At 38.7% G+C, this 72,089-nt stretch overlaps 1 protein-coding gene across 1 annotated transcript; it reads right to left on the bottom strand.

Moving 5' to 3' along the window:
- Nucleotides 1–41,720: 41,720 nt before the first annotated feature.
- ZBBX (zinc finger B-box domain containing) lies at nucleotides 41,721–64,681 on the bottom strand (the record flags this gene model as incomplete). Its single annotated transcript, XM_082319974.1, has 18 exons — nucleotides 41,721–41,796; nucleotides 42,778–42,913; nucleotides 44,512–44,748; nucleotides 45,711–45,866; nucleotides 46,415–46,574; nucleotides 47,416–47,660; nucleotides 48,960–48,991; nucleotides 49,947–50,053; nucleotides 50,377–50,480; nucleotides 50,708–50,838; nucleotides 51,363–51,483; nucleotides 52,483–52,657; nucleotides 53,130–53,297; nucleotides 59,583–59,692; nucleotides 59,839–59,887; nucleotides 62,251–62,344; nucleotides 63,916–64,029; nucleotides 64,614–64,681. The coding sequence occupies 18 exons, from the start codon at nucleotides 64,679–64,681 to the stop codon at nucleotides 41,721–41,723; spliced, it is 2,283 nt and encodes a 760-aa protein (XP_082176100.1).
- Between the last annotated feature and the right edge of the window lie 7,408 nt (nucleotides 64,682–72,089).

The raw sequence follows: 72,089 nt of genomic DNA, 5'->3' as shown, positions 1-72,089 counted from the left end.
CTCTGCAAAGCAAACAACAAACTATATCTTAGTTACAAATTATGTAATTAATCATGGCTTGAAATGAAAAACAGCTTCAAAATAAGCTTAATTATTTTATATTGAGGTTTGCATGGTAAATGGAATGGTCTGGTTGACAATATCTTTAAATAAATATGATTTATATTAAGCATTCATAATAACCACATGGGCATAATGTTTTCTAAGAAAAAGAAAATTCTAATTGAAAGTAATTCAGCTACAAAAAAGAGAGGGGCTTACACCTACATCATGCAAAAGTTACTACGTGATGTGGTCACACATACCATACCTTTGAATCGGAATGCACCTGCATTCATTCCTGACAAAGCACAGAAACAAAGCAAATGACTACGTACATTCAAGAGAAGACACAGTTGATCACAATGGAGATGCAAGTCCATAACAATAATAATAATAATAATAATAATAATAATGGAATTCTAATTCTGAAGTTTTCCTTAAGTAATTCCATTTTCTGGAGTGATCGAGGTGTTCAGTAAAAGGTGAGATGGTTGTCAAACTGGCTTTCAGTCAGTCTTCAAATACCTAGAATTTAAAAGTCTGAGACCTATAGTAAAAGCCTACCATTTCTTGGCAATACCTTCAAGTTACAGCAGAGCTGCTTCTCCACATTGTCTTGCAGTGCAAATGTAAAAATGAATTTGTACCAGAACATACTAATTGGAGATGAGAACAACAGTCCTTTATGAGTAACGTCGCTAGAAATGGTGATACTAGGAATTTGGTTGGTTCTTCATTAAGGTCAAAAATGAATCGTTTAGTGAAATTCATCCTCTAAGAAACCATGTAAAAGAAGAGGAAGGAAAAAAAAAAAAAATGAAAAAGAAAAAGATAGATTACCTCTTGACTCAGAAACTGTTTCTATCCTACAACACTGGTGGTGTTTCCCAGCTGGTTATTCAGTGACAAATCCAGACAGAGAGACACCACTCATGACCTGACGTGTCATTCAGAAGGGAAAGGGAATCTTTCCAGTTCCTGTGTTTGTGGAAACTGGAGTTTTTCTTTATTCCATGGCTGTCATGCACCAATAAAACCTTACCAAGCAGTACTATTGTCTAACTGAAAAATGAAAAATATAATCCAAGACTAGCTTTCGACTAGACGAGTCGGTTTAGAGCCAAGTCATAAACTCCAGGGGAGCAAGTAGCCCAGACCTCTGATATATTTGTCTGGCTTTAAACATTGTATAAGACAAAACAGAAAAAAACCTTATGGCTTTGGGCCCATGACCCTTTCCAGTATTTCTAAAAGTTCACTCTCTTCTGCAAGCTGTATTACCTTTCTCGGGCAACACAGAATTAGCCACAGATTTCTGAAGAGAATTAGATTGACTGAACAGAGATGGAAAACTGCAATGTATTTCGATTCCACCCATGATGTTCCCTTATTGACATTACAAACGTGCAAAGATTTTTAGACAACACAGAACACAAATTCACAAAAAAAATTCACAAAAAGAGATCTTGGAGATGTTCTGGTCACTTAATCTCACTGAAGTGTCACGTTCACTGCCACATTATTTTCATGTTACTTCCCCAGCAGTCCAGGTAAGAAGAGATGACAGGACAGGAGAAGACTCCCACACAAAAATAAATTAATTTTCCTCATGATTTTTTTTATCTCTACAAAGTCTACCAGATCTAAACAATTTACACACAAGATGGAAAAAACAAAGATAGACAATGTTAATGAGAAAATGTAAAATATATTTACAGGACACCATTATTAAGAAAGAATCACATAAGACTTGCAAAGTCAGGCAAGAGTAAGCTACAGATACACATGCTCTAGAATTAAATCAGCATTTAACCCTTTAGCAGCAGAACAGTGGTGACCACTTATTGTTGTTTTTAAAAATAAATGGTTCTTTAAATTCAGTGTCCCAAAACCTAAATAAGATGAGGAAAAAATTCAGTACCAAGTCAAAACATTTGGCTGGTGGCAAGACCATCCTGTATTACTTGCTGCTCTACTAGGTAGCTAAGGAATTTCTCATGTCATGGTAGGGAGGGGGTTAAACCACCAGAAGTTTAGATGTGCCATGAAGCACAATCTCGTTTATGTAAAGATATCAAGTTCAGGTCTCCCTTTGTAATCCCTGCGAGAACCACAGCCTCCCGTTTCATTGCTTCCTCATGACGTTAGTTTCATGGCTTCTACGTTCTGAGGCAGGAATGGTACTTTCTGGTTTTTACAGCACATTGTAGAAAAAAGAAATATGAAGTAGAAAGAACAAACTGTTCTGGATAATCTGTCCTGCCACGTATTTCCTTATTGTCTTCAGCAGGGAGAAAAAGACAAAACAAAACAACCACTTTCTTTTTTTGTCTTTTGGAGTAAGAACCACAGTCCTGGTTGCACTTGTCTGTGGTGTTCCCAGGATTACATCATTGTCCTGGTTTCAGCTGGGATAGAGTTAATTTTCTTCTTAGTAGCTGGTAGAGTGCTGTGTTTTGGATTTAGGATGAGAATAATGTTGATAAGACACTGATGTTTTGGTTCTTGCTGAGTAGAGTTTACACTAGTCAAGGACTTTTTAGCTTCTTGTGCTCTGCCAGGTGCATAAGAAGCTGGGAGGGAGCATAGCTAGGACAGCTGACCCAGACTGGCCAAAGGGCTATTCCATACCATATGACATCATGCTCAGTATATAAGCTGGGGGAAGAAGAAGGAAGGGGGGGACGTTCGGAGTGATGGCGTTTGTCTTCCCAAGTAACCGTTACGCGTGATGGAGCCCTGCTTTCCTGGGGATGGCTGAACACCTGCCTGCCGCTGGGAAGTAGTGAATGAATTCCTTGCTTTGCTTTGCTTGTGTGCGCGGCTTTTGCTTTACCTATTAAACTGTCTTTATCTCAACCCATGAGTTTTCTCACTTTTACTCTTCCGATTCTCTCCCCCGTCCCACCGGGGGGGAGTGAGCGAGCGGCTGTGTGGTGCTTAGTTGCTGGCTGGGGTTAAACCACGACAGTCCTTTTTGGCGCCCAACGTGGGGCTCGAAGGGTTCGAGATAATGACAGATTTAATTGGAATGTGCTAGATTGAATTTATAGCTGTTACTGCTGTTTAGGTATTAATCAGCAGGCTTCTGTACTTGCCATGGGGCTTGCTTGCCTTACTGTATATTAGAGTATAGTGCTCGTTAGTGGCTGCTTTTTGCTTTTGCTACTTGCTGAACTGCTTATCATCTTACTGTGCTGTGCCTGGGAACATTTTGATAACAACAACGGCCATGCCCTGGGCTGGCAGATGGCCAGGGCATCGCTGCTGTTTCTGCACTGCTGTACTGGACAGGCTGGAACTCCAGTGTGAACTCGAGTCAAAGGGACTGTGACCTGTGGATGAGTCCATGTGGGAGCAGGATACCCCAAAGCGCCTGTGGACGTGGATAAGCCCATACCAGAGCAGGTATGTCTCGAAGAGTCTGTGGCCATGGTTATGTCTGTGCCACAGCAGGTATACTTCTTGAAGGGATTGTGGCCCAAGGATAAGTCCACGCTGGAGAGGGTACACCTCGAAGCATCTGTGGCTGTGGATAAGTCCGTGCTGCAGCAGGTACACCTTGAAGCATCAGTGGCTGTGCATGAGGTCATGCTGGAGCACCTCAAAGCGTGTGGCCATGGGTAAGGCCATGGTGGAGCAAGTTTACTTCTGAAGAGACTGTGGCTGCGGGTAAGGCCATGGTGGAGCAAGTTTACTTCTGAAGAGACTGTGGCTGCGGGCAAGGCCACGCTGGAGCAGGTATATCTCTGAAAGCATTGTGGCCCATGGAGAAGGTCATGTGGGAACAGGTGCACCTCTAAGTGACTGTGGCTGTGGATAAATCCCTGCCACAGCAGGTATACCCCTGGAGAGACTGTGGCTCATAGACAAGGCTCCGCTTGGAGCAGGTAAACCCCTAAGGGACTACAGTCTGTGGATAAGTCCAAGCCGAAGCAGGGGCAAGGGGAGGAGTCCATTGCAGTGTTAAACCCAATGGTCTGGTCCAAAGGGGCCAGGGGTGGAGATTGTAATGGAAATACCTTTAAATTGTTGTAACCCAGGATTTGAGTTGCATGTTATGAGAATTACTATAACAGGAACCCCTTGTTGCTAGCCAGGCTAGGAGCAAGGGGAGGAGTTCATTGCAATGTTAATCCTGGCCCAAAGTGGCCAGGGGTGGAGATTGTAATGGAAATACCTTTAAATTGTTGTAACCCATGATCTGAGTTGCATGTTATAGGAATTACCATAGCAGGAACCACCTGAACAAATGGAGGAGAAGCCTTACAAGAAGCAGTGCAAGTGCAGCAGTAACCCGACCTGAGCTGGCTTTGGTGCCCAATAACTCCACGCAACACACCACCTCTCCTGTCCTGAGTGATCACCATCACCGATGGAGCCCAGTCACGGACTAAATGAACCCAATGGACATTATGTGGACATTTGTGGATGTTTATGGACATTTTACAGACATTTTACAGGAGTGGTCCATAGAATAAGTGGGGTGGTGGTTAATGAGGATGTATTGGATAATGTGGGACCTGAGCATGACGTAAATGGTATGGAATAAGGGGTGGATACTGTCCTGGTTTCAGCTGGGATAGAGTTAATTTTCTTCTTAGTAGCTGGTAGAGTGCTGTGTTTTGGATTTAGGATGAGAATAATGTTGATAAGACACTGATGTTTTGGTTCTTGCTGAGTAGAGTTTACACTAGTCAAGGACTTTTTAGCTTCTTGTGCTCTGCCAGGTGCATAAGAAGCTGGGAGGGAGCATAGCTAGGACAGCTGACCCAGACTGGCCAAAGGGCTATTCCATACCATATGACATCATGCTCAGTATATAAGCTGGGGGAAGAAGAAGGAAGGGGGGGACGTTCGGAGTGATGGCGTTTGTCTTCCCAAGTAACCGTTACGCGTGATGGAGCCCTGCTTTCCTGGAGATGGCTGAACACCTGCCTGCCGCTGGGAAGTAGTGAATGAATTCCTTGCTTTGCTTTGCTTGTGTGCGCGGCTTTTGCTTTACCTATTAAACTGTCTTTATCTCAACCCATGAGTTTTCTCACTTTTACTCTTCCGATTCTCTCCCCCATCCCACCGGGGGGGAGTGAGCGAGCGGCTGTGTGGTGCTTAGTTGCTGGCTGGGGTTAAACCACGACAATCATGTAAAAAGCAATCAGTCCATAGTGCTTGTAAATTTTGAGTTTGCCTTTCCCCTCTCAGCAACAAATGAATGTACATACAAAAGCAGTAAGTGCATCACTTAAAGGCTCAAGTAAGAGAGCATGGATTACCGTGCAAAGAGAGCCAATCTCGCTTTCACGGCATTCAGAAGCTTAGGCTTGCACTCCACCTTTTTTGTTTTTTTACCTAGAAATAGAAACCACGTTAACTGTGACTCACAGGTCATCATTAGATTGTGATCACAATACTGAAAACAACATATGCTTGTCTTCTTGTATGGCTAGCAATCATCATACCAAAATATATGCATACATATAACCTACAGCAAATTCAAGTGCACTACCTAATCAAGTGAAATGCAAAACTCAAGAGCTCTCCATACCAAGTATATGTGTGCAATTTTGTCTTTTCTCTGCCTTAAGACATGTCCTTAGTAGCTTCTATACAAGCTAGTGCTTGCTCACCCACACGCAAGCTCTTGTTTTAAGACAACAGCCAGCTGTGTTAAGTGAACACTTAGAGGTTTTCAGAATTGGTGCCTACAAGGGAGAGCACACAAAGATATCATCTTTTCTGTCTAGCAGCTCAAAATACATTGGAAGTGCCGCAAAAAAAAAAAAAAAAAAAAAAAAAAATTCAAAAGCTACACACAACTGATTAGTAAAAGACAGTTTAGCTCAATAAGGCCTCCTTAAAACAGTATAGGCCCCTAAAATATATAACACCAAATTACATTCTCCTTCAGAAGAAGAGAGCTATTTACATTTTAAAATTAAAAGCACAAGAAGTCAATGAAGCAGAAGGCAGACAGCCAATCTGGCAGTAAACTCCCATTTCTTAAAAAAAAAATACAAAAAAACCCCAAAAAACCCAACCCAAACCAAACCAAAAAAAAACCCAAAAAAACCAACCCCCCAAAATCCCCAACAACTATTTGGATTTCCAGCTACAATATATTCACAGTTTACAAAAGCTCCAAAAATCAACCTAACACATCATTTTTCTTCAGGCAGCTTAAGCACAAAAGCAACTTGACTTTCATTTGTAATTAATGATTTAGGAATATTAAACCCACCAAACCATTCTTAGCAGACATTTTGCTCACAGTAAGCCCCTCCGGTCAAACTGAGTCATTTGGGATCCCACCTTCAGCATATTTGCTTTCTGATCAAGCCAGTGGATCCTTGCAGATCTACTCGCTTGCTCACAAAGTGCTTTAACTCACCTCGGACAAACTTTACATGAATTCGGAAACTGCTAGGTTCAAGGGTTACCTTTTCTAGAACTTGCCATTAACTATGCAGGAGATGTTTTCACTTTTTTTTTAAACACTTATTTTTCTAAGACAGCTGGGAGATATAAAATGTAGATGGGGCTTACATTCATGTATTCCCAAAGTTCATGAGTTTGTGCATCGAGAACCTTGATTCAATTTCATCTTGAAATTGATGGTGGCTTCTTTTGGTATTTAAAAAAAAAAATCTCTTATTGCAATACTTCAGTGTTGCTGATGACCAAATAATACTCCATCAAGGCACAAAATTAATAAAGTTCTTCTTATATATGATAAAGATTGTGGAACTGACAAGGTGTATACTATATAATTAGCAAGCTGTACCTTCATATACTTGTCGCCTGAACAATAAAATAAAATCCTGAAGTATATCTCTTCACATATCAGCAATCCTTTCACCAGTGCAAGTCAGGCCCCAACTTGCATACTGATGAATATTATGTAAATGAATTTATAGATAAAAAGGAAAAATACCTATTCTGATGCAAATCACACTCAGCACATAAGCAGTGGGAGTGACTGAAGCCTAAATGCCTCTTCTGTTTTTTCACAGCACAAAAAAAATAACTTAGGAAAAAGCTGTTCCGTTGTCCTCACTGATGTTGACAGAGGAACCATGAGAAATTTAAAATAAAAAACCCAACCCAAACCAAACAAAATATTTAGTATTTGCTTTAGTTCCTGCTTGTTTAATATCAATATGACACTAAGCAGCTGTCCTCATGATGATTGCTGAGGTTTGGTGCATAATACCTGCTGTAAGCATAAGATAATAATAGCTACTTTGGTCATCTTTACTACTGCTTTTAAGAGGACAGTGCTTCAGTGATGTCAGCTCAAGATATGAACAGTAACCTTCCCCATCCCCTCTCTAAATCTGTAATTAAAAGAATGACATAAAAATGGGTGAGGGCACTCCTGCTGGGGAGGGAATCACTGCCACTGTTCCCAAAGCAATTTTTTACTGCCGGGCACTGTGTAGAGCTCCATAAGTACCAAATCAGCTACTGGGACCTCAGTTATAGGCTAAAGATGCTGCCCCTTCCTCTGCCCCTCTTTCTTAGTCTTTGCAGAAGTTTATCTAAAGGAAAAGAATAATTTAAACTTAAATTAGGTGGAAGAAAAATACAGGCCCCACAACTGCATCTTTCGTACATTCATTTCAAGTAATAAAAGAAAATTGTAGCAAATAATTCAGTAAATATTACTGAACACACCATTTTTTTTTTTTTTTAAAGTGGCAACTCGGTAAGAGAAATCACTAGTAGTAGGGAAGCAGCTCAGTATTTCTCTGCTGATGAGAGCTGTGCCAAAGCACAGATGGTGTTATAAATTTCCAGATATAGAGAGCAGGCTATTTTTACCATTTTGCACCTGCGTATTTCCCTCCTAAAAATCCTGCAGAAGAGCAACAAAACACAGCTCGTTCCTCATGCAAAAACACCACTCCTAGTATTACTCTCCCTCTCCATCCATTCTCCCCATTCTATCTGCAAATAGAGAGATGAACTGAGCTATGAAAAATCAAGCACAAAAAACTTACTAGCTGATCCACAAAAGCAAATTATCTTTTCTTCCTGGCTCTAGGTCTCAAGCTAACAGCATGGGAATCGAGCAGACACACCGCTGCCCTCGCCTGACAGACAGCTCAGGACGGGGTAGGCAGGGCAACAGTCTGGCTAAGTGCCAGGGGGAAAAATCCGGAGAGAATTTCTGGGAAGCTGGAAACTTCTAGAGCACCCCTGAGTATGTTGACACCGCTCAATGCAATGCCACGCAACGACAACACCAGTGAGAGTTGAAAGAACAAATTCAGGTGCAGGAGGCAGTTTACCCAGAGGAGAGAGGTGCTCTGCTTCTCAGTTAATACACCACCCTGTTTTTTGCAGGACTGGTGCAATCCTAACCAGCGTTAAAAGTCATCGCTGTTGAACCTACTTGGGCACATTTACAGACTACACCAAGCCTAAAGCAGGGAGGAGAAAAAGGGCCTACAAAGATTTAGTCCTCATATACACCATGACCGCTTGCATTGGTCAGGCAAAGTGAAGGCCCCGTTTTCCTCACTCTCCCTTCCCTGTATGCTGATTCCTCTGAGATATTGACTGGTCCCAGGTGATGGAATTTATGATAGTAGATGCTTGATTTCATTTCTAATTCCTTGTATACACATAAACTTGCTCTAGCTAATTTAAAGTGAGTATATACCAGTGCAAACTCCTGTGAGGACATCTTCAATTTTAGTCTAATTTAATGGATTATTACATTTTAAGCTAACAATGTTCCTAGCTGATTTACACTAACCTGAAATAAACTCAGTTTATGCTGAAATAAGAGTGGCTGTGCAGCCTATTGGACTAGTGTAATGAAACTGATTTTAAATTATGCCTTAATTTAAAGAGGTATAGTAATGCATATAAACAAGCCCTAAGTGATGCTTTGAATACAAAAAGAATGAGTATAAAAAGCTACAGACATTGCTAGATTGTACACCTCAGCTTCTCAAAGCCCAGCTCTGAAGAGCTCAACATTGAATCTGACCCGGTAGTTAGTCAAGAAGAATAAACGTAGCAGAAGAAACAAAGTAATTAATTTTAATTTCTATGTGGATTTCCTTTAAATTATGCAAATTCAAAGACCTGGTATTTCTCCAAAACTCAAAGAAAAAGGGGAAGGGCGCATACATGATACTATATATATTTGCACCAGCGTGATATGGGAAAAGTTGTCAAATTCATCACTGTGAGCTTGAAGTTTAATCTGAGATACCATCAATTTTGTACTGGAAAGCAATCAAAGAATAGAAGCAAGAGAGACTGGGATCATGCATTTACTCTGTAGTTAAAATTATGAAATTCTGTCTTCTATGAATGGTTTGTTCTTTGGACAAAAAAAAAGTTCATAACTGTAAAAGTAGGGTTGATAGTTACACATATAAAGAAAACAAAATGTTAACTACTGTGGCTCAGTTTACTTAACTTATGCTGCGTTTCACACAAGAGAAGCTGGTTATTAGCCATTTCTGGAATTTTTGTCTCCCCCAAGATTTAGTTCATTATGCTGAAATAGAGTGCAAATAAAATATAATAAGGAGAAAACGATGGTATAAAACATTGTGTTGTGCTGGGGAGAAGTAAGAGTAGCCTTATCTTTCTTCTGCAATGCATACTCCATTTTCTTCTTAGAATGGGTTCATATATAATTTTAAGAGTTCAGAAATAAAGCTTTCCATTTTACTATCTGTTTAATGTCAGCTGCTCACTATTTCATGGTAGGCATTGTGACAGTCTAATACTGCAAGAAAAGATACTCCTACTACCATCCTAATTTAGTCAAAGGTGGTGATCACAGACCTTAAGGTTGACCTCAAACTTTCAGAGCTAACACTTTTCTTTCTTTATACCCTTTGACTCTAAATGAATACGACTTTTCAAAAAACAATGAAAAAAACAACTTACTTCTTTCCACGGATATGTAGCAAATGCTCATTCTTGTTCTCTCATCTCCTCCCTGTTTGGGCAAAAGTACGCAGATATAGAGTAAGGCATTTTCATCTTTCACAGCTCAGGACAGGTCCTTTAAGACTATGAGCAATAACTAATTAAAACAGATGAAGACTTACCCCTAGATACAGTCCATGCAACTTAAAAAAAAAATAAAAAATCATGATTTTATTATACTAATGACTCCTAGGAGAACTGAACTGCATTAAATTATAATTTTATTACGTTGGTCAATTAATATATGTTAGATACAAGTCTCAGACAAGAACAAATATCACAGCAAACTACAGCCATCCTGTTTCTTTACTGAAGTCTCCCACTGCTCCACTGCACTAATCCAGGTTTATGTCTGCTTTGCATCACTGGAGCAGCACAAAGTAGCCAGAGCATATCAATGAACATGGCCTAATACAATTAGGAGAATGTTCTTGGGGTTTCTTAACCTGTTTTGGTGCCTGAAGAAGTGACTGTGAAACTCAGCAGTGTATTCACCAAACACACAACAACTTGGATTAAAACTAGGTAACACAGCAGGAAGAGCTTATTAACCTAAATTCTTTAGCACTATCGACCCAGGTATTATCACTGACAATTTTGTTCGTTCTTCATCAGGTTTTTTTCTAATTCTCTAGTTCTAACTTGGCACATGATTACAAATAATCATTGCTGACTTCTGGCATCGTAGGACACGCTGAAATCCAGATCACCTGTATTACACATAATGTCCAACATCCTATACCTCAGAGACCAAAAATAAATAGGACCGTCTGTTCTCCAAAGTAAGGATGGCTTTGAAGCAATAAAACACAACTGGTTCTTTTGCAATACGTTCTCCATTAGCACCTACATATAGGTTCTTCTACACATTCAGAAGCCAAACACCTAAGCACCTAGTTCCTACATAAACTCTGTCCCAGGTCAGAGAGAAATGGAGCTCTGGTTCTCTTGGAGAAGTCCCTGGAGGGAGCTGAAAGGCTCAGTTCAAAGAACACTTAACACACAGGCGTGTGCTATGCCCACAGTCACACCCACATTTAACCCATACGAACAGCACTGAGACCCACACAGAGTAAAGCAGAAAGAGCCACTTAGCTTTAAAAGAAAATGTGAGAAATGGAACTCCACAGTGCTCTGAGCGTCCCTTTCAGATACCTACTTTAAAACCACTGCTTCATCTAAGCTGGCCCTTTAGAAGGTCTGACCTATAAAACCCCTAACAACTTGGAAATGTAGTTAGTAAGGCAAATCACTTTTGGAAAAAAACATATTTTCACCTCACTCCAAACTTGTTATGCCATATAAAAGGACTGCTATTATACAAAAGCAGTCCAAGCCTCTCTTTGACCAAGGAGAGAGGCACAAGGCCTGCAGGTAGGCTTCCAAAGAGCCTTTCGCAAACTGTAGTTGAAATAAAAAGTAGGAGACCTCTGTGTGTGGCCAATAAGGCAGCCATATTAACAAAGACACTCGTTAATGAAGGCAGGCCCTCAAGGCTAAGCTATCTGGGGAGCCTTTCCAGCCCTTCCAAAAACCTGCTGCAGCAACCAGCCTCCTCCTGAGGAGGGAGGAGTGCCCGGCCAGCACCCGTGGGAGGTGAGGGGAGAGCACAGCGGTCCACGGCCACGCACCGGGCAGAGGACAAAAACTGAGTTAACCTCGGACCTCCCGTCTCAGCTTTACATCCTGTCACAGGCTGTATCTCTAACGAGATAAAAGCACAGAATTTCACCCAGAAAATGCTGTCTGACAACAGAGCAGTGGACAGAAGCCTACCTTTGTGTTTGCAAACAGGGCACAGTTCCACATTTACTATCTTCACATTTAAACCATTATTTGTATTTGCTAAATTGTTGAGGCCAATAAAGTTCAGTCTGAGACTATTTGTTTTGACTGTTCAGCTTCAGCTATTTATATTTGGTGGCTGTTTGTTTGTTATTTCTGCTATTGCTGAGATGACAAACATTTTGAGGAGGAAAATAATTAGGGCAGAAGGTAAATCATCTCCTAGCATGTTCTCCGAGTAAAACTTAAAGCCTATTCCTGTTGAAAAGCTGACATACTCTGCAGTTTAATCTTGAAACAGATCCAGCAAGGTAAAACAGTGTCAGAAGTTCAAGGGCTTGAGCTGTAGCCAAGAAAAAGGAAAGTTAGCCAAGGTCCTATGCAAGTACGTACACAGTCTGTGAATAAAAGCAGTATCTGTCCTTTCATCTGAGGGGAGGAGAAGCAGACAAAAAATCCCACTAGCTATGTAACTTTTAGCCTGGGCATAGCAGAGCTTAAAACACCTTGTGAAAAAAGTAATACATTTCTGTCTTCCTGAAGAGGTCTGACTTAAGACATTTGAATGTTTTACATACACACAACATTATGCAATGCTCAAGACACCAAAAACACAAAAAATCAGAGCAGAAGCTAATATAGCTAAGCGGTAAAACCAGCCACAGTTCATAGCAATTGCTTACACTGGAGAATCAGCACAGGACCCCTAGGGAGGTCTGGGATATCTAGTTCTGAGTCTTCCCAAAACTCCAGCATCTGTCAAGATGTGTTTATACACAGTTCTCAACAGGATGATTTATGCCACTTTTATCACAATATCATCAGGAATTGCAAAAGCTGAGTCAGTTCACAGCTGCAGACAGCCAGAGAGATTAATCTATCTCTTGTTGCTATGGCTAGCAACAGAAGATGAAGGGAAGCCATGTAAAGTTGGACATGACAAGTTTTGTTCTAGAGCTGTAAGACCATATTAGCAATGAAGTAACGAGAAAGTTGCAAGTGATATCACTTTGGGACCAAAGTATGGTTTAAGTCACAGACTGTAGCAGCATGAGACCACTCTACCAAATCCCCTAAGTACCTGGCCTCAGGTGATCCTTGGAAGGATGTGAGTTACCACAACCAGTGCCTCTCTCAACTGGCTTGGTTGCCTTCTTTGACAAGTTGTTCCACTTCTGTCAACGGAACACAATACCTCCAAAATTTTCAGTTCTGCACTATTTGCAACCCAGGATTTCTTCTGTGCCCTCCAGCAGTGAAATAGCGAAGGATACTACCATCCTTCTTGTAAGAAATGAATGTTGTCCGAACTCTCAATTTTTCCAGCTAGGTGACTCCTCCCCTATTTCCGCTTTGTTCAAGAAAATTTTTGAAGCACCTTAGAGCCCTGCTGAAGCCAGTCAGGTTCTGGAGTAGGAACTCTGAATTTGATTTGAACAGTGCTTTCTCATGAACCTCTATATACTTGGTAACAATGATAGACATTTCCTTTGGTAGGAATAAAAAATAAAACGAGGCTTAGAAAAACAACCAAAAGAAAATCTGCTTGACTATTCTTATATAAAAGATCTATGAAAGTGTTAAAGAGCAGCACAGAAAACTTAAAATTTCTAGTTCAAAAATGTGTAAATGCATATAAAAACATCACACATTGATCAATCTGATGTCTAGGGCCTTTCATTTATCACAACAAGTTTGCAGTAAGCCTTAAAAATATTTTACAAAAACATATTTTGGAAATAAATTCCTCATACAACCCCAAGAGATTATGGTGCATGGCAGATTTAAAAATACAGCCCACTGTCTTCATTGAAAAAAAAATCTCAGATGTTTGGTTGGATGTAAGGCATTATCTAAAAGACTTTCAATGGGGAAAAGATGAACATCAGCAACATTGTTAAAGATAAAAATAGACTGTGTTAACGGATAAACAAGTAGAGTACCTTGGGGTTTTTTGTTGTTTCTTTGTTTTTGGCTTATTTGGAATAACTGTGGAGTTGGATTTAGGTTTCAATTAATTATCATCTGCTTATAAAGAAGCTAAAGAAATCTTTGATCTTAAAGGATTCTTTCTATTCCAAGTCAAAGACATGTACGATCAGAAAACAAAGTACATAGAATCATGTTGTATCTTGTTAGTAACGCATGAGAGGTGTGAAATCAACAAGCCACGGTTTCAGCGCGTGCCACCTGACAGAGCCAGGATCAGAGAGCTGCTTTGCCTCCGCACGCAGCTACAGCGAACCCCGGTCCCAGTAGTCACCAGAGACAGCCATAGTCCAGTTTTGGGACAACAGCTTTCATCTCCCCATCTCACGCAAAGCTGAGCTGCCTGCCAGTCTCAAGGCTGGAACTTAGGGCCCTGGTAATGCATTAGGCAACGTTACACATTAAACTTCTGTTGCTGTTTTATTTGTTTATTTGTTTTGAAGGCACCATCTAAACAGCAAGCGTTAATGCACATTCCTTTATCTTTGAAAAGAATAGGATTAAACTGGCCACGCACAGCTAAATGTGCGAAGAACAGTTCCAGGTCAATTGTGTGTGACCTGCTCCACTCTTAAACAGGATTTTCCTATAATCTAAGTCAACATAGTTGCAATTCTTCTTTTAATCATCAGCATTCATCAACTTTCTGGTCAAAAATTCAGAAGGCAAAAACCTGTCCTAATTTCATATTACCATCCCTTCCTTGCACGTATTTTTTCTCTAAACTAGTAGAACAAATGACTGTGTAGGGTTAAGAGATTAGGTCTCCAAGCAGTTATACTTCAGTGAAAAACAAAGCCACAAAGCTAGAAAAATGTTATGTCAAAGGAGTATATTTAGTTAAGGCAATCACGTATAAATCATTTTATGTTTTAAAGTATTTTCTTTTGCTAAGAGACATTGTATAAATGAAACAGCTTCAGCTCTAGGACTGGTTGTTATATTTCTGGTCTGAGATTTCCTGGGCACAAATATATGCAGGAGCACAGCTGCTCTGTACCGTGCGGTAAATCCAGCACTTCGGAGATACGTTGGATTTGCTGTATATCCACAAATTAACTGTAAGTCTCGTGCTTTCTTCAAGAGCCAGAACTGCTGTGGCTCTGAGACAGTCTGCATAAGCGTGGCAGACACATAGAAGATTTCTAGAGCTCAATAGGTTGCTTACAGCTACTGCAGAGCAGCTATGAGGCATCAGATCGCTCTGTGTCCAACACCCAAACACAGAGTGTCCTCAGAGAATCCATCTGAACAACAAGAATGATTCCTCAGAGCGTTTTTGAACAACATTCAGAAGAAAAGAATAAAAAAAAAAAAGTCATCCTAAGGGTAGAGCAAAACCAGGAACAGCAGTTACACAAATAATCCAGTTCAAGTGATGGATAGAAGCTGAATGCAAACCTAAGCTACAATAGCAAACCTGGATCAAATAAGAGCTGGAAGATTTCTTTTCAAAACAGGAAGGGTCTTCTTTCAGTTTATTTCCCCCTTGCATTTACTTGGATGAGAACAGAGACAGGAAAACATACCCACACTATTTTTAAAATTAGAAATAACAGTCAAAAAGCCAAAAGGATTAATAGTTTGGCATTACTGCAGGATGGCAGCCCTTATTAATCTGTTTCACCGCAACATTTTATATTGCAAGTGGAAACAAATGTGCTAAGGGGAAGTTAAAATCGAGGGGTCATATCACCAAAAACGCATTCATGGAATATTTCAAGAATTAAAAAAAAAAAAAAAAAGTACTGAAAATCTCACCCATCAGAAAACTGTGAGATGCAAAATGAAACACTGCTTTTAGCTGCCTTAACTGTGCTCCGTCAAGGTCTGCAGGCCTTGGTCCTTCATAGAACACATTACCGTGGTTCCTTTGCTTGCAAAACCTAAGACAGTAGATCAGATGATGTGCTTGTTACTGTTCCTCGCTACATCATTCTTCGTTCTTTTTCTAGAACTTTTCATAATCTGTACACGATAACTTGTCTGCAGACTATCCAGGAGTTCACCCAGCGAACACTAGGTGGTGGTGTGATGCATTGCATTTTTTGATTGCAGACTGATTCATTCTTTTGGGGAAAGCCATAATGAGTTTCCATTCCAATGGACTGCTGTTGAAATAGTTGGGACGGCTTATTTCAGAAAACAAACAAACAAACAAAAACCCCAAACAGCCATAACTCTGCATTCCCCAATTTCTTTAAATGCTAATTTGATTATATTCACTCTATCCTAAATTGGGGATTGCAACCTTAGATAATTGACTTAGAACTGCAAGAAGGGAAATTACACACTCTTTCTCTTACATCTCCCCATCCTTTAAAAGTTTTCCATACCAAAAGAATTGCCACTGACATTTTCCAAAATTTGAAGGAAAAAAAAAAAAAAAAGTATGGTTAAAAAAGTTTTGTTTCAAGTTTTTATTTTTATGATGAAGACCTGAAAATTATTCAGAAAAAGAAACGCTTCCCATAAATAAAGAATGCCTCATGAAAATCCCCCATTTTTGTAAATTTAGATAGAAAACTTTGGGGATGGGCTTTAAGCTCCAAGATTTGCAGTATTGTGAATCCTGGGGCTTTCTGAGGTAAGAACCACCTATGCAAAGCTGCCACATCTCCCCACACCATTTCTTCCAGCTGTATGGCAACACGGCTTTTGCAAAAGATTCACCTGGAGAAACTTACTGCTGCCATCAGAATTACACTCCAGAGGAGAAATAAAATGGTGCAAAGGCACAGAGCACCACAGCAATGGAAGGCCAATCTCTTGGCCTTGAAAGAAGCTGCTATAGAGAACAACTACCCCAAGACTCCATCTTAGGTCTTCCTACCATCTACAGAAAATCTCCTAAAAAGGAGCAGCATATAGCAAAACCATGTTTCTTCCCCTACCCTTCCCAGATCATATATTCAAACCTGTTTGAAGTAGAAGAAAAACAAAAATCTGTCACTACTTGCGATCACTCACTTATCTGCCACTGGAAACTGAAGGAGTGAAGTCACTTTTTTAATGTCAGTTTTAGTTATTCATATTGATCTGTTCATGGAAATTTAAATATCATTGTAAATATCATGACAGTAAAAACTTTAACCTGAACTATCTTACTAACATTTTTCTCTTTCTAAAGACTTAAACAGCGGAAAAAGTTTCATTTGATTAGTTTTTTTAAAAGTTCATTTGCATGTGTTCTACTTTCTTCTTGAACAAGAAAAATCTTAAGTTTCCATGACTGTCAGGCCATTTTAATGAGTTGAAGAAGTGTTTTCTTATAAATTATTCATCTCTTTCCTCTCCTATTTTTTTAGTTTCTTCTCCTCCTGTTATATTATATTAATATTCTATATCCTCTATAACAAAATCCTTACTTCAAAATTACCACATTTGACTTTTCCACCAAAAAAGTGTAATAAACTAAGTGCTGTACAGAATCCTGCCTGCAATTTCAATGCATTGTATACAATTTCACCCTTTTTCTTCTGTCCTCCTTTTTAATTTCTTTCGTTTTACCTGGTGGGAGGATAAAGTAAAAAGAACAAGGAAGGGAGGAATCTGAGATTGATGAAGTAGCCCTGGGAGTGTGAAAGTTCAAGAAACACCTAGTAGCTTTAACTTGTCTGCAGCACTGGCTAACATCACATGCTTCAAGTAAAATATCTAATATTGACAAAAAAACATAAAGGATCTGGCTAGTATAGGAAGAAAAAATCACTGAACCTATCTAATGATCTATTTATATCCTGAAGCGTGAGAACTAATAGTCTGGTAATTTTATCCCAGCTAGTGAAACAGCAGACTCTATTCTTATATTCATGATAAATGAATTTACCCCACCGGTGATTTAGAGTCTCATTGGGACAAACAGAGATGAAGTAGTCTTAGCTGGCAATAAATGACTCCATTGCTTTTGGCTAAGTAGAACAGACTCTCAAAAACATGTTTCCTTCATATACTATTGATTATAAAGACAACCGCAGATAGTGAAGCTTTAACACAAAATAAGCAGCTGAACAATTTTTGTAAATATTAATACTACTTATTGGTCCTTCAAAAACATTCACATCTATCAAATATATATCGTAAAGGTTATACTTTACATGCAAGTCATCACACAACTCCTAGAAGGAGATGCTGAGCTGAATTACTCAGAAACTTATCTTGGTTCCTTGAAATTATCAGAAGGTGCCTAAAGCTAATAATTAGTACTTAGACTTCAACATCTTCTCTTCTCTCCCACTATGAAGATTATTGTGTCCTGTACTTTCTGGGGATTTATACTTATTTATATTCTAGGGCTCATCTCTTAGGAGAAACAACCGCAGCATGAAGGAACAATGAGTAGAGGCTACACACTGAGAAGGGTCTCCGAATTCCACTACTAAACTACATGGCAACTAAGATCCACAAATGCCAAAAGGTAAGATAGAAAAAAACCAGGGCATAAATCCTGAACAGGGTCCAGAAGTGAGGAAAAGAGATAATCAATAAAAGTGTCAAATCTTGTAAATCAATTTATTACAACAGCTCTTGAGGCTCAAGGATGGGGTACTGGAAGGAAACAAACAGCTGAAGCTCCAAAGAGCGTACGCACTATATATTACACACATGCAGGGCAATGGAGTGATAAAACTTGTACAAAGAGTGAAAAAAGACAAACAAAAAAACCTACCAGAACATAATGATAGCAAGCTGCACATTAAACCAACATCCTATGAGCAGTTTCATTTAGTGTTAGGCTACCATAGATACAGCACCCACAGAGAGTAACAGTATCTGGAGCAAGTCACCATGTAAGTTCCCTTAAAATAAAAAGTTCAGATTTATCACAGTATTACTACCTGGAGCAGCTTGAAGTAGTTAAAATGTATGTCATTCTCTCAGCTTACCATACAGAAACACACAAAACTGCAGAAAAGCTCTCCAGAGTTTTACAAGCCTCCCTTTATCTGTGCAGCTTAGCCAAATAATTATAGAAGTATTTTTCTAATTCCATTTCCTTCAATAACAGTAGATCATTAAAGCTACAGAAAGGCTGGGCGACAGCTCCTCTGATATTAGAGAGACTTCTGTTCCCAAGAGCGACTATGTCACACCACCTTCTGAAAATATTCCATTTCAAGTTAATGTAAACCAGTAGACTCTACGCCAATGCATTTAGAAGACTCTGTCCTATGCAAATAAAAACTCCACTTTTATGCCCAGACTGAGCTAGTAAATCTATTTCTATTAAACATATTAAATTTCTTTTGATTGTTTGCCGAACAGGTTGGTTTTTTTTTTTTCCTTTCCGTTCACTGAACACTTTTTTTTTCTCCCCAGAAGTGGTCAAAGATCTTTCCTTAGATTTTGCACAGTATATACAATCCCTGGTTCTTAACATGTAATTTCCCAGTTTGCTAATAAGTGCCCAAATGCCTGCTTGAGACGATATCCTACAGTCAGACTATCAGAGCTGTTCTAGTTTCTTCTGAGCTTCACATAGCTTCTCTATTTAATTAACTTCAAGTGCTGTATTCTCCAAGGAAGCAGAGGGAGAGTTTATTAGGAGGTGTGGTATAAATTACATAGTAATTTGAACAGAGTGGAAATCCAAGACAGTTTGAGTGCAAGAAATCTTTCTTTAATACACCTACTGCTTGAGAGGCTAAAGGCCAGAACTTGGTTTCCAGCCCTTATTTAAGACCACATGGCAGTGTGATACCTCAGCATCTCTAGCAATTTGATCCATTAGGTATGCACACAAAGGCAAGCTCCCAAAGGCTTTGTAGAGATTTTTAGAGCTTAAATCAAAACTACCATCCAAAAAACCACATTCTCACTCGTTGCCTAGGTGAGAAACTCACAAAATCTCCCCTTTAGTCTGATAGCTTTTAAAGTTGCATCTGAAGGATCCAACCCTTAGGAGCCAGATACATAAATCCCAAGTCTCTAATTAAGCAGAGGGCCTCTTAACACCCTTGAGACCCCAAACTATTAAGCATGTTCCAAGCACAGCTAATAGACAAGAGCAACTGGATTGGCTTTAAACGATTGCCAGAGTATCACTTGTACATTATTGGATAATAGCTTAATAATTAGAACAGCCCTCCAGGGAAGTGAAAAACAGGTCAACACCGTCTTCCTCCAGAGAGGATTCAAGACCACATCATTCACTGCTGATGACGATACCCAAGAGAGCATCCTGTAGAGTAGGCTATGGTAGAAGAACGAAGAGGAAGGCAAATCTTTCTGCACAATCATGCCAAATTAATGTGCCACAAGGAAAGAGTGTAAAATTTACAATGGTGCTGCAAGCCTTGTGACTATGCCACCCTGCCAGAAGGTGGAACGGTGACCCTAGGTCTGCTCTCATTACTGTTTTACACATTTTATGCTGCACAAGCATTGGGTTAAGGAGGAAATAACCCACACGGAGAATTCTTTTTGAAAGCTAGGACTAAAACTACAGCTTCCAATACGCTCTCCACAGCTGTGCCTTTACCACCAGACTACCAACAATTTGCTCCTCTGGAGATGTGAATTTACACTTAGGAGAAAGTATGTATTACTACTGGCTGGAAGAGGCAGGGTCAAGGCACCTCCTTCAACCACACTTTAAAAGCAAGCTTTATTCAACACTTCTTTAAGAAATTATGTAAGCACATACTCTAAGCAGAGAGAGTAAGTAATACACACAAAGGGGAGCCAAGCAAAGTTTGCATCTTGAACAGCTATGAAAGCAACACCAGCAAATCCATATATACTAATAATTTCTTCTTCTCTCAGCAATCAGTTAAGTAGAAATACGAAAAGTTTTGCAACATAAATTGTCTACATTTTGGTGTAAGTGGAAAATCTTCATGAATTTTATCAGTTTCAATTTTATTAACAAGATTCACTTTAACTGTCAGTATTAATTTGATAACAAAATGTAAATGATTCGGGAAGCCTTTCCTAATTGCCACATGATTATAAAGAGGAAAAATTCTCCTGCATCAGGTTCATTATTAGAAAGGATAAGTAAATAAATCTACAAAATAATTTATTCTGTTAGTTGCCGGGAAACCTCATTGTTGATATGACAACCATGGCACAGTAAACCAGATTACAGCTTGCTTCTGATCTGTATGTATTCTACATTGTCATTAAGGGAAGTGTTTTCTATCTGCTAAGCTATAGTGACACCTACAGAAAAAAATGGGGGACCTGGGAAGGAATTGGATTAGAAATAATTTTCAAGGGCTGCATAACCACACTTGTGTATGCATGCAATATGTATTGTTTAAAATCCAACAAGCAAGCTTCTGAATACCATACTCCAGTCTCTCAGGACCCAATTTATAAATGTTTTCATGGTAGTCGTGTCAGAAAATCATGCTAATAGCAAGTTTCCAAGCAAAGTTGGTTATTATAATAGCTGAATATATTTTGCTAACACTTCTTCAGAGGCAGTAATTTTTACAGTTTTCAAAGGATCAGCACTTTTTCCCTGTAGTGCTGCTGAATTTACAAAAAGGAGTATCTTTAGAATCTATTGATTTTGCATTGTTGCATTGATGTTGTACAACGTGTTTTCTCTTGAAAATGTACTCAAGATGGGCTTCTGCTTTTGCAGAAGGAGGAAATATTCCTGTTTTCTAGGCCTCCTTTCCTTTAATAACTCAAAATGAAATGCTGTAGGAAGTTATGCTACATCTTTTGAAGTTGACGATGTCTTCAACATCAGAAGCCATTTTCAGTACTCAAATTCATTTAATATCACTTTCTTGAACACACAAAGCCTGACACTTTAAAAGACTATTTTCATTTTACTTTTTAACAAAAATCTGGCAGTACAACTTCCTCTTCTTTCTGTTCTCTTCCCAGTGGGCCTTAACACTTTTAGATATGACAGTTAATGAAGAGTTAAATAGCAGCATGACATCAAGGGCTTCTATGAAGAAGCCTCTTTCTTTGAAGGATTTGATAGAAAATCTTTAACCAATTAAAAAAAGCCTTCATTACATTTCCCAATATAAAATTACAATCGGTATATTTTAAAATTAGTATCATTTCCATGGAGAGGAAATTCAGTACTGAGGGTAGTACTAAGCTTTCTGTGATAAAAATGCAACATACAGAATACTCCTGCTTTTTAAGAACTACAACACACACTTCCTTAAGCGGGTGAGATTATAAGAAAGAGATACAATGTGTTAAACAACACCATTTTGGCATTTCCATCAGACAAGCAGATGTTAGTGATACCCAACCTCAGCATGACAGAAATCTTGCGTGGGCTCAGAGATTCTCATGACAAGGGATTACAGTGAATGACCGCACTGGAGGTATGACAGATCAAGGAATCTACTGTTTCATTGATTTTTCCAGCATCCTCAGTTAATAGAGATATCCTGGGTGTAAGAAGGATACTTGCTTTTTAGTTGATAACAGTTCCACAACCAGAGGGGAAAGACTGCCTAAGGTTTCTTCTCCCCTGTGTTCAACATCTGGATATGATCACAAGCAAAGACTTAAATACCTGGACTTGGACCTAAATATAACACAAACAGCTCTTCTAGTTGCCTTTATTCACTCCTATTCATTTAACCTATTCCTTTAGGATAAAATGGATTTTTTTGAGTTTTCTCAATTAACTTGACCTCAAGTTGTGCCTGTCCTAGACATATGTATTTGCTAAACTGTACAGATGACATTTATTTGCACAGAGCAGCCACTCTCATTAATCTGAGCAGACCATAAGGACTCTAAGCAGTGCTTGACACTGGCCTTAGGACTGCGATCATTCCAGGCTGGCAGCAGAAGGCCTCTGTAGAGTTCCTTGCGAGTCTCTGAATAAATATAAATAGTCACAAAAAAGTTACCATCCACAGAACATTGCTTTATTACTCCCTGCACTTAAATGTTTATACAAACTTACAGATGGTTCTTTCTAAAGGAAATGATAAATGAAAAGAAACAATAAGGAAGAAATGACGTGGCTACCCCTCTAAGAGACAGGAATTACTTCTACCTCGCTCCCTACCCAAACTGAAATGGAAAAGTTGGAATAAATCAGCAAGATGCACAGAGACATTTCTGACAGACACCGCCTGTGAAGGACAGGCAAGATTTTTTTAGCTGTGTACAGCAAAGAGTTAAAACCAACTCCATTATCTCCTTCCTTAGAAAGCTCCTTACATTCCACCTACGTTAAATTGCTCCCTGACTTAAGTAATCATCTCTTTTCAAGCCCTTAAGCAATAATAACTGACTGGAGCTAGGGTGAGTGAAAACCAAATAACATCAGTATCAGTGGCGGTAGCACAGCAGAAGCAGAGGTATTTCTGATATCAGCAAGTGTATAAAACATTCGCCGTTTAAAAAGGAAAGAGTCCTTTTGCATATTACAGACACGCTGCAGCTAAAATATTAAAAACCTGAGTGTTGCCCAAGGCATCCCAAAGTTTGTTGTACGATATAATTCATTTTAACAATTCTCTCAGACACAGAAAGCTAAAATAAAATAAATAAAAAAATATCAAGTCAGGTAAACTTGTGTTTTTGTGGAATCCAAGTCCAGTTCTCCCACAGTGATAGTTCTCATCTAGACCCCTTGTTCTGATTATCTCTGCATTTCCTAGGGCAGCAAAGGCAGCTTTTGGAGTCGGTGATGGGACATGGCAGGCGTTTGCCCTAGCACAAGGAACGAAATGGCTCCTCCTTCTACAGCTATCTGCCAGTGCTGCCCATTATTTCCCCCATATTTGAAAGCCCTATGTCACCCCTCTGGCCGTGAAGAACTGTATCACTGTAGTTAACACAGTCAGGTGTCTGAGTGGATGCTTGTATAAAGGCATGGGTGTGGATGTGTTCAAGATTGTAAAGCACTGATGGCACTAGGTGTCCATCATGCATCAGACAGCATCGTCTCTGTCAACGGATTTTTCATTTACTTCAGTATCTGAAGAGCTGTGACTGATTTTGGATGAAATAGCAGGTCTGCCTTGAGGCCCCTGCTTTGTAGCTCAACTCTCATAAAAGTATTGCTGCTTTAGCTTCCGTTATCTTTTCTGACTGCTTTAATTTTGTTCCTTGCATCTCATGCTGGTGAGGAGTCACTTATTAGGTTTCCTCTTCTCCTAATCCTTCTCTGCAGCCAGGAGAAACAGCTTTTGTGATTGTGTAGTATTTTAAAGCAGTATCCTGCAACAATGATAAAATAAAAGGGGGAAAAGTCTGTTCCCAGATGTCTCACCTGGCTCTTTTGTAGCACCATTTGAATTGATCGCATCTGGGTCTGTTTACAGCAGTTTAGCATGTCATGCAACAGGCAAAGAGAACTCACACAGCGTCATTCTCAGGCCTCTGTCTTTGTTGTAAAATGAGCTTTACACTTATTTTTATTTGCTTCCTTTTGCTCTTCATTTTGTAGGCTTTGGACAGTGAATGCCTGGAGAGGGCTGATCACACTTATGGCAACCAAAATATTGGCACCTCTGGACACCAGCATCATTTCATCTTCCCTCAAAGCAAATCATCTTGGGGGATTTGTTCGGTAACAGGGCTCTCGGGTTCACTTTCTGGCTGTGGTGGACTTTTGTGTCAGAGCAGCATTTCAGCTAGTTCCTATTCTTTTTATCATTCAAGATAGGAATGGGCTTATTTAATGCCACTCACGTTCCTTCCTTTACTTCATTTTCTTTTCACAAATCAGAGTCTCAAGTCCCATCTCAGTATTCAAAATACACTATAAAAATACGCAGCACTGATCTAAAGAAAACGCACATACAAATCCTCCCTGTATATTTAACTAAGCACTCCTAAACAGTAATTTCATTCCAGGGAAGTCCGAGCACAGCTTTTAACCTCTGCTTTATATGCTACCCATATACAAATACAACATCAACCACAGACAGGACAACATTGTATAGGGTAAGAGTGTAGAATTTAGCTTTCTGCTATAATAATACCTTCAAAGTTTAATTTTATCAAAAGTTCTGTTTGCTCAGACACCTCACTATCACTTCAGCTATCGTATCTGAATATGTGGATTGAGACACTCTCAAGAAGTGTTAGACCAAGAAAACTACCCTGAGTGATATCTGTTTCAAACACATATGAAAATCTCACTCTAAACGCCCCCTGAAATCCACGATTTATATTGGGTACATAGGCACACAGTGAAAAGAGAATTTGTGACGTATGATCATGTTAGACACATAGAACATGTTGCACAGAGTTTAATATTATATATTAGACATAAATCTTCTCTGCTTTTAGAAGGCAAATGTCACAGACACCATACACCTCAACAGGCCTTAAAAGTCATCTACAGACAGATGTGTTTGGTCCTAAAAGGAGAAGTCCAAAAATGTACACACAAATGAAGAATATTTTTGGCCACCAGTGCAACAGGTAAGTTCGGAAGAGTTCTGAGCCCAATAAGGACCTGACAAAGCAAGCTATTCAAATGAATAATAAGCGATCCTACCAAGAGAGGAAGGAGAAATGTCTGTCGTATCTCAGATAACCTCCCCCTATCCACTGCCATGACACAGTTTCAGCCAACCTTCGCCAAGCACCGAGCAAGCAAAAGTAGCTGAACAGTTTGATGAAAAAGCAAGACAGAGCAGCGCATCGCAGGCATACTGATGTCATTATTACTCCCGGGACTTGAATAGTCAGCGAACAAAGGAAAAAAAAGAATGTAAATATTTGAGCAGAAGCTGAAGGACCTGTACCACATTATGGGAGAGAACCCCCCGCCCCTCCCAACCCTCCACAGAAATTGGAATGGGTAAAAACATTTTGTCTAAATTACTAAATCAAGAAAATGATATTAATACTATTATCAAAAGCTAAGGACTGCTTCCTTTCAGGGTCTAGAAGACTAGTCAGCTAGTAGGTTACTTTACTTTTCATTTTGCATGCAACGGGACATAACTTCACAGGAGATGATGGTAGCAAACACCACAGCATGAAAGGCAATTTTCCTTCTAAAACAGAGTGCAGTATTCATTCTACAAGCCTACTGAAACCCCTACCAAAAATCACGATTCAATAACTGCAAATGTCTGAATTAAGCACACAGCTGTTGTGGCAGGCCCAAGATCCTGAGCCAGTCCAAGGGAATAATCCTTCACAGACAAATGAGTGCTCTCAAGATTAAAAAAAAAAAAAAATTGTTCGCAGGTGGCCAGCAGTAAACTGGATATAAATCAGATTACAGAATTGTCAAATGCAAGATTAACTGTTCTCTATTCAATGGGAGAAGAAGGTTCTCTCCATTGTTATGCTTGCTTAGGAAATTATAGAAATCACATGCCTGAAAAATACACAAATTCTTTATTATTTATTGAATAGCCTTAGATTTGCAACATAAAACAGCCCTCAAAAAGTAATGTAAGCTAAACCACTCCTTTAGTTTGGACACAGAGCGTTTCCAGTTACTGAACTAGTGGTAAAAGAAATTGTTTATCCTTGCATAAAGTTGAATACTGGATAGTGAGAAAATTCTTTAGCTTCCACTTAGTGACTTACAAACTTCTTTCTCACATGCTACAGAAGACCATTCTTCTGTGGCTAATCTTCTTAATTTTACATAAATTTGGGCTTTAATGCCTGTCTTAAAACTCCATTATTTAAAGCATCTTATTTTAATGTTATATGTAAGCATCAAGCTTTACTGGAGCAATAGGAAACTAAGAAAGTATACTGAGCAAATTTCCCCCAAAATTTACCAACTTCTGTTGATGAGAGCTTCATTCTTTCTCAAACTGTGTCATTATATATTCTTATCACTTACTTGATGCTTTGCAGTATAATTTTCCATAAGCACCTTTGATCAAAAGCATCCAAATGTTTTCTTCTAGCTCTGCCAAATGCCAGATTTTGCATCTATGCAACAAATAAGGAATTTTAAGAGCATTATACAGGCAGTCTTCGTGGAATCTGAAAAGTCATTTGCTTCATCATGTGGATGGCTGCATTAAGCCTCTTCTAAACCATTTAATTACATTACTAAACAATATATCTAGCATACCTTTTATACCAAACATAGCTGTATTCATAAAAAGGTGAATTAGTCATAGGCTATTATGAGGACCAAGGAGGATCACATGAAAGAGAGTATTATCTTTGATCAGTTTAGCAAAGTACCATCTTTTGGGTTTTAATTACTGCCTCTCAGTAGAGGCAATGAATTGAAAGAAAAGCACTAATGGAGAGAGAAGATCCATTTAAACTAAAAATGCCATTTAAAAATAAATACATTTCTGATGGCCAAATAAATTAATAAATAAAATCAAAGTTAATCTGGAAGTGAGATGAAGGTTCCAACTTGACTCTTAGAGCAGTGAGGTTCTGGAAGCATCTCCCAAACATAGTATCAAGAGCAAAAAACAACCAAGCACACAGAAAAAAATTACATGCTGCCTGCAAAATAAGGGTTAGACTTGCTGATACAGGACTGCTTCTTCTAGGGCCTCTAATGGAGAATTTTTTTCCTAGAGTAGGCAGTGAATTTGAATCCTCCTCCTAACATTACATCAACAGTGCCCCTCTATACCGAACAATGTAGCGTAACTAGCATTTACATAAAGAATTACATATGTGGCAGCCTGATTGCCATTCAGCTAACATTTTCAAGGAACTATAGACAATGATTATTTCCCAACTAGCAAATTTAAAACTCATCCATGACTGACTAAGGCTCCTTCCCACCCACAGACGGTAATTCATTTATCAATATTCAATTTCCTCTGACATCCAATCACTTCTGTAAGCTTCCACAATCAGTTTTAATTAGAATATTCTGAGTTATTTTGTATCAACAGCAAATTGTCACCTATTTACCTCCTTTTCCAGACCACGTTTGTTACATAGTTCTGGCCTTGTAATTGTCCTCCACGTGAAAACATACAATCCCATCCCTCAGGTCCTCTTTTTTTAAGTTACAAATGCATAAAAGGCCTGCTCTTTAGTCCAATGCTTGTTCAATTTCCTAAAAGCTTTTTATAATTTTTAAGAGGCTTTTCGGAAAAATCTACACACAATATGTAAATTACGTTACCCACATCGACATACTTGCTAACTTCTCCAAGGAGCTACGATCTTCCAGGTACTGTTTATCTTCCTAAAAGTTACAGTGATATGCAACACAGGTTTATCCATTCCTCTGACTACCTTACTTTTTTCTTATGCTGTACTAATAAGTCAGACTTACTTGTCATTGAATTCATCTACACACTGAAACACTAAAAAGGCTGGTGTAATAGTTACTCCCCGCTATTCCTTCTGCACTGAGGCAAATTTAAGTGGTGTACCACAGCAGCAGTCTGGTAATTTCACATTTTAATTCCCTTAGAAGTATTGGGTGAAGACCATCTGGTTTTTGTGAAGTGTTACTGCTCAATTTATTGATCTGTTTCAAAACCTGCGGATTGCTAAAGAGAATAGAGCTGTGTTACAAAGGTCAATTCAGTTCAACAAACCCTGCAGAAAACTCACATTTTGCAATATCATTTCCCTAGAAAAACTCAACTACAGATGTGGAGCCTGTTCTTCTACAAGACATAGCTTGTTTGCCATCTTTCCGGCTGGGTTAAGTGAGGTAGGTATCATGAGGGAATCCAACTGAAGTCATAATGCTAAAGCTACTATATATTCCACAATTTTGCTACAAATCATTTGCTTTTATTAGGCCATTTACACTGCTTTTATACACACACACTCTCAAAACATATGAATGTAAGGTTGAGCATCAATAAATACATTGCTGCTCTTGCAATATGTAATCTTTCCATTTTAAGTCTAGCTCCTCTATGACAAAATATGAAACAACTCCTTAGTTTCATAGTCATATACATATACTGTATGCATCCATACAATTAAACCTCCTCTGTCTTTCTCTCTGCCACTCCTTTCCCTACTCCCCTCATCTTCTAAAAAAATAACCTGGAACCCAAGCTGATTTTAACAGGATTTTGTCTACTGGATGCTACATTTCTAATAACCCAAAATAAGTAAAAAATTCTCATTTGAGGAAAATGTACACATCTTCCAAAATTAGAACTGGTACGGAAGAATCCTGTTGTGTGCATCTTATGGGAGCTTTTAGTTCTTGACTGTCATACACACAAAAGAATAGCAATCGATTGTTTTTAGTTTCCTGACCTGAGATCTATACAAAGTGTTTAGAAGGTACCAGCAACATCCCTGCTGAGGGCTGCCTACCAAAGAGGAATACTGATGAACAAAACAAAGCCTGGAGCCAGAGAGCCTGCTGAGGAACAGAGGTCAAGGCACTGCCTAACAGTAGGGAACCAAGAAAAAAAGTCAGGAGAACCTTTCTTTGACTGTAGCAAGGGTTGGGATGGAGGGGGGGGTCAGGTGGGGAAAGAGGCCTGGAGACCAGAAATTTCTGTAGCAAGTGCCCCAAACAGAAAACTCACCATTAAAGACCAACTCTGCTGTGCAATCAGCCACATCTTTTTCTTGTCTCTTCTTCTCTCCCCTCCATTTGTTCATTACCAGCTACAATGGGAAGGAAAGGAAGAGATTAAGGACAAGAAGCAAAGTCTGAGGCACAAGCAGTAGATGCCTCCTATAACAGGAGATAAAGGAAAAGGAGAAAGAATTGTGAATGTTTACACAAGAACAGTATATTTGCTTTACCTTGCAATATATTGCATCTTGATCAGCACTACTGGAATGAAAGGAGGCAAGGGCGGTCGGAGAACACGAAGAGAAAGCACAGAAAAATGTGGGAGGAAACCGGGCTAGATCTCTAACGGTGTTCAACACCCACAATACCTGGCATAGAAGATTTTGGAAACAGGCGGTTTATTCAAAACCTAGATAAAAGTTTGGCTGTTTACTGTCATAGAGGATTACTGAAAAAGTAATTTCTAATAAAAAAATACTTTCACTAAACAAAAGAAATAAAACCAGTGACAACATTCTTCAGTTATCTTTTCTATAACGTGAACCTAAGAATGGAACAGCTGCCACGTTTGGCTGACAATTTGGTTGACATTTTGACGCATCATTCAAATTCAGAGCATTTTTCTTCTCTCTGAAGCAAACAGATTTTGCTTTAAATAGCCTATTTCATGCAGTGATGCTTGCAGGCACAAATCCTTGGTAGTCATTCATGAAAAAATGTTTAACTGATTTGTAAATTATGAGTGACTTCTTTTAAAAGCACAGAGAGATTTTCACATTATAAGACCACAGAATTTGAATCAAAATGAAGAGTGAAATACAGAATGGATATCACCAAAAGGAGGAGGTATTTTGCTCTTCAGAACTTTTTTTTTTTTTTTAAATTAAGAAGAAATAGCAATCGCACACATCAGGATATTTACCACATTTCAGCATGCTTTTCTTCAAGCACCTGTTGAATTCCAGGACACAGTCACTGACATGTAGCGCTCCACGAGTGATGTGGGCAACAGCCACACAACTCATAGCTCTCTGCAACATGCTACGAGCTCCACGATGCTGTAGTGAGCGCCTGCAGAAAACCTGAAAACATGAAAGCTCCGTCAGAAGAGAATTCACTTGTGCAATTTAGCCCCACCATACAGAAAACAAACGCTGCCAGTAACATGCATACTGCTGTTATGCTATTTCTTTCAGAAAATTTTCTAAGTGTGTTTCAGTTCATTCCATATGATTTATTAAGTTTGTGCCAATATTCATATTTAACTTCTCATTTTGACTCAAATCCTGTCGTCCAGTAATGTGAAAATCTTACTGTGCTTTTGAAAGTCACTCAAAATTGACAAATCAAGCATTTTCACAGGAAACAAAGGCCATGCCTAGCCTCACAAGGCTTAGCTCCCTTCTTTTTCTTATTTACATTCACACAGAAACATTTCAAGAGATTATAAAACATTTTAAAAAGGCGTTGTTAACTTAAGGCCTGTTAACCTCTGTGGAAACTGAGAGACTTTCAGGACACAGTCACACGTCAAACTAACATGGGCAACGATGGTGGTAATAGAACTGGGGGCTCCCAAGAGAAGAGCAACAAATCTGCTCCTCTCTTCTGGCTTTTCCAAGATCATTAAGACATATCTTTTGGAGGAAGAATGCAAAGGAGTCGCTATTAGGGCTTCAGAGGTTTTCCAGCGGAGCTCTTCCTTGTCCCAGTAGATTTTTCCTGGACAGGACATCTGGCCTTATTCATCTTCCTTCACTAGACGAACTGTTATTAAACATTGCTGCACTTACTTAGTTGTTTTCTTGCTTTCCAGAATGCATAGCAGACAGCACTACCAGCGTCTTAACACCAAGTAGGAAAAATACTGCATTACTCTGACAGTGATTTTCCTATGCCCTGGCAGACTACTTAACATCGTTAATACCCTGGAGTGGCTCATAATTTCTGCTATGTGTTTTAAATTGATTAGCTTCCTTGGCTGCTCTGGCTTCTGAGACAAGTTTTATTTTGACAACATGCTGAGCATACAGCTGCCTGGGCAAGTTATCTGCAACTAATAAAACTCTACAGTTATTTCTTTTTCTGATATTTGACTAAATGAAAAAAAGCTTTTGTTGAGCAGCAAGCATTCTATTTTGTTTAAAAAATTGTCAGGAAAGAAACCTCATCATTCTTCAGCTGCCTTGTTAAATGTAGATGCCATACAAAGTAGTAATGATAAACACCCTGCAGACAGATCAAAGTCCTGTAAGTGAAAAACAAACCCCACTGTTGTGAAATAGTTTATGATGTCGTGCGATTTTCTAAGCATATACAATACTCCTTACACACTATACCATAAGCCGTAGTCCTAGTGTTGCTACACGATTCTCATTTCTGCAGCTTTACGTTGCAGGAATAATGTAAATACAAGAGACATTAATGTAGAAGCTGAACATCCCAACTTTTAAAATTTCAGTACAAAATGCTGCAGGGAAGTGGAAGGAAAATGGTTTACTTTAAGATTATTGGTATATTCGAGTGTTATACACATAAGTTATATAAGCAAACTCATAAACTTTCCCGGAATTACATTGCCAAATATATTCAGGTAGAAAAATTAACATGCGAAATAGTCTCTAGAAAGCTATTTTGACTTTCAGAACAGAGTCATCTTATGCAGCATAAGAAATGTTACTTGGTTATGCTTATCTACGACAGTTAAGCAAGTTTTAATTTGTACTGCAGAATGGAGTGCACATAACTATAAAACACTGTCTTTTGAAGTGGTGTAAGTTATGTCTGTCTGTTAAATTATGAAGAGATACTTCGTGCTCCCAGTGCAATATAGAAGGAAAAAAAACAAAAAGGGTAATCATGGCATTTCTGTATTGGTTTTTGATGAAGTGAACAGCATTTTAAACTGTAAACTCCTCAGAGCAGTAATCTCCTAATTCTTTTAAGCATTTTGTAAAATACCAGGACGACTTCCAGTACCCTTTAAATACAAATTGCATTGTTAATTTCAAAAATTTTCCATGAAAATCGGTTTTTGCCAACAAGGCCTAAAAAGTTCCTAGTAAAATTAAAGCTGACTCGGCAACAATAGTATTCATAACTATGAATGTTATTTACCCTTACTGCTAGTTACTCTATCTTAACTTTGGCCTGGCTAATAAAGTCTTGGTCAAACCAGTTCTTAAACCTTCAGCCTACTTAATAATTTCATGATCTAGCCAGTTCTTAAACAAACAGCAGAAGACACCTGGAGTTGCTTCAATCAGTCTGTTAAAAATGTAAACCAGCAAAAATATTCCATACAAAGCAGGTTACTGTCTCTAGCCATACTGCATTTCCTACAAACAGAGCAAATTCTAATCTGTTTAATTTATCAGTGTCTTTCTGTATTGGCTATGAAGCTTTCCAGCTTGAAAACTGAAAAATCTAATTAGCTTCCTTAATATCTACATTGAAATTGAAGTTCAGTGCTGTACTCCATCAAAATGGAAATGTTTTTTTCCCCATTCCCATCTCAAACCCGTACAAGGCATGAAATTTTAAAGCACTCAACAGCAAGTAGTTTGAAAAGGGAAATAGAGCCACATGAACGTCGTTTAGAACTGCTCATGTCCAGTTCTTGTTTTCCCACTCTTGGCTACATCGCAAGCAGGAAAGACTACTTTATAACCAAGCTCTTATTTAATACTACACCTTCCTGCATGGGAAATATTAGTCTACCTACAACCAAGCTGAAGATTTGATTTCATTCCACATTAATCTTGCAAGCACTGCAAATAAGCACATGAAATTTAGACAGCAGAATGTGAGAACTTTTTGACTGTCACTCTTAGCACCTACTATGACAATACCTGGTAGTGATGAAATTTTGTATGTCTGGGGAATTATTTTAGGAGTCATATCATAGCTTTAAATCAAAAAGATGGAGAGAGGTTTATAAAAATTGGGTAGTCTAAAAAGGTTTTAATGTTTAGCTCACAGCAGAAGTCAAGCCAGTCACCAGATCACACTGGGCACAGAATGTGTTCTCTGTACTAGGACATTTTTTGGAAAATTATTTCCATAGCTCTGTATTTCTCAGGCAGTTTATTAACCTGAACCCTGTCTCCTACACTTGAGAAAGTTCACAGCAGTTTAAAGACTTTGGAAATTATTTCCAGGAGCTCTTCTCTTAACAAACAGTACATAGGGGTACTGCCCTTGCCACTCCAAGCCCCTCTTTCCAAGCAACCGTGTACATTATGTTGACTGACTGGGGTGAAAGTAGATGAAGTCCAGTATGCGGCAGCTAATGCAGGCAGTGGAGTTCATCACAGTGATGGAGAAAGATACTGCATTATGCAGTATGTTTTATAAAATGGATTCCAAAGTCATTTAAACAGCGAAAGCAAAAATGTGACTAAGAACATTATGTGCTTTTTCACCGGCAAGACTCCCACAGACTTTATTAAGAACAGATAGGCTGTCCCTGGATGTTCTTAAGATTTCACCATTCAAAATTAAGCCATTTACATAATCTGTCCTGAAAGAGAGGCCAGGATATTCTCTTCTGTTTACCAATGGTAGTAAAAAGTAATCAGAGTCCTTATCTCTGCTCCTGTTTTGACCTTCTCCAAAAAAACTACACAACAAAACCAACTTGTCATCTTTTAAATGGACACAGGCTCTCAAAGTCACCTTTGAAAATGCAAAAATTAGAAGAAAAAATGGGGGGTGGGCAGAAGCAGAAAGGTTGTATCTATAACTGTAGCTCTTTCTATTCTAAAAAACTTAATTCTGTTTCCTCACTCCTTTCTGGCCTGCTTCTGAGATCCAACAACTTCTCTGAAGCACAGACCACCTCACCTACAGAGAACGTTGTGTAGCAGAATGAGGCTTTAACTTTGATTAGCATGTTTTAGTACCGTTCTCACAGATATACTAACAAGCGGAGGGGGGAGGAAAAAAAAAACCAACCAAACAAATGAAAAACTAGTGTAAGAACAGCTTAGCCAAGAAAGAAATAATCCGTGAAAGCTTGATAATTGGAATTAAGGAGGACGGACGATATGGAACCTTGTTGTCTCAAAAGTTTCTGGGACTTTTAAAAAAGGTCTTTGCTCTTTCTGCTACGTAGCTGGTGTTCTACGCTCCAATTGGGAGCATAAAAGCTATTTTTACAGCACTTTAGCAGCTAAATGCAAATAATGCCAAGAACAGTAGCTGTGTTTTAAGCAATACGTGATGGCTTTAATTGATAATTTAATAGTAATTCTAATGTAATACAGCAGATAGGAAAATGAAATCTAGTAGTGGAGAAAGTATATATGTATTCGGCAAGCTACAGTAGCCAGACAGAAACGATGCAACTGAGCATTACTTTTCAGGACTATATATTCATAGTACGTTAAGAAAAGTGTTCACATTTTTCAAACAGTGCCATATTCAATTAACTTGTCTTCAGGCTTCCCTGTAGAAATGATTCAAACTTACAATAAAAAAAAGAAAATGCTTTGTCAGGGCTCTGGTGCAGAAGCAGCATTGGTAGAAAGAGTTTGTGCGCACCACAACGTGGGCGACTATATTTATGAAAAGACTACAGACTGTGCCAGATGAGCTCTCCGAGCCCGAACAGTGAATCTGTACCATCTCCAGGTCACAGCGACACGGGCAGACCCAGGCTCAGGGACTATTTCCTTCCAGGCCCTCTGGTCTTGGCCTCCTCCACAACGGAAGGAGTCTCTCGCACTTCTTCGACACATCTGCTCAAGTTCCCTTATAATTCCACCTGGCTGTGGGAAGTGTGAGCACAGAGCTACAGGGAGCACAGACACAAAGCAAGGAAATACAGTTGCTGCAGAGAAATCCCTCAGTATACAGAACAAAGAGGTTTGGACACAAAGAACCATTTAAGGGCTACAAATACCTCTCCCCCAACAGATACTTGGACCCATTTTGTGCAACTCTTTAGCAAAGGTTGTCCTACACTTTTTCCAGCTCCTATTTCTCATTCATATGGGTTTCCAAACTAGACAGGCACCCTCCTTTAAAATATAGTCATTGTTAGTCTTCTAGTCAGTTGAGAATCTGAAGCTGTCCCAGCAACAACACTGGAGAAATGCTTTGCCCTCTTCTTTCTCCCCTCAAACCAGTTTTCGAGGAAGAAGATCTGTGCAAAGTGGAAAGCCATGCTGGCATGTATTCCATCGTTCAGTGGAGGAATATAGATAGGTTTTCATTGTCTGTCTCAGTCATTTCTTTATCGCATCAAGTTCCTCCTACAGAATGGATTGCCCGTTTTACAGCCATTTACGGTTATAAACAGAATCTTAAGTAGATCCAAGCGTAATTCCCAGTTCACAAGGACCACCTCTACATCTTTATGCAACTGCTTCTTTAAAAGTTCCTGCATCCACTGCCATTGTTTTATGGTACAGAAAAACTTACTACAGCAAAAAGTCTCTCCCAAGGGAGTAAGGACTTCCTTAGGCCAGGAATTTTCAACCTCATGTAGACGAATATATAGTAAAAGTTATATATGGAAGACTCACACTAGACAAAGGAAAATAAAAGAAATTTACAGAGTTTTCCTATTTCTCCTTCCAAAATAATTTTAAAACAATGCTAGATGTACCATAACTGAAATACTGTCAAAAAAAAAAAAAAAAAAAAAAGATGTTTGTATTCTCCAACATATTAATACTAAAATTTTCTGTTGTATTAGGTTCAGAGAAATGTTTTATGTACACATTGGGCCAAATCCTGAACTGTGGATATTCATGAAGGATTTGCTGAGGCTTCCCTCCTCCCCGCCCCAGAAGTTTTAGTTGAAATAGTATGCATAATCTAATTCTAACCTCCCACGGTTTCACACCTGCCACCCTGCAAACTTTGCCTTCCTTATTAGCTACTACTCGGAAGTGGACCTGAAATGACCTGTTGATACAGACTCCAAAAACTGACCTCTGCTTCTCAAAAAGCCTGTGCAAGTGCCATTTTTTTAGTGAAGTAAAACAAAACCACTGGAACAGATATTCTGCTGAGTATTTGTTCCTTAACATCTTTGTTGTCCTTCCTTTGGAAATCAGCATTTGAAATCCCTCTGTTTTACTGAAATCACAGATAGCTTTTTTTTGTGAGGGTCCTTACATCCCTCAACATATGGAAAATTAGTAGCAGTTTTTTGAGGTTTCCATTGCTTGTGCTTGTTAACTGATCTCTAATATTAATATGAAGTAGATTATCATGTTTCCCTCCCTTACAACAAGCATAAGCATATTCAACAACCTAATTAATCCTAAGTAAATAGAAAGTCACGGAACACTTCTCTCGATCAAAATACTTTAGAAATGCCCTTGTGTTGATGACTTGCAATCTGCAGAATTCATTTTCAAATGAAAGACAGATGTATTTTTCCCTGATGTAAAGGGTCTGGATAAATTAAAACTAATTGGTTTTATGTGTTTCAGATAATTGAATGAGATGCACGTAAGCCATATTATGACGGAGGAAAGAACAACCCTTAATTTTTATAAATGGGATGCAGCATCTTAAAGTCTATTAAAGGTTAGAATCAAACAGTAAAACAGAGCTCTGCTCTGTTAGAGTGCTAGAGTATGTACCAGAGCCCTTTACAGTACCAGCACAAGTAGTCACAAACAGTGTTTTCAGTGTAATTCATTCATTGCCAGAACTGGTTGAAATGAAACATGAACAGGAAAATCTCAGTTCTCACTTTCCAATCTCAACGTATTCTTCTGTGTACAGCCAACTACAGTAGCAGAAGTAGATAGCACTTCACGTGGTTTCTACAACTTGACTACTTGGATGAGTGCTCCTTCTATATAAAAAAAAAAAATAACAAAGTTAGACATTATCAGGCATGCAGCCAAATGGCAGCTAATTAAAATATTTCAGGGACTCCCAGGTAAGTGCTTTAGAAATAAACATTCAACTGAAGTTAACAGCTGTTAAGTTTGTCTGTATTTTGAGAACAAGGCACATTCATTTTACACTGTAAATTTGCTCCTTAATGGTCACGGAAACGTGGCTATTTCATATTAAGCAATTACATATACACACATCAGAATCTGGCATAACAGCACAGCACCCTGGCTGGATAGTGCCAGTCTGATGATACTTCACCAGCGATTCTGTGACCTTCCCTGAAACGCACTAAGATACCTAGTGGAAGGCAAGGGCAATGGAAGTCTCAGAATTATGGCGCTTGGGAACAACACAAATTTCACATGATTCCTTTATCACTATGCTGGATATTTCTCTTCTGGCAAGCTGGAGAAAAAAACCTGATATTTAAAACACCAACATACAGAAACAGACTGAAAAAAATTTTTGGCAACTTGCTGTCAGCTAGATTTGCCTGTAGAAGTCATCCACTGGTGCCAGGCAACTGGGTAGGTCCACTAGGAAAGGCAATTTCAAGAGAACAGTATGAGACAGGAGTCTTGATGGACTCTCTTCTGATAGCAGCTCCACTTGATGCATCATTAGTTTCAGGTATAAGAAAAAAGAAATACTGGCTGGTAAGAAAGAATTCTGTAATGACCTGGGACTAGTAAAGTTCAAAATATTAACACATGGGTAGAATTTCCCCATCAGAGATGGGCAGATGATCTCTGTGAAGCACAAGAGCTCCTCTGACTACCTAGAAACATCTAATTATTACCATATGCTAATCCTGCTTAGATCAGCAGCACTCTGATATGTAAACTGCCCAAGTACATTGCTCTTGCTACCGAAACCAGGACAAGGTCATAAAGCTTGACAATGGACAAAAGACACTTCCTAGGTTTTCATCCGTCCCAAATTATGTTTGTAACAAGTCTCTAAGCAGAAGAGTGGTGGAGTCAAATTTTTCCTGGGTCTCACACCAAGCTCTTAACAAAAAAATCATGGGGGGAAAAAAGCTGAGAGTGTTGGAATACTAATATTTAAACATCACACACAAAAATCATGTCGGATCTGTTTTCTTTAGTTGCAAGAACAGAAAGGAAACATTTGCTTGTAAGATAACAAAGGAGCCCTAAAAACCTCTCCAGTAATCCACTCCAATCCTTTCTAGGTTCACCCATTCTTGTACTGTATAACCACTAAAAATAGCTAGCCCACCTGCCCACCAAGCAGTCTGCTACGTTGATGCATATTATACTGACAGTTGCTGGAAAGCAGAAAATGGCCACATTCAAAACGGCTAAAAAAACCCCAACCAACCAAACAAAAACAACAACAAACAAAAACCAAACAAACAAACAAAAACCAAAACAGACCTGCAGAGTCTGTCAGACTACTGAAAATTAGGTGTGTCCACATGAATCCTAGAATACTTTAATATATAATGAATGTGATATTCTCTTTCAAAACCCAAAGTGATTGCAAGTTAATTCATAGGTTTTATGTTTTTTAAAATCAGGTTGCCAGAAGTTAATGTACACAAAAAGACGTGTAGACTTACTCTAGAAGCTCAAAAAAATAAACTGGTCTTTCACTTTTTTCCCCCTCTCCTTTTCTCTTTCTCTAATGGGACAGAAAAGATAATTTTTCTGTGCAAATCCCTTGACACGGGTTTAGCTCTGGCCATCCCTACAACAGGCACAGGAGGAAATAAAAAAAAGAAAAAAAAAACCAAAACCATTTTCACATTGTATTTGTATCAAGGCAGAAATGCAGAGAAGTACATGAAACCACATCCATAATCATCAGCAGCAAGCTTTCAACACTAGATTTGTTTTATTTGCACCAGAAAAACAAGCAATAAATGTCACAGAACTGCATCAGTTCAGATGCATTTTTTGGTCTTCTAGTTAGGATATCGGTTCCGTCACTATGTCTTGAAGAGAGAAAAAAAAATTCCACACCAGAAAGACATCAAGTGTGTTAAACCTAGGAATTCAAAACTGAGGTGCATTTAAATCGTCACTGACTAACCAAAAAGATTACTAATACATTGAAGTAAGCTTATTTTTAGTCCAAAGTTTGTTAGAGGTATTATCAGAAGCATTTTTTTCTTTCAAGAAAAAGAGATGGGAAGGGAAAACTTAAAATCAGATGTCGAAAACAGTCAGTAACTTTCTAGTTATCATCTCCGACAAGCACAAACACCAAGGATTAACCTGACTGTTGAGGGCTCTAGGCACACACTACAGCAGCACCTGCTTCATCGGTTTTCTAGTTAAAAACGGCTGGGAACAGCATGGAAGCAGTCAGCCTATCTGTGCAAGGGAAATGAGTGTAATAGGAATATCTGGAAAAGTAACTCAAAAAGAAGGAAAAGGTTACATTCATGAGAGAAAAGCACTGGCCTTAATCTACAAAGTAGAACACCTGCTTTCTGATTTTATTCTTAGAATTTCTGGCAAAGAACTACTGTAATAAAACATCAATATATGGTAAACTCCATAAAGAAAACTGAAGTGGAAAATAGGCCCTCACCTTAAAGACAAGAAATGAGGCAGGAAATCAAATCAATGGTCTATTCAGCCCGACGGCTCTAGTTTTTATGAATTAGGGTTACTGAAGTATTTTTTCCTGCAAAAGAAATTGTTGAAAAGATTACTGTCTATGTTGTCTAATAGTGCATAATTGATGGGGGGGTCAGACGACAAATGCATACTACATTAGAGTTCTATGGCATGGGGAGAATATCAACAAGTACGTGTTCAATTGTCAGAACCTAAGTGATATATTGGAATGTTTCCACTGATATGAAGGTCACTTGCCACCTCTGAACACAGAATCACAAGGTTTTCAAGATGAGCACTCAAAGAAGTCTTTCAACATTTGAAGCTATAAACAAAATTAATTTCTTAAAGCTATGTCCATTTCCTAATTAACCAATTTAGTGATGGAAATCATGACCTTTAATAAAAGGCATCTGACATGAAGTTTCATAACTTACTGATCACTGTTGCTGTGGTGAAAAACGACTGAAGTAGACACATAATCCCTTCATTCAATATAAGATGAATAACAACATGGTCAAAAGCACGTACAGTGTTGCTCTCTGAATTTCATCTTCTATAAACTCCTCATTTAAAGCAGTTATGAGAGAACTGTGGAACACAGGTGGAAGAAGTAACGCAGGATACAAAGCTTCTCTTTCTATATGAAAGTTTCTGTGAACAACAGTTACCATTAGAGTCCTGTCAGGTGATTTACCCAAAAATGGATAAGAATAATTGTCAGACAAAAGCTTTTCCTTAATCCCACTTCCAAAATTTCCCAACACAATGAGACAGAAACCTTTGTGACTGCAATTTGATACACTTTTTTTGATCAAAACTCAGGGCGGGGTGCAGGGAAGCTTTTAAGATACTCTGAAAAGCATCTTAAAAACCACAGTGGAGGAAACTAATAAAAGAAGGAAAAAAGAGTTCACCACATTCAAATAGAACATGATGAAGGAAAAAAACTTTAAAGAAAGCTGAAGCGTGCTGCTGTGTCTGAGAAACCTAAAGATGTCACCAAAAGACACCAGTCAGATCATTTCAAAACCGTAACTTCCTGCCACCTCCACAGAAAAACTACTGGGTACAATTAAGCATCTCCTCAAAAAGAGAGCAGAAACCCTCTTTACGTTGAAGTACCAAGTCAGCATGTAACAGCCAAGGGACCTTTTACTGAAGTTATATTAATTGCATTTAACCTTACATTAACTGGGAAGGCGAGAAGGAGAAGAAGAAGAAACGTTTTTATACAACACAGATGTGACAATTTCAAAAGTACAGTTGAGGCCTTGTCATCATCAGATAGAGAAATAAAAATGGTTTGGTGAAATCAAAACCACCCAAGATCATCTTTTTACTGTATTTCTCTTTGTTCTCTTAATCTTAAAAAGCCTGTAAGACAGAAACCTACAGTACAGCTGAATTCGGTATGCTGAACACAGATCACTCCAAACTGGCATACTGGAACAGTGAAAGTAGTACAGTGCAGAAAGAGAATTGACTTCTCATCAATGCCGAGCAGAGGGAGCCAAGTTTACTGCTAATATATGCTACATGCTGAAATTAAGAAGAAAGGAATGTACCAGGAGAAGTAAAATATACTATGTAAAACTTAATTTCCATTCTGCAAGGCGAAAGTCCCTTAGTGGTAAAATACATGATAAGGAGTAAAGCATACTAGGCCTATTACACTTTCTACTATGCATCTCACCATATAAACTTGGCCATATTGAGACCCCCGATTTAAGAACACTCCATTAATACCCTCTTGCACATTACCTCTCAGCTTGGCAACGTAAAACTGCATTTGGAGACAGAAAATTCAATCTGCGGGCAAAGAATCTTATACTGAATAAAAATTAAAGAATAAAAAAAAATCCTAAAAAATAAAAGCACAAGACCAGTTTTCTTTTATTCTGTTACTTCTTCATACTAATGAAAAAGCCAAAATCAAGGGGTTTTTAAGAATTTTTATTAACAGTTTTACAAAATAATCCTTAATAAATAATATCTTGAGCAGCACTCAAGACACCTCTTCATCTGCTTCTTGGTTTTGTACGATAGGCAAAGATAGAAATTGCATTAAGTTCTTTGCATGTTCACTGTAATGCAAGAACCTGTTGCTTATCCTCCAGAATTTCTTCCTCATCATCCATTTGGCTTTCATCCCAGCCCCTTAAAAGAAACACACCACAGTGATTTTCAGCAGCTCAAATTCCTCAAGCTACCCTGCTTTAAGCTTTAGTGACATATGTTCACATATGTAGAACTAAAAGGCATGAAAATAGCTTTTGCTGTGTATTTTGCAAGTATACATACATTACAAGCTACTATATTCATTTTTTCCCCTCAGTTTTTGTCACATACATTTTCACCTCTTAAACAAGTAGGAGGTAAATAACATTGTCACTATTGTGCCTAAATAGAGAAATCCCACATCGTAGAACAGGTAAGCTAGGAAAGTGGGTCTCATTCATACTACCTGCACTATTTGCAAATATTTTTTAGTTTTCTGCTGACCTGCAATTTCAATATTATGAACATTAAAAAAAAAAAAAAAAAAAAAATCAAAAAAACTAAAAAAAACTTACACAAATCTCTGAATCAGCTATATTCACATAGCACGTAGTTAACATCTCAGTGTCTCACTTATCCTTACTAGTTACGAGATCATAGTAAGAAACCAATGACAGACAGAACTTTGGGGAACTTGCTTGTTTCCAGTCACCTCCTTAGTCTCCAAGGCGATATAACAGATATACCATAGACTGCGGTGAGTTAAATGTTATTGGCTCACCTGCTCACAACTGCTCTTTTTAAATGTACCTTTCAACCGAAGAACTTAGATGATTTGTAATAGACTTACTTTATAAATCTCAGTGCTGTGTGTTAACAAAAGCTAATGCATTTAAAAAAAACATAATCCCCAAATTTATAATTTGGAGTCTCAACGACAAAATATATCACTTAATCTGAGCTGCCTGAGAGTACTGGCTTAGAACATTCAGATACAAAAGAGGTCATGCTGACATTTGTAATCAGCAGGTAAAGTACAATCAGAAAGTCAAGACTGTTTTTATTTCAGTTCTGGCAAGACGTTTGGCATATTAATGATTTTACAATATCATAAAAACATACTCAGCAAGTTTAACTTACCTGATAGTATCAGCTCTGCTGTGGTCTTCCAGGTCCAGGTTTTTAAGGCGATCTGTAGTATCTCCACATACCTTCTCTGAGTGTCTGCTGGAGGAAGTTACATCTTCTGAAGCAAAGCTGTAACATTTTTCAGGACCTGAAACATTTTAGGTCATTTCACGAACAAATATAAACAAAAAAATGCAGTATCTACACTATCAATTTTAAAGAATTTCACAGTATCAACAAAAACTTGCCATTAAAAGTCTCAAAAAAACTCTATCTGATGAAGTGTGTCACTACAAGCCCTTAAAATAAATTATGACTTTTTATTATATGGTTCCCATATCACTAGAAGTAACGGACAGGGTTTGCTTCTAAGATGTATACGCCACTACCATATGAAACTTTATATATAGGGCCCACTAATACCTATGCAACCTCAAAATACAGTAGCAAATGTAGAACTCTGGCAGCTCACTAATGGTAGTATTTAAACCGGAGTAACAGGATATATCCCACATCCACCAACACAAAAACACAGTCAACTGGGGTCACAGTCTGTGCTTCTTATACAACACACGTGCAAGTATGTTACTATTTTCCCAGCTAGCCATAAGTCTCTGCTATGAACTTATTTATAAGTGAAAAGTATTCCAAGAAAGTGGAACGAAAAGGGAGAGAAAGAATGGGACAACTCAACAATAACTTTCCTCCCTATTTTTCTCTGAGCATATTCAGCACGGATGTTCATTCTTCAAGCATTAACAAGAGAAACTCTTCCAAAAACACATGAGTTCTGATGAGTACGTATCAAAAAAGGAAGGACAGCTGTCCTGAAACGTGATATTTGGAAGCCTCAGAAGAGCTGTGTGAAAAAAAAAAAATATAGCAAAACCTAAGGTAAACACATTTTAAAAGACAGAACACTCTGGAATCCAGACTACTTTTGTTTACTGAAGATGCATCATAGCCAGGACCTGCCAATATAAGAGCACCATAGCAGCTCGGAAGGGTGGGACCATGGTACAGCCTAAGAGATGCAGTCCATCAGGACTGCTTATGGCACAAAGTGCCTTCAGCTCTTGACCTGTCTCCTTACTGAGACTGGAACAGAAGCATCCCAATCATTTTTTTCCTGTATTCAAAGAAAACCACAACTCACTTGTTCTGTTCAACCATAACCAACTGACCTTGCCCGCCTGCCACCTCCACCACCCTCAAAAAACAAGGAGATGGGTTTAAAAAGACAGAGGAAAGGGGGGTGAGTCAAACCCAAAATGAGAGGTCTATTGTGCCTTATTAGTGGCAGTTCTCGTCAGGACAGATTTATAAAATTCCCTGTCCATCTCTTCCCCTTCTTGCTACCCTTGCATCAAATCACATCTAGCTTCTAACAACACCTGGGGTGTTCATTATTAAATATCCAAGGAAAGGATACCTATTTAAAAGAAATTTATGATCTGAAGTAATACCTAGGACATCCTGCAGATTTTTGCAACAAAATGCAAGGGATAAAAAAACTTAAGAAAGTTGCGTGAAACAGTTTGCTTCTACTAAATTAAGGGTAGGTTAAAGTATGATCAAATGGAAATAAATCGCTGTTCAACCACCAAAGACTCTTGCGTCATCAAATGGTTTAGTACATTTTTGCATCAAAATCGGTTAGATCTGAGAAGGCAAGTGAAATAGCTACTTATTTTCATTATGTCACTTGTAAACCATCAGGGAAAAAAAAGGAGTATTGCCACTTACCTGTATAACTTTGTAATTCTTTTTCCAGAGTGAGTAGGGCTTCTTGGTCAGCTATATATTCCCAAAGATACTCATCATGTTTAGTTACATCAAGGCACTTGTGGTTTGATATCTCAGTATCAACTCTAAACTTACGCAGAGGTGAACTCTTTGGTCTTGGTTGTGTGTGTGTTGAACAGTTTTCAGTCAGTTTACAGTGTAGCATATTTGCTGACCAAGGTCTTCTAGAATCATTCCCTGAAATAACAGAAAAGGTCACAACTTCTAATAATTCAAGATTTCACACATAAAGAGAATTTTATCTCAGCTCATTAATGACATTCATTGTAGTTAAAATTATGAATTGATCTGAACAGATTATTAATTTTGCTTAAGATTGTGAGTTAATAAATGTTAATAAAGAGTTTACAAATATATTGGGAAGTAGCACCTCAGGGGTATCTTTCAGGAAAAAAAATTATTTCAATATTATGTACAATGGCACAAATTTTGGGGGAGCGGAGAGACCAAGAATGTGCGTAGAAAGCTTAAAACTTTGGTTCTGCCTTTTTTTTAATTTAAGGCAACATGAATAAAATATAGACACTTTCAAATATTTTTCTGGGATTCGAAATTGACAGTTTCATTTTCTGCACATAGCGGTTTTAAAATTAAAATGCCAAACTGGTTGCTTAAGATGAGAGAAATAACGTAAGCTACATTCCTTGAGATGGAGACAGTTGAAATTGAGAAAAGTAACTAAAAAGTGCAGATGCAGTTATACATTACTTGTTTCCTAGATTCTTATGGTGCATGTAATAAGACTTATTTCAGTAGCATGAAGAAATCTTCTATTAGATCAAAACCATATTGTACTAGATGCTGCAAAACACACAGTAATACATAATCTTGTTCTAGACAGTTTATTAAATAAATATTCAAGCTAAGACCGGAGTAATAGGGAAGAGGCAGGAGCAGAAACTAAGCACAATAAAAAGAACTATTAGTGACAGCTGGAAAGAGATAATTTGTAACTCAAAAGCCCACTGTTACGAAAACAATGCCATGTATATGAGCCATTATACCCAAAACACAAATACATAGATGAAGATACAAAAATGACCTAAATTCAACAGAATCATCACAGACAGTGCTTCTACTTTTTACATAAGAAAAATTAACCTGTTAAAGTAGGACCTCAAAGCTGTTGCTATCCTTACCTGGGTATGACCTCCACGCTGCCATCAGGGGAGAAATTCTATTTTGAGTCTCCAAAACACCGAAAGGTCTATTCAACTGACTTTCTAAGACACCTTGAACTACAGAGTCATCAGCGTATTCACTTAAGCTCCTTTCACTAACCCACTTTCCATCTCCTGAAATTGAAAAGTATTAGAGGAAAATATTTGCAGGTTTTGCGTTAATACGCATTTACCATTACTATATTTGCTGCATTTAATGTGTGTGATTTAAAGAAGTCATGCAACAAATTTTCTACACATAATGTAAAAAAAAAAAAAAATCATATATAACACACCAACAAGCTTAAATTCAAGTGATATACTTGATAAAATTAATATTCATGCTCACCAATCATTTCACATGTTGTTTCGTATACACCATTAAAAGCATTGTTTTGTGATGTATATTATGCACAAAGAAAAGCAGAAATTCCTACTGGAACCAAATTCTCAGGGGATATAAAGAAGCATATAAATCTATGGCACTATATCGATGTAATTTACCTCAAGGTAGTACATTTATTTTATCCTTCTACAGCACCAGTTGTTTGTGTGGGCACGACTGCTACCCCAAACTGACTTCTAAAAGTAAGCTAGATCCAAGTTACATGAAGAGAAGGACGTCTTACAGCAACAGTGATAAATACGTATATTGCTTCAGGATTTTATCCATACGCCGTTACCTGGAAACAGGATACTACTGTCCGTAGGGCTAGAGTCAGCACACAGTGAAGAGCGCGCTTCAAGCATTACTTGTTTAGGGTTTACACCTACAACAAAGAAACCTTCAAGTCCCCGATATCGTGTAGAAACAGATTTCTGTCTTTTGGCTACATCCTGTAACTTGAATAAAACACAAAAACATTAGAAAGAGGAAAAGAAACAGGAAATTTTGTAAGTTGCCCTTGCAAGCTTATATTAACAAAATGCTCATTTCATAAAACTTGGAATGATTCCGATAGCCTGGTGTAACAGATATTCCTAAGGCTGATGGTTTTGCATGATATATGCTTTAAAACCTTGTAAATTTCCATTGCTACTGTTGCGAGAGTTCGAGTCTACCACTGATTGAGTGTGGACATGCAAAGCAGTTTTTCTTTGTTTGTTTTCACTTCTCTCTGTGTACATCAGCTAAAGTAATACTGTTTAGCAATGACTCCAAATCTAAGGTCCCAATCTCCTCCATGTTTTCCTTTCAATTTGATATTCAGCAAGGGAACATTTGAATACTTGAGGTTAGATAAGAGTATCTACAATTTTGGGCATTCAACCAACCGGTGAAGTGACCTTGATACTAACAGGGGAAGAGCCGCCTTCTCCCCCACACCTCGTGTTTTTTGGGGTTTTTTTTGTCTGAGACTAGTCTGTCCTTTCTTTTGCTTTTTTTGAACATCAAGAGAAGCCTGACAATACAAATTGGAAAGTACAGATGCCTTCATCCCCTACAGATGAAATATGGTAGGCAGTGACAATCCTCTGATTAAAACTATAGTCTCGATTGCCGGGGGGGGGGGGCGGTCTGGAGGATAATGGGGAAAAGTGGTACAATATTTCATGGTAACCATACAACTATCACTATCTCTCAGCTGATTCAGCAACATGGTATGTTGCCTCATGCGAAACTAGGAAAGTACACTAAGCATAGTTTATCATGTATTTAGCAATCAAAGATAAAATATTTTACCACTGAAGACTTTGTAATTACAGGCAAAACGAAATCCTGGCTATTGCAGACACTGTCCATTCCTTGTGACTCTTGACTGGTTTTCTGCAGTTGTGTCTCAAGGAGATATTTGTTGCTCGTTAGTTCAGTAGGGTTAGAAATCTTCTCAGGCAGTTTACAGGAGCTAAGTGATCTTCTCACAGTCTTTAGTTTAATATGCTCCTTTTGCACGGCATTTCTTTCAAGATTGCAGACAACTGTTTTTTCTACAAGAGTACAAAAAAATAATGAAAACAGGAATTATTTTTTTTTAAATGGAAATGAATATGAATCATAACCTGCAAGTCTACTATATTTTCTTCATGAACTTAAATATGAAACCTCCATTGAAGTTATCCCTAAGGCATAAAATTACAAATAAGAACAGTTAACTTTCATCAGCTTCCTGTCTGATATCCAGAGATGCCAACAACTAGACGTACCAGGTAGTAGTACCAGTTCTGTACCTAATGCATGTTCCTGTACATCCCTGTCTATGAAAATATTAGATCTTGATAATAATCTTAACACATTTCCAACTACTTCTTCATGCTAATGTAATTTTTTACATTTAGAATGCTATAATCTAACCAGTGCCAGCATAAGAACAGCAATAGTAGCAAAAATTTCCTTAAAAGTAGTACAATGGTTTGAAACACATACTATCAGGCTGCAAATGATTCTGCAAGCTGTTTTTCTTTGTTTATACAAGACGTAGCCTTTTTATTTTTCATCCTGTGCCCACAGAAGCACATAAGTCACATCTCATTAGTCAGCTCTTGTTTGCTTTTTCACATTTGACGACTTAAATAAGCAGTTTCTTGAACTAAGCACAAAGAAAACAAGTGCTAGGTTCTGAAGTGCTGGAGCAATTGTTTGGTATTTGCAAAGAGAGGAAATTAAGTACCCTTACATTCCAACTTATTTCTTAATATTAAAAAAAAAGACAATATATTTCACATAGTTTTAGGACACAGAGTAAGATCTTTGGGAACCCTTAAGAGTGCCACAAAATAAAGCTGCCAGACTTTCATGGTGATTTCACTGACACGCAATAGGCACTGGAATATTTATACACAAATGATGATCTTTCATGCAGAACAGGTAATCATTTATACAGTTTCTCAACCTATCTATATAAAAGCATTTTTCTACATAAAAAGGACACGTGCCATACATTAAATCTAATACAGTACAGGTACACCGAGGGATTTATAAGATCACTTCATCTGCTTTATAATCAGTTTGTTTTCAGTATACAATTCATATTGGGGCAGTCTCTCCCTCAAATATGAGCTCACAACTGTGAGAGTACTGTCACAGCAGATGCCTATCATTTCAAAATAGTTTGCGCAGCCCATCAAATTGTGGTGAAGGGACCCGCATAGCTCAGGGAATGGTACATATTTTAACGATCTTTAGTTTTTTTTTTCAGACAACCATGGTAGTTGACTACCACATCCTATATGAGAATGATAAAACTGTATACACTTCTGTAAATTGTACAAATAACTTCCAAAATTTACCTTCAGAAAGTTCTTTAGAAGAAACAGGATTTCTGTCAAGAGGAAAAGGTAAAAAATACTGAGTGTCAGCTGCGGAAGTTACGTGACAAGAGGACTTTCTCATGATGCCTACAGTTTCTCTTGGCAAAAGGTTTGGTACTGTGTTGTTCTGATCTGCAACTGCTGAACCACTTTTAAACAGAGGATGGTGAAAAGACCAGAAGAACAAAATATAACAAAAACAGATCACATCTCATCATAAATACATTTTGGGAGATCAGAAGAATTGCACATGTATCATTAATTATTAGGAATCTTCGTTTTGCCTGGAATTACAAGATTAGTTGAGTGAGAGTACCTTTAAAGTACACAACACTGACCAATTACAGACTGTCTGTATGCTAGTCTCTGCTCGAACTGAGATAAGAGCATACAAAAAAGAAATTCTACCTGTAATTCAGGACGTGCACATATGAAGAAATGTATTTTACATGGTTTAATATTAGAGCGATCAAGCAAACGAAATAAATTTCAAAGTGGTGCCTCTCTAGTTACAGGCAATTAATATACCTTGGTGGCTTACTGACAAAGTTGAAGACGCAAACTTACTATTCACGAACTTTAACGGTAAACGTGTCCTATGCCTGTTAAGTGCCAAACTGTTGTCAGACTGTCTTATAAACTAATCGTCAGATCATTAGGTCATTCAAATGAAAACTTTCAAGGACAAAAACCAGCAAGCACAGACAGGATCTTGGAAAAAAATGTAAAAGGAAGGGAAAGCAGTAACTAAGTGTCGTGATACTGGCACAGTCTATGTCTTGCCCCAAGGATGAGAAGATGCATATCTTAACCATGCCTTAAAACAATTTACAATCAAGGATTCTCCCCTTTCATATGAAGTATGACTGTCTGCAAATAAAAGCACCATTTTTTTAGGAATGTAACTAAATCAGAAGATAGGATTATTCCCTTTTCTCTTCCAAATAATCTCTGAATTTCTGATACCTTCCACACTGCTTCAGTGGTTCGGTTTTTCCTTGCTTATTCACTCTCATAGCCCCAGCTTCCATCACCAAAAAGTTAGATGATTCTTCCAAGTCCTTGCCATAAGACTAATTAAAAAACAAAACCAAAAAACCCATATTCAGCAATAGATTAAAATTCAAAATAACCCCTCTAACTCAAGTGATTTTATTTTTGTGTAATTTTATACAGTAAGCGTCCCTAGACACAACAGGAAAAAATTACAGGGAACCTTTGGAAAGATAAGTTTTCCACATTTGTATGGAAAAGATAAACAATACACCAATATTTTTTTTTTTTTTAATTAGAAATTATCTAACTGTTGCTACTTTAAAGATTTACCAGATCAACATTTAAACAAATCACTTCAGATCGCTGTGGAGATTCATGAAGTCCTTTATTACATACTTACATCATCCAGGAACTCAATTTTCAAAGAGGACTCTGCACTTTCAGAAGTAGTGTTGGGTACCTCCTCTCTAAAAACAGATGTCCAACATCTCTTCACTTCTTCAACTACGAAATATAATTAATAGGATGTATTTCATTTGTTCCTGTTCAAGACACACTTATAAAAATGCAAACTTTTTATTATGAAGTACCATAAATTTCTCCTTTCATTATTGGTACTTTAAGCAGAAACTGCTTAAGCATGTAAGTGCTCAGCAATCATAGCAAAAAAAAAAAAAATCCCAAGAAAAAGTATTTAATAGTTAGATTCAATAAACAGAAATCTGTTACACCTGTTAGGTCATCGACATCATCATCATCATCTCCTTCTCCCCCTCCTCCAGTCACAGCCTGATGTACACTCAGTGTTTGCACAGGCTTTAAATCTTTAATGCAACTACCAGAAATTTGATCAACAGGAGTTCTAAAATAGGAAAAGAAAACAACCTTAAGAAGTCATCATTTTTTTTATATATAATATCACAGTCATTAAAGAAAACCGACCCAAAACACCACACTACTTACTGCAGCAGTGTTAACTGCTGCTGAAAAGCAGTAACTCTTCCTAATTTCATTGAGATGACCTCGCACCTCAGGGACTAACAAAACGATTCTGTAATGTTTCTAAAAGTATCCTGAAGATCATACTTCCTTTTCTCTATAAAACTCCTGTAGCAAATGCCCCAAAATCAAGCAACCAAGTATCATTACCAGTCTTCAAATTCTACAATAAACTGACAGCAAAGAGAATCCCTTCAAATATTACCGCTGCAGTAATTGTGAAATATTAAGTCGTCAAGTCTGGTTATAATGGTTATTGTATTAAAATAAAGCACCCTGTATACAGTCACCTTCACTCTTGATAATATATCTAATATTTAAAAAATTACAATGGAATTTTTGTTAATGCTATTAAGTATTTCTGACTTCTTTCATTAGTACCAATACCTTCTGTATTTCTTAAGCAAGAGTTTCTCCATGTAGCTCAGGCCATCCTTCTTGAATTCAATTTGGATAGGTTCCTTCATAACAGTAAGATTGGTCTGTACCTCACAAACTCCCACAGATTCTATTAGAATTATTTAGAATAAAAAAAATTCATACAGATATTCAGATTTATAAACTTGCCATTTAACTACATTTTTTTTTAATAAATGTACATTAGTAGTCTCTGCCTAGCTAACTCTTTGCATAATTCCAAAATTTAAGTGGCCAGCAGTATTATATTTACACAACAGAGTCAGCAGTGGGGGTAGCCAGTAAAGATTCACTTATTCCAGCTTCTCACATAAAGGAAGATTACCACATTGGGGGCAGGGGGAGAAGGGATCATGACTCCACAGATAAAAATCCCACTATATCACAGGAAAGAAGAAGAAAAAAAAAAAAAAAGAGAAAAAAAGGAATCTGTATAATATTTTTTGTACAAAAATACACAAAGAACGAACACTATCCACGGACTACAGGAAAGAGACTAGCTTACACAAAGCCAATCAGACAAAAGTTGGGTTGGTTTTGGTTTTTTGGGGGGGGGGGGGGGTTTGTTGTTTTTTGGTTGGTTGGTTGGTTTTTGGTTTTGTTTTTGTTTGTTTTTTTTCATATTTTTCCACGCATACTTCAACTGATTGCATTTTTTCACTTGGACAAAGAAATATTAAGAGCCTGTGGAAGGCAAGCTGAAAATGTACTTTGATTCAACATACGAAATCCTGAGGCATGCACATTCCTTGCCTCAGTTAAAAGCTGTGACTTTATGCGTGAGCACTACAGATCATATTAAAGTCTCACGTGAGAAACAATGCCACAGAAAAGTACAGGGACACAAGCTAAACAATCATGCCAATGCCACAGTTTGTTACAAGAATTGGGGTAAACACTGATCTGCACGTTATTAAAAAAAAACTTCAGAGGTTGTTGTTAATTTATAAAGGAACATAAGAGAGAAAACTTAAGAAGAAACATTTATTATTCTAACAGAACATCTACCTTCACTAATGAAAAATCTGCTAACTCACCAAAATGGCTCCTAATGTTTTTAAAATGCAATTAAAACAGAAAAAAATCATACCTGATAGGATCTCGCTGGCACGCAGTTGTTCTCTGTGATCACGATTACCTTTTCTCCATTGAAGCAAAGCTTCCTGAAAAGACTTTGCAGATTCCTCCTCATTAAACACACCATTTAGTAATAATCCTTTGTCCTGATTTTCAAGGCCCGTACAGGTTGATTCTGAGGAGAGTTCCTAAATCAGTGCCAGAGCATAATTAATACAGCACTTCTGATGCTAATCTTTTTCCCAGTTACATGCAATAGCAACGATATTTTTAGTATCAGCTATGGAAATACAGCACCCTGTTTTTTGGGCTTAGTCTAGCTACCCTGATAATCAGGATCACTCAATTTTTATGTAGTCTTGCCCACAACTAAATTGCAACGTTCTATCAAGAGCAAAATAAAAAAAAAAAGTTTGTATAAGCACACACATAAAACCCATTTAACTTAAATGCTTTTAGCAGGCAGAAAGCAGTAGCCACAGATAGCCCACACCCTATGTATAGGATGGATATTATGCTGACAGACATGAACAGGGGTCAATGGGCTGTGCGAGTCTGATAGCCCGATTCCTCACCTGGCACACTGCGCAAAAACCTAAGGCCACTCTACCTAAGATGTCCTAAACAAAAAGAATTTTTTTTTTCCAAACTGTACACTACCTCAGCACTGCCTGCCGACACTAGAAGAGATGAAAACTTGTCCGACGTAACCTGATGCTTGCTATTTACTTTCTTCTGCTCATGATTAATTTTCGATTCATTCAGATTTACTTCCCTGATGAAGTGATCAACAATTTCCAATTTTCCAACATGTATATCGGCTTCTGTCTGTTAACGAAACATTATGAAATCATTAATTTATTATAAACATACTCAAACATTCCACCAAACAGCATATTAAAAGCAGGTAGGTAACCACATATTGAAGAGTAATGGTGAAGCAAGCACATCATAATTTCAATAATCGATAGTGTGCAAATGTGTCAGCAAAAACTCCATAATCTGAGTATTCCATTAGGTACTACACAGGACAGACTAAGTGAGGCGTTTTATGCAACACGTATCATTTAAACAAATTTATGAGCTATGTACTTTATTAATGAAGTTCTGCTTACTGAAGCTTTTCAGTAGAAAGAAACACACCTGTAGAGGTCAACAAGAGGAAAATGTTCATTTAAAGAACTAACTGGAATACCTGTTCACAGACAAAAAATGGTCCAGGAAAGTCCAAAGTATAAAGAACTAGATAAGTTTGACTGAAAATAGCTACAGAAGGAGAATAACAGTTTTACTCACACTGGGACTTTACTGATTTGCAACCTTCATTAGAACAAAGAAAATTACAGTGGAAATGTAATATGAAGGTTTTGATTGTCAACTCTTGAATGATTACCAAGGAAAATCAAAAAATATTGTGTGTTCATCCTTTCCTTATGTGCCCTCCCTACACACAGAGACCAAAAGGAAAGATCCTTTGCCTATAAAATCCTCAAGTAAGGAACACATTCTTACCACAAAAACACAAGAGCAGTAAAGGTACAGGCAGAAAGTGTAATCAGAAAGAGTCACATCTGTCAAGCAGCCGTTGCCAAACTAGAATATACTCACATCTCCTCCTTTCCACCTACTCTACACTATAATCGATCCAGCGACTTTGCAGCTGCTGGTTGCACGCTAGATGGTACTTGTGACGTGCCGGTGAGTGCGCATGGGGACTACCTACTTCAAACAGCGGTTACTTTTTTCCTTTTGCAGTCTTCCTCTGATTCTTATACTGCAATGCAGGATGAATAAGGTTCAAAGTTTACTGTATGAACATGCGTGCTTTGTCTTTCTCCTCAAACCTAATAGTCCATAATCATCCATAATTGATAGCCATTCTTTTTCCCCCCCTGACATCACCAACATGTTGCTAACACATGGAGATCACAGAAGCATATATTCAAAGAGAAAGAGGGGAATTTCTCTCTGTAATTGCCCTTCTCCTTGGCTCATTCTGTTTCCTATGGCACATGCACCCAAAGTACATCGCTAACGATTGTGTTGATTTCTTTTCACCACGTGAACAAAATAATCTTAACATTACAGTAGAATTCAGCAGAAGTCAAATTTCTTTGAAGGAGATAATTTCAGTGATGTAGTTTCATACACCTGCTCTCTTCGAGCGAGCATACTTGCGTTACGTATGGTTCCTTCTGGTACTCTGGCACACGGTACATAATAGGAGATCAATACTTGAAAGGCTCACCCTGCTGTGTTATTTGTATAAACAACTTCAACACCTTCATCAAGATTTTGCTCAATTGCTTCAAAATACTTAAGCAAGAATTGCAAAACTGATTTTAGAGAATACTTGCAAAGCTTATTTGTTTTGGCCTCATGTTAAACTTCCCAGCAGCTGAACTCAGATGCTAATTTTCTCCTACTTTGATGCCTAACAAACATAGGCATCTCCCTCTGCACCCTTTTGTTAGCTCCTTTTATTAATAGAGGAAGTTTCTAATTAGTTTCAGAGAAGGACTGGAGAGAATAAGGAAGACGACAAGTAAAAGGTGGAGGAGGGGGGAGAATCAAGACAACTTAAGGTGGAATTCTCCTGATGCAGATGGAGTGATCACAGCGCTCCATCATTCTCAGTTTAAATCCTTGTATTCTTCCAATGAACTGCTCTATGGCCTTTAATCCCCACAATAAATTCCAACATCTCAATCCAGTTTGTTTACCACCAAAAATGAGATAAGTGGCTTATCCCTTTAAAAAAAAAAAAATATCACTCTCTGAAAGAGAATGCATTACCAATGTCAACATTTATCATTGTTATTTTACTATTGTTACCACCCAATTTTCAGTTCTAGGTTTAAAAGATCTGCTACAGTCTAGTAAAAAAAAAAAAAAAAGCTAAACAGTCTGCATTTAGATGGGTGTGGTGAAATATTTTTATATCTATGCAAAACAGCTCATGGAAAAACTTTTTTATCGACTACATAGTTCAGGATAACACATCATCCCAAAAAGATGATTAATTACTGACTTTTTGTTACTCACAGGATGGTGTATCCTTCTGTAACTGCCTTAAATTCTCACCTGAAGTTTTTCCATCAAATGATGTAATCTTTCTACTAACATACTATAAGCAAGGATCATTGCAACAAAGATGTATTTATCAGACCGATAGCCTTCACAATTTACTGCAGTACCAAAAGGATTATATTTCTAGGAAGAAAGAATGGGATAATCAAATAAATTTTAGCAGCATAACAGAATGACATGTCCAGTGACATCATCGAAAAGTAAACTTTTCCTTCAGGAAAACCTCATATGGTAGAACTGAAATAGTTAAATCAACTTACAGTTAATCAAGACCCTGTTTTCATTTTCTATATTTATGTTAGCTTGCAGTTTCACAATAAAGTAACTTTGACTCTTTGTAATCATAACAATGACATATCAATCCAAACATTTTTTTCGTAAAAGGTTCCTGACATGGCTTCTCTTTGATTCATTAAGTCCAGCTATGAAAGAGCTATCATTAACGTAGGAATGAAAGAAAATGAAAACAAGCATAATAATATACATTTGGAAAGGTATTAAAAAAAGCAAATTATGGCATTTACCAAATCAAATTTGAAATAACCCTAGGAAAACAAAAAGAGTGTTTTTGTCCAAAAGATAAAATCCAAAATGCATGTACAATTTGGTCCAAAAAAAGAGTTGTTACAACCCTTTTATGAAGTGCAATCAAACATAATGCATGAGAAACTTAAGTTTGTTACAATTAAGCGTTATACAATAATTCTAGGAAGAATCTTTACTACCCTAATTATAAAGTTATAAAATCTTTATTGTTTCATAACAGATATGTGACAAAGTTGTATGTTACAAACTGAATATTACTGAGCTGAATAATAAACCTACACACAACTTAAGTCTCCACTGTACTGTATAACATTTTACTTTCATCACAGTTTATTCCTTTGTGAGTAGAATCCAAGTATGAAAGAATCAGGAATGCTGAAAGTGGCATCTGACAGAACAGATACAATCATAAGTAGGAAATTGGAATTTCAAGCCTACTATATTTAAATTACAAGTAACATAGACTGTTAAATATACTCACAAGGGTATATAATTGTCTTTGATGAATGAACAAACATCTTTGGTCATTTTTAGTATTTACAATTTTTTTTTTTTCTAAAATGCTTGACATCCAATAATTTGGAAAAGTCTCGAAAAATATACTAATAACAATATTTCAAAGAGCCTGGATAAAAATCTCCTGACCCAGCAATTTGTTACGTATTTCCAACCACTTAACACTACCATTGATTCAACTTAACTCCATTTTCCATGAGGCGTGCATAACTATAAAATCCATCAAGGCACAAGAAAAGAGAGCATGATTTTTTTTTTTTCTCAAGATGTATTGCAATAAAACATCTATGCTATTTGCTTCTATGAAAACTTCTTTTTTTAGCTGAAAAACTTTCTACTGAGTAAGAAAGCCACATGTGATCAGTTACAAAGGGATTACTTTCACACTAAGCAGTGTTAAAACAATGCCTAGTTACCCACCAGCGTTGTCCTAATATTACAAGTGTTATTCACGACCTACAAGACTTTCTGGGATCAGGAACGAAGTGATCGGAAGCATAGCTCCACCTGAATTGGAGGGGGTGGAGGTTAATAATAAAGCAACTCGCAGACCAATCCATCATGAAAGTAACGATTGCTAGCCCCGCGTTACTGCAAGCGTCTGAGCAGAAGATGTGGAAGAACCGCTGCCTCAGAAACACGGGGAGAGGCGGCGGCTCCCGGGCCAGGGGCCGCCCACCCGGGCCAGGGGCCGCCCACCCGGGCCAGGGGCCGCCCACCCGGGCCAGGGGCCGCCCACCCGGGCCAGGGGCCGCCCACCCGGGCCAGGGGCCGCCCACCCGGGCCAGGGGCCGCCCACCCGGGCCAGGGGCCGCCCACCCGGGCCAGGGGCCGCCCACCCGGGCCAGGGGCCGCCCACCCGGGCCAGGGGCCGCCCACCCGGGCCAGGGGCCGCCCACCCGGGCCAGGGGCCGCCCACCCGGGCCAGGGGCCGCCCACCCGGGCCAGGGGCCGCCCACCCGGGCCAGGGGCCGCCCACCCGGGCCAGGGGCCGCCCACCCGGGCCAGGGGCCGCCCACCCGGGCCAGGGGCCGCCCACCCGGGCCAGGGGCCGCCTCCCGCAGTAGCGCAGCGCCGCCTGGCGGCGCGCCCCGGCCAAGCAGCCGCCGCCGCGGCGCCCCGCGGCCCGGGCAGGGCAAGGCCGCCGCCGCCCGCCGGGGAAGGCGCAGCGCCGCAGCCCGAGGGGAGGCCGCCGCGGCTGCCCGAGCTGGGCTGCGGCCACACCGGGGGCTCCACACCTCCGCCGGAGCGGCTTCGGCACAGCTGGGGACCGGCCCGTGCCCAAATACGGATTTACAGCGCAGATGGGACTGCGCGTTAAAAGCCCGCAGGAAAAACAGGCCCTTTGCGCTGCTGGGGATGTTCGGCTGCGCCACACAGACAGGGGATCAATTCTTAGGTGAGCGCTAATGAAATGAAGGGGGAAAACAAAATTTAAAAAAAAAAAAAAAAAATCATAAAAATGAAGGAAGGAAAATCCCCGGTGGCTTTGATGCCAGGGAATCTTAACAGAAATGCAAAATCCACAGGTATTTTTTTCCTAAGGAAAACCATTAAAAAGACACACACAAATAAAATATCTCTACCTTTTGATTTGAGTGTTAGCAGCTCCAGCTGCTTTAATTTGCTGTAAAAGCAATACAAATACATCATGACATGTAGTATGGGGCAGAGGGGAGGGGGGAATCTTTTTAAGAGAGGTGCTACTTTTTTAGAATTAAAATGTTATTTTCTTATTCAACAATGGAACTACTCTATTTGCACAAGTTACTTCAAAAATGGATTAGTATGGGGCTACATCATATTTTAGAGGCTAGGTTTCCTATTTATACTTGCTAAAAGGCAAAATCTCTTTATTAAATATAAATCGCCTCATCCTTGATAACAGTAATTTCCACTCTAACGCAGCCAGCAAGTACCAGCTCAGAAAGCAGGCAGAATTAAGAACGTGCCCTGGTGCTTATCAAAGTATTCAAAATTACAAAATATTCACGGACCACTCAATTTCGCCCTATTTGCCTGCAACCATACATCTTATTTTAATCATATGGTAGTGTTCTCTAGTTAAGTAAGAGATCAGTCGTCTTCAGTCACATTCACATGCTGGGCAAATTAATAAAAATACAGCTTAAAGAAACTCTCTGTTAAAGAACTGATAACAGTTCTGATAACAGAATCACTTAATCTGTTTCCTTGCCATTCAGGGAGATCAGCATATAAAACCTCCCTTTACCTTATGCGCAGGAAGTACTTACCGCACTGAGAAATCCTAAAATTACAGCGGATATCAGCAATATATTTTGGGAAATGGGTGAAAAAACACTATTACTTTAATTTCCATTCCAGCAAGATAAGATATTTAAATAAAGTAGGATCAAATTAATCTCAAATACGTAAGTAATTCTTTCCTCTTTTTAAGTTGCTGCACATCTACTAGTCAGTATGGCACCCCAAGCTGACCATCTTAGAGAAGTCCTATTTTCCCCAGCAGAACCAACGGCAAAAATAAGGTATTAAAAATCTTCAATTCACCAGAAAAGCTAAGGCTAAAAGTTCAAACGAGCTCCTTGACTTTATCATTTCAAAACAGCAATACTGCCATCAAAATGATTCCTTTTTACGGAAGGGGCGGAGGCAGCTAGTGCGACGACATCCGTGGACTGCCGTAACACAACTGCGTTGTGCAGAAAGGCTAACGTACAGAGAGCTAACGTAGCGTTTAGACCTGCGCCTGTGTTTCAGGCACGCACATATGTATTTCCATATATAGGTCTCTTCATGAAGGGTCCTGGAAGTGAATTCCAGGTCAGGCAGCTTGTCTGTGCAGACCACACACAGCTTACAAATCATTTTACAACATATTATACTATCTGATACATGTCTAGATACTGCCACAAAGCTATGATATATACACACATTCCATTCTGTTGCAACAGAGTAATTTTTAAACCATTTACTTACCAGCAGCGCACTCTTAATTTCACATAGTCCACATGCTATCCCTTTCACTCCCAATTTTTCATGAGCTACAGCATTTGCCATGTCATGCTTAAATGGTTCTTTCACTGGCTCTGGGGGGGGAAGAAAACAATAATCAAATCCAAACCCAGTATTCCCATCTCTGATGTCTTTATTGCTTAATTGCAGCAACCTCCAAGAATCAGATACTCTGCCAGAAGTTTGTAAGTTTTTATTTAGTTAACAAAGATGTCTTTACCTTGAATCTGTTCTTTGAGTATTTGCAGCTTCACTTTTCCTGAAGAAACCTACATGGAAGAATATTTACATATATATATATGTGTACACACACACGTACACACACGTATGTACAAGATACTAATGAAAATGAATAAAAGCATAACTTTTATAGAATTAAAATTTTACTGTTTCTAGGAAAATAGCTAAGCTTGTATTTAAAGAGAAAACTCCATGTATTGTCCATGACAGCCGTTAAGCCTGTGACCCGTCTCCCAGTTCATGAAACGACGCTGTCCTTGTTTGCCCAGCCAGGGACGTGGCAGTGTTTTCCACAAGCACAGACCTGCACAACTTGCACAACCGTAGTGACTGCAGCTCAACTGTCAACCAGTGAAGCCTACTGCACGGGTATCTACCTATAGTTTGGTGGTGGTGGGAGAGGTGTTAGTTTGTTTTACTTCTGCTTCTCCTCATTACTCTTCCGTGATCTAGCACCCCAGGAACTGATCATTTTCAACATTTTTGCCCCTCAGTTTTTCCCTGCAAACAGTCCACACTGCACCCTCACTTCCCCACACACACTCATATGCATTTGCAGGCATTTTAATTTTGCCGTTTTGAAAATTCTGCCCCACGCATCTTCTCCTTAGCCATCACAGCTGAAATCTGTAGTCTCTGAAGCAGTAACAGCTCTGAGTTACTTGTATCAGAGAAGGGGAAAAGAGAAAGAGGTGGGCTACAAAAAACCTTTTCATTCTGATCCTCTCTTCTACCCATGGGCAAGTAGGCAATTTTATTGAAACTGAGTGGGTTGGCTAAGACCTTCACACCAAACTGCCGCTGCTTCAGAAGACTTCAAATCGCAGCTGCAGTGGTTTAGTCCGAAGTTGCCATTGTCCATTTTTCTCTTCAGACTTAAATAAGCTTTATTTCAGCCAGTTTCAAATGGTCTCTCTTAATTAACAGCTCTCATTTCAACATAGCATAGTTAGCATGGCTTCCAGAACAAATAATTGCAAGAGAAAACTCTCCTTTTATGTCCCGCTCAGTCCAATTTGCATGCCTCTCCAGACACATCCAGACATACGTCTGCTAAAGGAAAGAGGAAGTTTCTCTGAGTTGAATTAGCTTGGATTTGGGGATCCCCTACAGATTTTTCGTACTAATTCATGGAAGTAGTAAAGAATATAAGCTCTGTTATCGCAACTGGTATTTTAACGGTGCTCGTGAACATTGTTTGATGACGGATACACCTAATGCAGCTTCCATGATGTATAAAGCCTCAAGGACAAGAACCTAAGCTATTAAAATGATGAATTTATTTCACCAGAGAATGAAATATTAAGACTAGGTTATTACAGTTGGACGTGATAACACTCCCCACAAGGTCCAGTCTTCAGCTACTTGCAAATTTGACCAACTTTTACCATTCCCATACATCTGCCTTATCCTTAATTTTTTTTGAGAGTTTAAGCAAAACTGCCCTAGTCATTTCCAAAAGGGAATAAGGGGAAAATACCCCATTGGGTACATATTAAAAAGAAAACAATTTTTTCAATGACTTAGCAGGAAAGTTCTACACCCCTCCTTTTAGGTCTGAGCAAGGACGTCACAGAACAAAAGTCAGAAGCATTCAGTCTCAGTCCAAGAGAACAGACCGAGTCCAGTCCTTGTCCAAGAGAATGCTTCAAAGATCTGTTTAACCCATGCTTGACCAACTAGCGTCAGTCCTCAGAGGATGACTGTAGGACTTTCCCAGCTACTGTGGACCAAATGGCAAGTTGGGTTCTCAGTCTCCTTCTGTACTTACTGAAAAAAAATCCAGAAGCATCATAAGAAAGATCATAGGACATGCAGAAGTGGGGAAGAAAAAAAAAAAAGAAAAAAAAAAAAAAGAGAATGAACCACAGTCTCATATGGGAGTTCTACTGTGAATGTAGAGGCCATTATGCAGTGACCGAGTTAAAGAAAAAACTTTAACTGTAGTACTTTTTAATGTGGTGAGCCTTTTTCATAGCTTTTATCTATGAAGACAGAGAACTTGGACTCAAAACTTCACATGAAGCCTTATATTTCAGATTCATAATGGACATTAGACAAGGCCTAATTAATTTGAAAGACAGGCTCCCGATGACTTCCATCACTATCAAATTAGACCCTTATAATATTAAATCTGTAGAAGCAATGATATTTTGCTATCTATTGCAATTAAAAAAACCAACAGACCACCAAACAGAACTTGATGTTCCTCCAGCTCAAAGGGAAACATAAGCTTGGCATGGAAAAATAAACAATGAGAAATTTTACTCAGAAGGTGCTTAACCTTTTTGTTTTTACAGTACTTAGAATTCCCATGTTCTGTAGCATAAATGTTCTAAATCTTATTTTGTTTTAAATAGCTTTACCTGCAAATATACTGATAGCTTACTACCTTATTATTGTTTTCTTTGCTTTGTGACAAAACTCGGGCTTGAATGGTCATTGGTCCTGCCTGTCCAGATTTCCAGTGATAAGCACTTGATTTCCTATGAACCAAGAGCAAGAAAGAACTTACAAATTGTGTCTTCTGTAAGCAAAAGAAGCATAAAAGTTTTCCTTCAGGTTTTTAAATAAGAACAGAGTATCGCAAAAATAAAGTACTTGTCTACAGGATCATCAATTCCCCAAAACACGAACACCTCCCTTCCATTGAAACCTGCTTCACATCTACTTTAATAGCAGTAAAAACATCAAATGGCTAAGAAAGTACTTACTTTTAGACCAAATTGGTCTAAGTTTTTAAATGTAAGAAAATCGCATCAATTCTCCAAGGCTGGCGTTAGAAGAACAAATATGTAACAGAAGTACACTTTAGACAAGTCTTCATTGTCCCAACTTACTCTAGGGCATTCATCCAGCACAGCTAAAATGCAGCATCTTTTAACAACCCAAGAACACATACCTACAATTAAGATTTCAGTGAATATCAGTTTAGATATTGACTACTATGACGAACATGGTAGATAGTGGGGAAGAATTTAAGGCTAAGGGAGATTAAACAGCGATTTTCAGCTTTAGCACACTGCATAATACACTATATCATGGTGTTTAGCAAGTATTCAAATGACTGATCTACTTTGTTTCACAGAAAACCAAACATAGTGCAAAACAAACTAAAGTATACAAAACAAGGGGTAAGGAAAATGTGTAGGAGGGAAGAGAGATGATCTTCCCACCAGCGTTGCAAATGCCAACAAATCCTGTCATTTAACTCACCATAACAACACTATCAGGGTTTGCGGGTACAAGGGCATGAGAACAATACAACAACCACCACATGAGAACAATATGGGGAAAAAAGTGCCACGCACTATCTGAAAAAAGTGCCGCTGCCTCAACAGCTCGAGCAAAAGTTTACAGAGCTGCAAACAGCAGGCCCTTAGCATTACCAAGACTGAGGCACTAAGGTATCCAAGGCACTTGTATCTCCAGGGACAAAATACGTCAGGCAGAAGTACAAAGAAATGGAAGCAGATGTTGCAGAGATTTGCTAACATTCAGAGTGAGCCAGTAACAGAGCCGAGATTGAAACTTCCACCCTAGCACTTGCTTCATTACATTATGCTTATTTTCCAAGCCATGTTTCCGTCACACAGAAAATGTCTTTCTGAGAAGCTACACAGATGCATGCAAAACAGGATCAAAGCACTATTAAGAACACTATCCTCTTCAGAAACATCAGAAATAAGACTGAAATAGTGCAAGAGAAACTATTTTCTGTCTCCTGCTTTAAAACGAAGGTGACAAATCCAATCGGACAGAGGAAAAAGGGAGGAGAAGGAATAAATGAGCAAAAGGATCTCTGCTTCTGAAGGAATATCCCTGCCAGGAAGGATTTGTTTGTTAACCTCTAAAAAAAAAAAAAAATTTTCACATGGGAGTTTAAAAATAAGAAAGTCATAGGGTAGCAAGTTTATCATTGGGAAGATTGGGGAGAGGAGACTGAACACTATTGTGAATAATTCCAAACTTTGCAAGAGATCCCATCTCGGGCAGGGGAAGGTGTGGAAGGAGCATCTCACTGGATTCCTTTTTTTGAAACAGAAATTTAACTTACTTTCTCTCTTCTTTTTCTCTGCTCATGTTTGATTGTAGTTGCCGTAATTTCTTCTCCATCTCTTTGTTTTCTGTTTCTAACTGCACTTTTTCCAACTGCAATTCTCTGACAGTTCTGGAGAAGTTAAAGTAGTAAAATCTTTATTAGAAGTTACATGAAAGACAGTAAGGTCTTTAAAATAAAAAGTAAGTTTAAAGCAGTCAGAAAAAAAAAATTAAAAATTTGTCATTAAAGGCATGTCACTCCCAGCAAGACTGAAAACAGTTCTGGAAAGTTTAGGGGAGGTCAGGTGCAAATTCCTTGGACCCAAGAATCTCTCATTACAGAGGGGTATGCCAACAGCGATATGGCTACTCCAACATAAGCTTTAGAGTCGCCAACATAAAACTGATACAATTGTGTCTGTATTCACAAATGTTTGTTGCTTAATTATGTTAAAATAAACTATCCCGGTGAATCCTTTAGTGTTGTTTGTTTACAAAGTATATATGTTAGATATACAGAATTACAAGACCTATAACTTACTCGTTAAAGCCTAAGAAAAGAGAGGCTTAAGGATAAAACTGTAGCGAAAATACCAGAAAAGAAACACATCACCTTGCTCTTACACAAATAAGCTGTTCTACTTAATGTTGCATTAAAACTTATTAAAAATGATGAAAAAACATCTCTATCACAATCAGATAAAATGCACTTACTTTGCTTTTAATCTCACCGAGGTTCCAGTTTTTGAGCCTGGGAGTATTACAAAATCATTGATGTTCATGATTCCCAGTATAATCTCTTCTAAAAAAGAGAATTTCAATTACCTACAGTTAGCAACATGTTGAAATGGGAATTCAATTGAAATTAGAACAGTAAAAACTTGTTACAAATCTAAAAATATTAGTGTAAAGGAGAGAAATGGAGCACAGAGCTCATTCATATGAAGCGTCAATAAAATCCTAGAGAAACTCTAAATTAAATTTAACTGAAAGAAAAACTTTTTATTACATTTATGATACCAGGGAAAAGATTTATTTGTCTGTTTCATTTGGGCAATTCCCTAAAGTTCAATGAAAGCAGTTTAATATTAAATAAAACACAGCTTTCTTGAACCAGACCCATAGAAAGCACAGAGAAGGAGAAAATTGTATCAATGGCTATGAAGTCAAACCATCTCAACTGATTTGAAAAGATAAATGTCTTCTGTCATATACAAATTGATAGAAAATAATACAGTAACTTGCAGAGCAGAGTTATTCCCTACTCTTAAAACTTCAAGACAGTGGTATTTTAAAGAATTTTTTTCCCCAGGTTGTAAAATACTCTTCCAACAAGAAAGTTCATACAGCACAGAGTCCAAACTGAAGCTTAACATCCATACCCTCCCTGCGCTAGAATGTTTGCAGTTTAACTAGTACAGACTAAGCAGGCTGCTGGTAGAAACATGCCAACGCTCGATGTCAAGCACAGTGCCAAAGCTGCACATTTACTTGTGCTGCTGGGATGCCTATGGAAAAGGAAAAAAAACATTTTCTAGACCAGACTTACAGCTGACAGGACGTTTGGAAACTGTTCTTCAACTGTTGGCTATCAGATTCCAGGTGCAAGTAGGACGTAACTGAAATGATGCAGAGAAACTTAGTATTTGAAATACATCAAATATATAACTGAGCTCAAGAGCAAAAGCTCAGCTGCCTTTTTGCACATAAACTTGAAAATGACCATTAACACAGCTAAAATGTGTCCAAATAATGCTTCTGTCCATGAGGAGAAACATGTGTCAATGGCACATTAACAACAGTTAAAATATCTGGTGCCACAGAACCTAAAAGCCATGACATTTTAGTGCTGACAGAAATGTCAGATGTACGCACAAAAAAAAAGTTTCTTACTGTACCAGAAAAACCAAGCACTCCATTCTTTCGTATCATTTCAAAACAATTATTCTTTTATCACACTCTAAGATAAAACAAGATTCTATTAACTTTGAATAGAAGAAGGTTCTTCTATTGGCAAACGCGTGCTAGCAGGACTAGCACATCCGGACAGGCAGGGATAACGCACTGGGTTTGATGTAGCCTAAAGACGACCTAATAGTAAAAACAGAGATAAATGACTGAAGCCAGCTTACCAAGCTCAGGGAGGGAAAGCAGTTAACTCATACAAATGATTTTTTTTTTTTTTAAATAAACTTTAACATATTCCACTGGAAGCAAATCTTTAAAGGGGTAACTTAAAAGTTGCGATAGTATCACAGATAAAACCATCTACAAAGTTTTGGGAATACAGTAATACTGGGTGGAAAAACAAAAGCATCAAGTTATAGATAACAGGGGATATAGATAGACAGAAGGTGATCAAAACCGTGAATTGTTCTGAGAAAATACATTAATTCATTTAATAGCTATTAGAGCCTAATTCTATTTTTTACAAGAACAGCTGGTAAACACCGAGACTGTAACATTCAAAGTTAAACACACACCATTTGGGGAAATATGCACCCTTAGCTTGTAAGATATCCTTAAGTACCCATGAGATGGGCTGTCGGGACTGCCAGGGAAGTCCACCAAAGGCAAGCACGAACGTGGCAAACCCAAACTCCTCAGAAACAAACTCCCTACTTGGAAACAGACTTGTAATTTAAATACAGACTAAAGTTTGCTTTTTCTGTGTGCTTTTTGTTTACTTACGAATCCTTTTCTCTTTCTAATATGTAAGACAAATTTCCAGTGAGGCAGAGAGTAAAGCAACTCATCAACATAAACAAATCAGGTGTTAATTATCCACATCCTTTCTGCCTGCTCTTCTACACACACTAGTGCTCAAATTTCATCATTCTAGCAGATTCCTCTGTGCTGCTAATGGATATATAGCACAACTGAACAAAACAAAAAATGGTGCTTCTGCTAAATGAAATTTAAGCCAATTTAATTTTAAAGTCTGCATAGCTAAATGAACACAAATCCCATATACCCTATATCTCAACTTAGCTCAAATTTCTTCCTAATCAATTTAAAGATACCGTTATAACTTAAAGACAGCTGAAGATGGGTGCCGTTTATTTCAAACTACAAGTTTAACTAGAGCAGACTGAATTCCAACAGCTTTCTCACACCAATAAACCTATAAAATCCAAAGGGATACCACCATATATGTAATAGCTCACATCCAATTATCATAACCATGAACACGGATTTCATGCTAGACTGAGTCCTATCCACTTACCAATAATTCAAACTAAACTATTTCCTTTGAAGAGAAATTCTTAGTATAACAAAGAACTTGTCTAGCATTGCTTTCCACCCATTTGCTGTTAATTATACCAACTGAGACTTCTGGGCCTTCCAAACAACGCCCTTTAACATTTCACTAATTGGTTAAAAAAAAGAAAAAGGAAAAAACCATTACATTACCCCCACCCAAAAAAACCCACATGAACTTTGATTGCCTTGTAAATCTGCTCCTAACAGCTAGTCTAAATCCAGCAGTCAGGTATCCTAATGTAATCTCACTCTCTCGGGATAAACTCATATTCTCCATGCCCCAATATCTGTGACATCAACCATTTCAAACTTCGCTTTCTATTTTTCAACAAATTATCCATTTCTATGTTTAATGTCATACCACATGCATAAAATAAGATCATGAAACTCAAACAGCTAAATTATACTTCCCCTAACTTATTTTCTCATACTTAGCGATTTTGTCACACATTGGAAAGATGTATTGTCTCAATGACTCTGACAAGTCAACTTCACTGTTTAACCAAAAGCTATGATTTCAACTACATTTTAAGTAACTTCAAACACGAAAGACACTAGCAGAATGGTCTGTCTCTCCATACTCAAAAAAAAAAAAAACAAACAAACACCAAAAAAACACATTACCAAGTATGTTTCATGAGGTAAATGCCTTATCATCCGCATTATATAGCTACAGCAATTGCCCTGTGAACTCCTGCAGAAGCACTGCCCAGAAGTAAGCAGAGCAAATGAAGAAGCAGGTGGGGATAAGAACAGGTGAATAAATGGAGGAAAGTCAGTACTTGCCTTTAATAGTTCTATCAAACGCTAGTCTCTGCTAAGCAAGGCTTACAGACTTCAATCAGTCCAGACGACAGCTCTAGGAAAACACAGAACAATGCACAAGGCAGACAAAAAGTATAAAAAAAAACCCTGCTGTCAAAGCAGTGGGCTTTTGTTTTGTTACCGATGGCTCTGTTTTTCAAGAAGCCTGATGGAAGACAGGAAGGACAGGGAAGAAGGGAACTGCCTAGAACTGTAACCTAAAACCAGAAAGCCGGGGTGGGGGGGGTAAGGAGAAAAGTGTAGAGGACGAATACAAATTCAAACTGTAAGAGCGGGTGGCGAGGGCATTCCCAGGCAGAATCCGGGAATAATTTGCCCCCAAATACTCTCTCAGCCCTTCGGCACCGGCCTCGCCGCGGGCGGCAGCTCCCGGGGAGGAGGCGCTTGCTCGGGCGGGAGCCTCCGTCCCTGAGGGGAACCCTCCCCGGCGGGGCCGCGGCCGCCTCACCCACACCCCCCGTCGCCCCGACACAGGCTTGGGCCTCCGTCCCCGGCTCCCGCCGGACCCAGCGTCCCGCCGGGCGCGGCCGCGGGCTCGCTGCCCGGCTCACCCCCGCGGGGGATCGCTCCGGTGCCGGGGTCGCTCCGGTGCCGCCGCGGCCCCGCTCCCGTTCCCGCTCCCCCTCAGAGCTGCCACCGCCGCGCGCCGTTGCCATGGCAGCAGCGGCGCGCTGCGTCAGTGGCGGGCGGCGCCAGGGGCCGCGTGGGGAGGAGGAGAGTCCATTTGACGCCGTGGGGGTGGGATGCGGGGAGAGACCACTCCGTGCGGGGGGGGGGGGGGGGGGGGCTGACCAGAGAGGCCTCCGGCCGCGGCGGGAAGAGGAGCGGGGCCGGGCCCTCGGCACCGGCGGCTGCCTGCGGGTGGCCGGGCCGCGCAGCTCCTCGCTCCCTGGCCTTAAAGCTGACCCTCAAGTCCCTTTGCATCAAGCAGACCCTGCTGCCACGGGCACCATCAACAGCCGTCGGGCCCACGAGGCGAGAGCGAGGCCCTCCAGAAATCCTGAGGTGCATTAACGCATTTACAGCACTTCCATCCCCTGACTTCTAAGTTTTCAGGATGTACTCTCCTCACGTTTTTTTCCTCACAATAAAGGCTTTTCTGTAGTGAAAACAAAAATAGGTGGCTGGTGTTTCCACGCTGCAGCATGAGGTAATGCCTGCCTGAATGCCCTCCTGCCCGCAGAAGCGGTAGGGGATGCCCTGAAGAGCACGGCAACCGGGGAATTGCCTCAGCTTGTATCTGACACAGGTTTTTCCTTGGCCAAGGACAGTCGTCCCGTACCCGCTGCGCTGGAGCTGCCTTGGATCCGCCTCTCTGGATAAAGCCCATCGGCCCGTGGCGGTGCTGCAGAAGGACGCCATGTCCTCTCCCCAGCTTCCACACCGCTTCTGCTGCAAGTCTTCCCGTCTCATTTCAACCTTTATTCCCTAAGCCACAGCAAAACATGCCTCCGTTTATCTTTGTATCTGAGCTCTTCGATGTCTCCATTCTAACTTATCATTTATTTAGAACTTCATCTCTGGAGGAACCGATATACTCTTCCTGCTGATTTAGTGCCGTGCTTTAAGCAGCTAAATCTAAATCAACTTAGTTGAGTGCAAGGAGGCTTCAAATAGCTTTTCATACAAGTTATCCCGTTATCCACTGCTAACACTAACCTGCAGTTAGTGCTCGGGCCCGGAGAGCCATGGGGCTTCCTTGTGACATTTAATTTTTCAGAAAAGCTCTGTCTATGCCCACCCTGTAGCTACGTGCAGTTGTAGGTCTGTGCATCGCTTCTTGGCTATTCCAGACCAGGTATTTATGTGTCTGCCAATAAGCAATAACTCCCATGCCATTCCCTCAGAGGATACCTAGAGTGCATGACAAGATGCTAATTTTTTAATCAGTCATATTTTTTCAGTATATTTGCTTCGAGTCTAGCCCTTCCAATTTTGGTGGCTAGACCGTTATTTATAATTGATGCTCCTCTAGGGGAAAAAACAGTCTTTACAGGAAAGCTGGCATTTCAGGAAAAAGCACTGTTTATGATCCAAGCCAAGCTTTAATAAGTGCAAACTATTACCTGTTTGAAATTTATGCACTCTAAGCTGTATTTCATTTGGAAAATTTGCATTTCTCCCATATGTATTCAAGCTAGGAGGCACAAAATAACCTACACAGTTTTACTTGACTGTATAATCTGTCTGGCAGTAATTTTCCTTCATCATCCTGGTTACAGGACAGTTTTCAAGATTTTACCCCAACAGGCAATTTGTGTTGAGTGCCTGTGGAAACACATATGGATTTTTTGATCTTGAGAAGGAACTGTAGTTTGCATAAGTGTATCAATCTAAAATTATGTCCTAGTGCTCTCTTCTTGGACACAAATTTGGAGTTGTTTTCTGTTTGACCAAAAATGTCTTGGTGAAAAAGTAGAAATAAATTGTTGTCTGTTTTAACAAAATAATTCCAAAGACCATGCAAACTGGAGCCAGCTTAGGCTCTTACCTGGCAGTAAACGAGTACTTCAGAATAAAAAGTGACATTGGCATCAGGAAAAAATATTATTTTTAAAAGAGATTTACACAAACATCACCTTTAAAAACAACCGGTAGCTGAATCCTAAACCCCGGTGTCTGCATCCTTCTGTCCTGTCTTTGTTGTGACAGAGCAGAGCAGTGTCCACAGTGGAACCGTGCCATTAGCAATAGCCCACGTGTATTTTGGACCTTATTCGGAGCATTGTTTTGTAGCATTTAAACGTGTTCTTTCCTGTAGGAAAACCGTGTTGTTAGTAGCCATGTAAATACAGTTCTTCATCTCACATATTCTGTAATAATGTCTTACTGAAAGGCATTGTACATGGGATACTTCCCTGTTATCTTTGAAGAATGTAAAAGTAACACATTATTCTAGACAAATTATGTCCCAATCATTGTTACAATACTCAAGACTACTTTTAATTACAAAGTTTCCGCTAGGAAAAATGCAAGACTTCCCTTTTAGTTTATACATAAGATAATTTTCTGCAGAAAAATTGGCATTCCACTTCCAAAACTTAAACGATTCATACAGACTTTGTGAGCTTTGGGTCAAATACTGAAGCTGGAAGAGTATCAAGAGCCTGTTTTGTATGAGGTTTGGACCATTAGATTTACATACATGGGAGATGAAGTAACGCAGCATTTGATGCTGGCATTCTATACATCACTGTATTTATAATTAGATTATTTAAGTTTCAGCCATTTTATGTGTCTTCTCTGGTGTTCAGTTCTACTTTTTGTTTCATTTACTTAGATCTTATTTTCATAATCAAACATAATTTCGTATTTTTGCAATCAACTTTCACAAATGTAGATTACACAAAATAAAGGAGTGCATGCCTAATTTCTCCCAGAGTCACTTTTCTTGAAAGTAAATGTAAAGTTTATAAGGAAAAGAAACAACTGAAATTCAACTAAAATCCATCTGGTGGAGTTGTGCAATAAGTTATAAACCTTCTGTGTTTCTTAAGGCTATTCCTGTTGCCATTATCTACCTTTGTTCTCATACTGCTCTTGACAACAAGGGAAACCAGATTTGTTAATTTTGTGTGGTTTGTCTATTTAGTCCATATTAAAATATTTTTAAACTGTTTTTGAAACTCTGTATTTAAAGCTACAGCTAGGAAGAACACCTGAGCACAGAAGCAAGAACCTTACCAAGACTGACTTGTAGGATTTTATACCACATTCCTACTTTGATTTGCAATCCCTTCGATTTGTTTCAAGCTTCAGTTTCAAACAAAATAAAATGCTGTTTATTCCTGTTGTGGAATAATTGGAAGCAGCTTTTACTGGATCAGGAGAGAGGAACTCTGAAACTCTACAAAAGTTTTTTATGGATTTCCTCTGTAACTTCAGGTGAGGTACATAGGATTTAGCCCCCTCACTGCAGAAATGAAAGATGGGGAGCTGAAAGATGCACGGGAAAATAAGGGGGTCTGTTGAGTTCAGTACTGGGCAGTTTACAGATGATGAAGATCAGTCATTTGGGCATTCCTCGTCAACTCCCTGCATCGCATTCCCTGACCACATTTCCATACCATAAGGCTCAGCGCTTCAGATGGATGAATGTTA

The sequence above is a fragment of the Platalea leucorodia genome (assembly GCF_965183815.1).
Source record: "Platalea leucorodia genome assembly, chromosome: 8".
NCBI classification, from domain to species: Eukaryota; Metazoa; Chordata; class Aves; order Pelecaniformes; family Threskiornithidae; genus Platalea; species Platalea leucorodia.
This window is presented reverse-complemented; position numbering and strand designations above follow the sequence as displayed.